We start from the raw sequence: 72,089 nt of genomic DNA on the forward strand, positions 1-72,089 counted from the left end.
CAGCATTTTGTCTACAATAGGTAGGTTATGTGATGGCAACAAATTTTGCATATCGAGTTTTCGGTGGAAAGGCACTTCTCCATGGTAGGAAAGTGTAAATAAACTATTTTCGGCAACCTGTCGATCTGTGTGTGCACGCGTGTATTCCAGGTTCGGTGAATCGATTATGATGAAATTTTACATGTAAGTTTATTTCGACTATGACACGGATTGATAAACTTCTGGGATATATCAGCCCTCGTGAACTGCACTTTTTTGCGGGCCTGTTTTACATTTTTGATCATTATAAAGAAAATATTCAACAGATTTACTTGAAATTTCATATAAAATCTCACTCGACCATCCGCGAAAACTCTGAGCTTTTGAAAGAAATCAGCCATAAGCAACTGAATGTTTACTATGAGTCAAATATACATTTTTCCGTATATAAAGAGAAATAATCAACCGATTTCATTGAACTTTAATATTTAAATTGGAGGTGTTAAAACAATGAACATATAACTTTTTTGGAAAGATCAGGGCTCAGAAACTGATCTGAACGAATTGATGGAATTTCTTAAAATTTGATATTTGAGTTCTGATTGTTACCGAAACTAACTGGCGAGCATTTCAAGGAATTCGAGTTGCACAAAGCGAAATTCTACTAGGAACCAAATTTACATTTTTCTAGGTATCTTAACTATAAGCTTACAAATGCCTAACAAATTGAAAGGAAATATTTAACAGGCATACTCTACAAATTGGAAAGAAGTATTTAACAGGTACGCCCTACGAATTGGAAAAAAGTATTTAACAGACATTTTTATAATATTCTGTAAAACTTTCTTCACTTAACTAGACAATAAACATTGCGGTCGGTTATGTGCTGATCACATACGATTTTTTATTTTTATTATAAACCAAAATTGTTTGTCATTAATGCTATAAAGTTTTATTCAAAGTATACTTTGAAAATCTAAAGCTTTATAAGAGCAATCTCAATTAAAACAAAAAGCTAACGGCAAAACGTTTTGATTTGGAAAAAAAAAATTTTTTTAAAGTTAACTAATAGCTAAATTAGCCGTCACTTTTTATTTTCATATAATAATAAACAATGTAATAAATTCACGTGTTCTTAGTTGTTTTATTGTACACACATATATGTAAATATATATGCCAATGTATAATAATATTTATGATTACTAAGTTATTTCAATATTATACAAAGTTTTTGTATTTTTAAAACTCACGTTTGTTGCTCTTAAGTTATAAGCAATCATTTTTTTCTCTTTTTTTATTGCAAGATTTAATTCATTTAATTAAATATATAAAATATAAATATAGATAGACATTTGTATGTGTAAATGCATTATGTAAATTGAGTATATTTTAAAAAAAAATATTGGTATCACATTTTTATAAAAAGAGGAAGGAAGGGAGAACGAGAAGCTAAATGAGAAAAATCAGAAGAGAATTAAAAATCATGGATTGGCTTAAAAAAATATATAAAATTTAATTGATTAAATTTTATTCATTTAAAATAAAATTGCATCTTGTTAATAATTTATGTTTAACTTGCAACTGAACGTAAAATTCTGGCATACTGCCTTGATATTTCATTGAAAATTTCTTACTAACTATATAGACATAAACCCCATACATACTTTTTAAAGGTACATATATACATTTTTAAAAATTATAGATTGATATGCCGTAATAAATATATTTATTTCAAATTCACAAAATGTGCTAATTTTGCAGTTAGTACGCTTAATAAAATTATTCCATTATCAGTGAGTAGCACGTCTCAATTATTTTCATCCATTTTAGGAATTTTATTCGTAGTCTATAACCCCATGCCCTCTGGACCATAATAAATAGCGTATTATACGAACTTAATTTATTAGAAATATCATCAGGTATTTTGTCAGAAATACATAAAACTTTTGCGATATTTTTAGAAAAGTATAAAGAGATTCTTCTGTCAATTATTTTCTTAGATAATGTATAAAATATAAAATTAGGATTTAGTGGATTTTCGGTTTCCGAGCCCTGTTATTTCTGAAAATTTTATTTTCAGAAATATCAGCGTTAATTAATTTAATTAGATAACTTAATTATCTTATTAAGTTAATTTTTGTAACAATCAGTGTTGAAACATCAAAATTCAAAAAAACCCTCGATTGATTCGTTGTATATCGAGAAAAATGTAATTTAATCTTTATCAAGAAAACCATTTGCAAAAATCTGATTTCTTCGAAAAGCCTGGTGACTCGATTCGCATCAAAATAAACTCAAATAAATATTGAAATTTATATCAGTCTAAATAAATTTATCATACGAGAGTGCACAGGCAAACCGATGTCTCACCAAATGTATTTGAAAAGACGGCGTGCGAAAATTTGGGGCCGTCACAAAACTCAAATTATTGTATAAAATGCAATGAAAAGATCTTCAAATCTGAATAGCAAAATTATATTTTCCTTTTTTTTATTTTGTTACATATCTTTTATTTCCTTTCTTCTATTTGCAGTATCTCAATCAACCGGTAATTGTTTTTGTTGGTATCAAATGTGTTGCATAAAAAATAAAATTCTATTGTTTTTAACACATTTTTATTTTCGAAATATTATATAATAAACAAGTGTTGAATTAATGAGGTTGCATATAATAAGGTCAATAATTTTCATTTAAAAGTCGTTAAAAAATTGCATATGATGCTTTCCTAGAGTTGACAGGGTCAATTTTATTTGGTATTGTTATCTTTATTATTTTTACTTTTTTTAAGAATGTATTTTTTAAGTATATTTTATAGTTTTATAATCTTACATAACCTTAAAAATTTACGTATGCATGTACATAAGCACATTTTACAATCTTAATATATATTATTGTTATTTTATTTGCTATTATTACATTATTACTGGTAATAAGTAAGTTAGTATTTATAGTATAGTAATTATTATAAATATTTTCTATTTGAGTTTCGATAATACAAATCTAAAATATTACTTTTTTAAGTAAAAATAATAAGAAAATAAAAAAAAGGAAAAAAATAAAAAATTGAAAAAGAAAAAGCTCTCCCTTTTAGTATAAAGAAGAAGCACGTTCATAAACCGTATGTCTCATGTATGTCTCACATGTTATGTTATGATGGGGTCCTTCTTACTCATAGTAAATTTATAAAACAGAAAAAACACAATCACTGATTGTTACGTACTACCAGTGTTGGGATATTAGTATTTTTAAAGCTAAATTTGGTATAATGGATTTTAGTTTTGCATTGAGTTTATAAATGATTATTCCAAGTGCATTTTTGTGCAAAAAAAAGTGCTAAAGCTTTCTTTTTTATAGTACGCGTCCAATGTGTGGTATATGTATCACATCTATTTTATTCAACAATTACCACTGATTTCAATTTGGAAATTTTTTACTTCTCGTTTTGAATATTAAGACTAGAACAATGATTGCATTTATTTACATATCTATAGGTTGTAACTTGAATAAAATAAAAATTATTTGTTTTTTAACCAAATTCCTTTAACCTAGCAAGACTTTGAAATTTGTCATAAAATGGCATTGTATTTTGCCTAATCTAACACAATTTACTCGATTAAAATATCCCAACACCGCGTACTTCTATAAAAAGAAAAAAAAAAGAGAAAAAACGGATTTGACCGTGTCAACTCTGTGATACCCGTACGAATTTGCTATCCTATGTGCGAATAAATATGGCATAGCTGACGTATGGGGCAGACTACAACTTAAGTTACTATATTAATTTATGCAAAATTTCAGTACTGTGTTTTCAATATTTTCTAAGATATGACCAAACTACTATTGAAGTTGTATGGCAGCAACCAGAAAGAGCCAAGCAATTTAAAGAAATTTTGTCAATCATATTGGCCCAACTAATTTATTCCTTTGAAATTTCAATACCACAGCTTTTTTAGCTTCTGAGATATAGTCAAATAAATTTAGAAGTTGTATGGCTGCTACCAGAAGGAGCCAAGATTTCAACGACTTTTATCAAACATATTGGCCTGTGCGAAATTTCAATATCACATCTTTTATAGTTTCTAAGATATAACCAAATAACTTTTGAAGTTGTTTGGCAGTTACCAGAAAGAGCCAAGCAATTTCAACGAATTTTATCAAACATATCCGCCCTACTAATATATTCGCTTGTATGAAATTTCAATATCACAGCTTTTATAGCTTCTGAGATATAGCCAAATAACTTTTGAAGTTGTATGGCAGCTACCTGAACCAGTACCCTGATCTTATCCAATATAAATAGCTTTCTGGCATTTATTGTAATAAATCATTTGTGAAAATTTGGTGAACTTAGCTCAACTAGTTTTTGAGTTGTAGTTTTGGACGGACGGACGGACGTACAGACAAAGACTCAGAATTCGACGCTGATCAAAAACATACACTTGAGTCTATATCTAAGACCGTTATTTCTTAGCGTTACAAACGGTAAGGTAAATTTAGTATACCCTTCGAACATACGTTCGTACCGGTATAATAACAGAAAATATAAAACAAAAATACAAGAGATAAAAAACAAAGTGTGGTGATACTGAATTTTTTTGTTGTTCTTTTTTTTTTATTATTCTTACATTACAATATTTCGTTTTTACATTTAATTCCTATGTTCTATACCTATTATTAATTCAGTATGGCGTTACAGGGTGTTCCGCATAAGGTGGTGAATAATTTCAGGGATTCTTCTTTGATTAGCTTCAAGCAAAAGATTGTATGAAGGGTGGGGGATAAAAAACCAAGAAGAAAAATGTTCGAGAAATTTTGAGTTTTCAAAAAAAAATATTAAGAAAAACAAAGTATGTACTTACTTTGACAAACTATGTTTCGAAAATCAGAATTATATTACTTATATTGATGCAAAAATATTTTGGCGATACTTGTATTGAAATCATAGCTTTTATTAATTAAAATTACTTAATAACAATTGTTGAAAATTTACTTAATAACATCATAAAAAACGTAGTACTAAAACTAATTCAATAATTTTTGATATAATTATTAGAAAAAATCATTTCTAAATTAATATCAATACAGGTATCCCTAAAATATTTATGCATCAATAAAATATAATTCTGATTTTCTCAAAAGGAAGTTTTTTTTGCTTTACTTTAATACGATTATCTTATTTTTGAAAGATCAGGTTATGCAAGAATAAATGTAAAATTGGAATTAATGTAATTTAAATACACATGTTCACCTACATAAATATATATATACATACTCGTATAATATTACGTACACTATTATTATGTATTTATCATAATATTACGTATTTTCTTCGCTAAAGGTTTAACTCAATTCGCAAATGGTTTAATTAAATTCGCAAAAAGTTTAATTTAATTCGCAAAAGAGTCAATTTAATTTTTAGATTAATATAAAAGGTTTAATTTAATTTTTAGATTTAGCTGTAAATAAAATCTTACGTTTTGTATAATTATTTGATTAAATTTGATTAAATAATGTGATTCTGAAATGTTCTGCAAGCCTATATATTCAAACTATAATGTAATAAACTACAATAGCAATATTTCCCGTCTTCACAATACCATAATGTTTGCTCCTTTGATTACGTCATCCATCTATTCTGCAGTTGTATGAAGAAATTTCCTTAGTTATTCTTATAGAATTAATAATAGAGATAAACTACTACACGTTGTATTGGTAATTAGTAATATCATTAGTGTAATATTAGATAATCATGTATATTACAGTATAAAGCAATGTGAAAAACAATTTGCCGCTAATTTCTTCATACCTCTGTAGCTTAGTAGGTAGAGCACCTGCCTAGAAAGCGGTATGTTGGAATCCATATATTACAAGTTTCACACAATCTTTTTGAACTAGAATTAAATTATATGGAGAGAATTTGTGAGCTAATATAGTATGGGAAATAAAAAAAAAAGAAATATTTAAATTGTAAACTATAATTGCATCGAAAATGAGAGCGTAAAATGAATGTCAAATATTTACATACTTTTAGTGGCCTACTAAATTTTATACTTTATGTGTAATAAAAGGGAAAATATTTGGGTCACACTTGTTACATAGTTTATTATCTATATTGTATACATGTATCTGTTAATAATATAACATATAAATTGTACGCATGTAGCTTCATACACATATGCATATGTATAAGAATAATGTAATAATAAAAGTACATTTAATAAACCATACCAAAAAATAATTGTTATTATGTATGAATTTTGTTTTTTAAATATTATAAAATATTTATTGGGGAATTAGAAGTTTTCATTTGTATTTTTCTTATATATTTTTTTTTCCCTAAATTTTAAAGTTTCTTTTTTTCTTTTCCATATGTGTGTATGCATGTATAAAAATTCAAACACAAAAATATATTATGAAAAAATACAAATAGAAAATAAAACTACAATAATGGACAATTAATAAAAAAACAACAATAAAATATAATATAACAGAAAGGAAAATTTCTAAAAACAAATTTCAAAATTATTATGTTATATTACAAAAGAGAGAACATAAAAAAATAAAAATAAAATGAAATAACAGAAAAAACAAAAACAGAAAAGAAACAAAAAAATATAACAGAAAAAAAATACAAATATAGAAAAGGCATAGGCAGGCAAAAAGAATAACAATAAAAATTAAAAGCAGCAAAAAAAAAGTGAAAAAAAAGAGCTTTCACCGCTATTCAGAAGAAAAGTTCTCATTAAAAATTCAAATTATTTCAAACCGTCGTCTGTAACGGACGTATTTCTTTTTAATCTTCATTGTTTATTCTACAACAGATCGCGTTTCGCAAAAAATACGAAAGTAAAAAAGTTATTAAAAAAACAACAACTAGAATAATATAATAAAAAAAAATAAATTAAATAATAATATTACAAAAAGAATATTTTAATTCTACATTAGTTGTATAGAAATCTGCATTTAAAAGAAAAAACAAAAGTGTGTTAAAATAAAATTATTAAGAATATTTAGGAAGAGTGCTTATTTTATATGTATATACACCTTTTTTTATTTTTGTCTTGGGATAAATTAGAAAACGAATAAAATATTAACTAACAGTAAATTTCTGGAATAAAAAAAAATAACAGGGAAATTCTCTAAAACGAAAAAAAAATAATTTTTAAAAATTGTCCTAGAAAAAGAAAAAGCACATAATTATTCTAAAAATTCATGCATACACATATATGTGATACAGTATATTATATGAATGGTTTAATTAATTAAAAACATTTAAATAAATAAATTATAATTACATAAATAAAAAAAATTATTAAATAATGAAAATGTGATTAGAATTTAATATTTGAGTGAATAACGATTAAAAAATCTTATTCAGACAAAAGTAATTTGATAGAAAAATAAAATAAATATTCTGTTCTTTATTCTTTTTTGTTTTTAAAAAATGGTAACTTCATGTATTATGGATACTACAAATGTTAACATTAAGGATACTAAATCAAATACATTTGCAAATATTAATAATAATTCTAGAATAATACCAAATATTCTTACTACTACATCTACATCATCAACGATTTATAATAATAGTGATAATAATTGTAATAGTAATAATTTAAATTCATACAAATTATTCCCACAAAATTTTCATAATAAAAAAAATAATAATACTCTTAATAATTATTTTAAAACAAAAACTAATATTGATGGTAATTATATATATAATTATATTATAAAATTAAAAAAAATTAAATTAATTTAATAAATTATGATTATAAATATAAAAGAATTAATTAGCATTTATCATCTTATTTTTTAATATTTCATTTAAATAAAAATTTTAGTAAACTCAAAAAAAACAACTTTTTTTTATTTGTATTTATTGAATTCAATTCAATATACATGCAATATACACACATAAAAACATTATCGCATTATGCTCACAAAACTCATTTTAATCAAAACATAATAAAATATATAACATGTGTTATTATATAGGTACTTACGTACCTATATAATATACGTACGTACGTACTTTTTTCATAAAAATCGGTACGTACTATTTTCATAAAATTTTTATTTTAAATATGATTTGTGGATAACATAAAAAACATAAAAACATTTAATTTTTAGACCGAAATTAAGTGTTAAAGTTATTTTATTACACAACATTAAGTGTTAAAGTTATTTTATTACAATAATTCAGGAGAAATTTATTCTTTTTTTTGTTTTTTTTTCTACATCTAATTTCAATTGTAAATTTTTATGAAATTTTGTTTTTAGATAAAATTTTTAGTACTTATATGCATTTAAAAATTTAAGAAGGACATCGTATTGTCTCTCTCTCTTTATCTTTTTTGCATTATCTCCCATAATCAGTGCTGTCTTTAACCCAAATGTCTTCATTTTTAATTACTTTTCCAAAAAAATTTTGAAAAAAAGTTATTATTACTTTCACTTTGTTCGTCCGTGCGTTCGTGCTCTTGTCTGTCCGTTCGTCCATTGACAGGTTTACAAAACTTCTACATTCTTGAAGATAGAAAGCTGAAATTTTTTATGTACATAGATCTTTACGAGTACTAGAAACTTACTTTCGTAGAAGAAAGTAAGTTTCGTGTTTTTTTTTCTACATCTAATTTCAATTGTAAATTTTTATGAAATTTTGTTTTTAGATAAAATTTTTAGTACTTATATGCATTTAAAAATTTAAGAAGGACATCGTATTGTCTCTCTCTCTTTATCTTTTTTACATTATCTCCCATAATCAGTGCTGTCTTTAACCCAAATGTCTTCATTTTTAATTACTTTTCCAAAAAAATTTTGAAAAAAAGTTATTATTACTTTCACTTTGTTCGTCCGTGCGTTCGTGCGCTTGTCTGTCCGTTCGTCCATTGACAAAACTTCTACATCCTTGAAGATAGAAAGCTGAAATTTTATATGTACGTAGATCTTTACTAGAAACTTACTGTCGTAGAAGAAAATTTTTACATATGTCTCCCCTTCAAAGTTGAAGCCTCTCAAAGTCTCAAAAATGCAATTTTTTAACTATTTATTGCAATGAAACCATAAGCATTTTTCAAATGTTGCAAACACCAAAAAGCCACGGGTTTGAGTATTAAGTTGACTAGCACAAAAAGCACAAAAAGTGCGTACAGTAAGCGTTTATACCTATAATCTCATTTGTATACAATAATCTACCTTATTGTATACAAATGCGATCGGTAAAAAACAAAGTTATAATTGCTCGTTTTTATTCTCTATCTATAATTTTTATATATATTATGGAAGATAAATATGCAGAACCTGGAATGATAATGAATAAAAAATAATTTGTGTAATATTAGCTGTAAACAAGTAAAAACGTTTCAGTCGATCTGAACCGGCTGAATTATACCCAGCACCTTGAAAAATTCGTTTTTGAAATATTTAGAAATAGTTTTTGCAGTATTAAATAAAACTTCAGGGATTACGCCTAATTGTACACGTAACTGCCAAGTTACATGAATCTAGCTTTATTATTTTTCCGAATATATAAAATTGGTTTTTTAAGTTGTATTACAGCTACCCAATCCAGTGCAGCCATTCCATCAAAATTCTTAGAATATATTTAAAATGTAATTGGGCACACATATACAATATTTCATAATTATACCTTTATTTGTTTTTGAAATATTTAAAATAATCTCTTTGAGTTGTATAGCAGCTAGTAGAATCCGTTACCCGAGTGGGTCTAGTTACAATAGGGCCTTCGTTTTCGAGTTTTCGTGTGATCCGACGGACGACACGTCTAAATCAACGCAAAATTTCACACTGAACAAGAATATATTATATAAGGTTATACAGAGTGGTTCAGAAAGGTATACAACAATATATACCATTGGTAAGAGGGTCGAAAATGGGTAACATTTTTGTTCGGAACAGGGATTTTAAGAAAATTCGGCGAAATTTTACATATTTATGTTTTTTTGCCTATTACTTTCTTTCTAAAAAAGATAAGAGTTCCAAACAAATTGTTTAAAAAAGCTTTAAGAAGGCTTTAAATAAAGGACAGCGGGTTATTTGGTTTTACATGTTTTTTCGGAAATACAAAAATTTGAACTTTAGGAAAATTCCAATTTTTTTACTTTTTTGTCCCGAAAATTTCTCATGAATTTTTTTGAAACTTTCAAAATTCTTTTTACATGATTTTGTCCAGCTACTGTAGTTTTTATTTAAGCCAATTAACATTAAAATATCTTTTATGATATTTTATAGCAAAAAAAATCATTTCTTTGTCCAGTTTTTAAAAGCCTTAAGGAAATGTGTAAACTCAAAAAATTATAACTATTTTTCATTTTTATTGATTTTAAGTAGCATAAATCTTAGCTATTATTAATTTGTTATCACAATAGTAATCCTAAAAAGCAGTTAACATTTTTAGGTTAACATTTTTAACAAATTTTAAAAACAACCTTCGTATCAAAGTTTATAAAAAATTATGACTATTTTTCATTTTTATTGATTTTAAGTAGCATAAATCTTAACTATTATTAATTTGTTATCACAATAGTCATCCTAAAAAGCAGTTAACATTTTTAGGTTAACATTTTCAACAAATTTTAAAAACAACCTTCGTATCAAAGTTTATATACCCTTCACGAAGGTGCAGGATATAAAGTATAGTGAAAAAAAAATGTCTTAAGTCGCAATAGAGACGTTTTGTTTTAAAACCGTGCAGAATTAATTTATGATCAAGATCGGTCGAATTCCTCGAGTATATAGAGTTCATAGAAGATTTTTTTTGAGTTTATATTATATTCTTTGAAATATTTGTATAACTTAAGATAAGAACATATATAATTTAATATATGTAAGTACATATACACTTGAAAACATTTAAACTAAAACTATAACAAAACTATATACATATATACTGTTCAAAAACAATATATATATGCATTCTTATTTTTCTATATACAAAAAATATACGACAATAGAACGTGACTTTATTTAAATCTCAATATAATTTTAATTACATTTTTATGTACATATATATAAATGTACATATATATGCATGTATAATAATATAAAATTTTCAATGATTATCATTATCATCATCATCCTCATCATTTTTATTTAACAAAAATGTTACTGAACTGTTGTTTTCTTATACTTTTACAAAAAAAGTTAAACAAGCGAACAGAAAAAAAGAGAAAAAGAACATAGTATTACGAAATGATTGTTTTTTCTTCTTGTTCTTTACAAATAGTATTACTTGCATTATGCACGTGTTCTTTACTGTTGTATCAATAAATTTTTTATTAAATGCACATGTTTTCTTTAGTTGTTATGCATATACAATTATTATGTGTCACCTGAAAGCTTATTTATTGTACATAATCTAAAATACATGTGTAACTATTACATTGAAAAAAAATCTATATATATGTACATATATATATACATCCGAAATTATTATAAAAATTGTAACTATAATAGTTAATCGGTAGATACTTGGGTATTTAGACATTTTATAACATTTTTACTAATATGTCATTACATGTAATGATATCAAATTGTACATAAAAATAAAATTCGAAATACATATGTACATATATGATTGCGCATCTATTATCATTCTACATACATTTTATATGAACGGGATACATAAATTTTTATAATTGTGTTTTTATATTTGAATTACGAAAAGTAATTAATAGAAATTTAAGTGGGAAATTCGACACGTGAGCTCAGCTTAAGAATAATTTGAGATTGCAAAAGAATTTTAGGGTAAAAAAAGCAAAAATTAGTTTTTGAATTAGATTACTTTTCTTGGCTTTTTTTACATTAATTTTGTTGTTGTTGTTTTTGCTGCTGTTGTGTTGTTGTTCTTTATTTATTTTAGTTATTGTTTTTATTTAGTATTAGTACTATTATATATATATATGTTTTGTTTTTGCTGCTGTTGTTGTTGCTTTTGCTGCTGTTAATGTTGTTGTTGTTTATTTATTTTGATTATTGTTTTTATTAAGTATAAATACTATTATATATATGTTTCTTTTTTAATTTAACAAATTAAATCACTTTTTTTAAAACTTTTTATTAAACTTAATACATATTTTGTCATAAACACTTATTTATCTAAAATTTTATTTTGGTACTAAGTCGGTTCTTTTTTCAATTATGTACTTAATTAAGGTCCTCCTAAACTTTTTTATATAATTGTTACTTTCTAAAGTAAAGAGCAGATTATTTAACAATTTAAGATCGTTATGCAGTAACATATTTTGTGTTTTAGTTTTGTTAGACAAATTTAATCCCAAATAAAAATATTTCTTAAACAGTAATTGTGTACATTTTCGACATAAATTTATCTGTTTGTTAAATATTTTGGTAGCATTTTATGTTTTATTTTAAAAATAATTTATATTTACATGATTACTAATACTTATTAATTAAAACAACTGCATGTTGTATTAGTAAGTCAGTATATTAGTGTAATAGGCACAATACCTATTTATACATGTTCTTAAGATTGTGTGTTTCAAATGAAAAATTGCACGTAGCATCTGAATGTAAACAATACTTATTAATTATGTGGATTACAGTATAAAGCAATGTGAAGAACAATTCGTCGGCAATTTCTCCATACATCTGTAGCTCAGTTGGTAGAACGACCTAGAAAGTGGTAGAATACTGGTTCGGGTCCTGTTCGAGAAGAAAAATTTTTTAATTTTTCTGTCTTTACTCATTCCTTTGATTACGTCACCCATCTGCTCTGCAGTTGTATGAAAAAATTTCCATCGAGTTGATATTTTAAGAACTTTAATTCTTTATCTTCATTTCTATAATTTTCATTCTCTTTAACAATTGTGACTATTGTTTCATAATCGCTTATATTTAAATTATTATCTACTTTAGCCTTGATATTATATTTGTAATTTACTACATAACATAGTTTGTGAGTGACTTAGAGTTTTTTACTTTTCTAGTATGTTCATTTATAACTTGCTATTGTTGTTGCTGTAATTATTGTTGAATTAAAATATAAAATAGATGAAATTGATGATCGAAAAATGACTTAAACACATGAAAAAAGATATTTATGTCAACACAATTGTTTAATTTGATTAGATAAATAATGAAAAAATTAGAAATATGCGTCTTTGCCTAAAATTTTCATTTTTTTAACATAATAATTTTAAAAAAAATGTTATAAAAAAATATATGGTTATATGCACCTCCTTTTTATAATAATTTTTATTTTTTATCTATTGCAGATGTTTTAAGAGAAAAAATAATGGTGGCGGAGTTTGTCGCCCGCCAACATCATTCTAGTTCCCCTGTTAACGGAGAAACACCAGCTCAAAATTATTCTAATACACCGTTATCATTTCATAACAGTTTGAAAGGAACACCATTTATTAATAGTGGTAATAGTAATACTTCATCATCATCACCAACACACAATACAAATAACAATAAAAGTAATAGTAATAATAATTTAAATAACAGTGACTCAGGAATAATATCAAATATGCGTATGACACATTCACCAGCGTTATCAATTAATGGTAACTCAAATGGATCAAATTCAGGTAAATTTTTTAGAAAGATATAAAAATTTTACAAATAAAAAGAGGGTTTTTTTGTTAATGTAAATGGAATTTAGAGCTACGTAATTATGTTAGAGTAAGGTTTCCTCACATAGAGTACATTTGATATTTTTAGGATGTGGAATGAATTACTAGAGATGATCCCAGCACACCTTCTTTCAAACGTTGATCCATGACGGGAGGAAGGTTGTGCGGTTTTATATCCGCGTTGGGTGGGAGAGGGTGCCTTGCGGAGTCTCGCACTGATTCGTGTTAAAAGGATGTTTGGTCTTGAAAGATTTCATTAGCAAATGCCTTAAATTACATCGGTACAGTTACCCCAATTCACAAAACTACAAACTAGGATATGAAAATGGGAGGGAAAAGATGGTAAAAGAGTTTGTCGGAAATTCTTTTAAGAGTATTAGAAATTACATTGGAATCCTCGGAAGAGGATCGGTACAGTCACTCCAATTGACAAAACTACAAACAAGGATATAAAAATGGGAGGGAAAAGAAAGTAAAAGGGTTTGTCGAAAGTTCTCTTAAGGGTATTAGAAATGAGGTTGGAATTACATAATCTATTTGCAAATAATTGATCATATCTTATGCATATTTAATTAATTTTATTTTTTTTTTTAATTTCTAATTTTTGTTGTAAAATTAAGGACATGGATTATTATTACCGAGATCACCTATGTCTCCTATGTCACCACAACATGATAGCTATTCACAAAGTAATTATGAAATGAATCAATTAAAACGTAAAGATTTATTTACGCAACGTAAACAACGGGAATTTATACCAGATAATAAAAAAGATGAGAGCTATTGGGATAGAAGACGTCGTAATAATGAAGCAGCAAAACGTTCACGTGAAAAAAGACGTTTTAATGATATGGTATTAGAACAACGTGTTGTTGAGTTAACAAAAGAGAATCATGTTCTTAAAGCTCAATTGGATGCCATTAGAGATAAATTTAATATATGTGGTGAAAAATTAGTTAGCGTTGACCAAATATTAGCAACATTACCAACAAGTGAACAAGTTTTAAGTATTACAAAACGTGCTAAAATATCAAATACAGTACCACCAACAATTATTTATCCATTATCATCAAGTCCAATTTTAACATCTGTTATACAACCATCATTACAAACAAATTCTTTAATAGATAGTAATAGTAATAATAATAATAATAATAATAATAATAATAATAATAATAATAATAATAATAATAATAATAATAATAATAATAATAACAATAATAATAATAATAATAACAATAATAATAATATTAATAATAATAATAATAATAATAATAATAGTGGAAGAGATAGTAACATTCCAATTGGTAGCTCGATAACAGCAACAACATCATCTTTATTAAATCATACTACAAATATATTATCTTCCTCATCTTCATCGTCATCCTCTTCTTCTTCATCATCATCTTTATCAACAGCTTTACAAAATCAACCAACATCATCTCAACTAAATTCACCTATTGGTTATATATCATCACGTTCTTATTCAACAAGTACAACAATAAATCAAAAGAATTTAAATAATAGTAATTCAACTTCACCTGGACTACAGCAACAACAACATTCAAATCAACCACATCCACTGCAACAACATCAAAGTATACTATCTTGTGACAGTACTTCTTCAACAAGTTATTCTCATCATCATAATAATAATAAAAATAAAGTAATATATCATCAGCAACAGCAATTACAATCAAATCATCATCATTTTCATCATACTAATTGTAATCATCATGATGATAATATCTGTCATCATATATATAATAATAATAGTAACAACAACAATAATAATGGAAATCAAAATAATTCTAATTCATCATCGAATATTAGTGGACGTTTGGAACGTAATAGTTTTCATCACCGTCCAATATTTGATCAAAGAAATGAAAATTCAAATAATAACAGCATTAACAGCAGTAGTAATAATGGCAATTTATCTTCTGCTCCAACACCATCATCCACATCGCCATATGATCATCATTCTATATTTTCACATACAAATCATCATCATTTGTCTGGACATTTACCATTCTCTGGTAATAATACAACAAATTCTGGTACTATAATTAATCCAAATAATATTTTATTATCAAATGATCAAATTGATATACCAACTGGATCAACATCATCAATATTAAATCGTGCGATGTCATCGCCGAAATTAATAATTAAAAATAATTTAAATAATGGTACTTTAATTAGTTGTAATAATAACAGCTCTGCAACACCTTCATTATCTTCGCCATCATCATCATCGTCAACTGCATCAACAAGAGAAATAAGAAATAATGGTATTAACAATAATAATGGAAATATAACATTAGGAAATAATAATAATCCGCCACCTTATATTGAACAATATGGTCTTGATGAATTAGCAACAACAACACCACATTTATCTTCACACCACAATAATAATAATAATCAAAATCATCACCATCATTATCATATTCAACATCATCACGATATACATGATCGAGAATACAATGATATAATGAAACATACAATTAATTTATCATCAAAAATAATAACACCCGGTACAACATCATCATCAACAGCAGCAGGTACAACAAATATTGATTGTAATAGCCCAACATCATTAATTATCGGTTCGTCATCATCATTATCATCATCACCGTCATCAGTATCTGGTTCATCATCATCACCAACATCAGCATCAGCTGTTGCAGCTGCAGCAGTTGCATCAGCAGCAGCTGCTGTTGTTGCTGCTGCATCAATACATGGTGTTGTATTAAATGGTAATAATGTATTGAATTTATCACGTCGTAATGTTAATAACAATGACATGGGTAATAACAATAACAGTTCTAACATGAATGAAATAAATAATAATACAAATATTTGTATCAATAACCGTGGTAATAATAATAATAATAATAGTAATAATAATAATAATAATAACAATAATAATAATAATAAAAATAATAATAATACTAATAATAATAATAATAATAATAATAATAGTAATAATAGTAATAATAATAATAGTAATAATAATAATAATAATAATAATAATAATAATAATAATAATAATAATAATAATAATAATAATAATAATAATAATAATAATAATAACGGTGGTTCAACATCACCATGTGATTATTTATCACATTGTAATGTATCATCGAATACATCAAATGATGACGATAATGAAACATGTGGTGACAATTTAGTAACAGCTGTTGATTTACATAATAGTTTGCCACTTAAATTACGTCATAAATCTCATTTGGGTGATAAGGATGCAGCAACAGCACTATTAGCATTACAGCATATTAAACAAGAATATTTACCATCATCACAATCAAGTCCACCATGGGATAATGAAGGTTCAAGTGATGAAAGAGATTCTGGTATATCAATTGGTACAACTGAATGGACATTACATCATCAACGCAAAAATCTAAATAGTAGTAATAACAACAACAATAATGTGAATAATAATAATAGTAATGGACATATAAAAAAATCTTCTGTGATAAGTGATAAGGAAGAAAATATACATTTGAAATCTCAATTAGCAAGATTAGAATCAGAAGTGGCTAATATTAAAAGTATGATGATACTTGGTACAACGAATGTTGTTAATACAAATTCACAGTAAGCACAATAAATTAAAAAAAAAATATAAAAGTATTTAAAAAAAATTTTTTTTAAATTTTACTAAATTTGAATAAATTTTACTTACACATTATTATTAATTTTATTATTAATCTATTTATACGTATATATAACTATTTTGTTGTACCTAAAACTAACATATTATAATTTTTATTATGTACTTTGATTACAATCATTATAAATACTTTTACCATAATATTTTATATAACAAAAAAAAAAATTTAAATTTTCAAAGGTATACATTTTTTTTATTTCACTTAATATAATTATATATATATGTATATATATATACATACACACACATACACACACGTATATATATATATATATATATATATATATATGTGTGTAAACATTATATATATATATATATATATATATATATATATATATATATATATACTTTTAATAACTCGGTTGCAGAAAAATTTTAAAGTAGAATTTTCTTAAATAAATATATATATATAGAAACATTATATATATATATATTTAGACTTTTAATAACTCGGTTGCCGAAAAATTTTAAAGTAGAATTTTCTTAAATAATTTTTTAGGAAAATTATATATACAACCCAGATATATCAATGAAGTTTTTGTCCAATGGCCTTATAAGGTTGGAAAGCTACTATATATCTCTAAAAGCTTATTTTAAATATTCGTAAAAATAATAATGTCAGATTAATGACACTCGACAGTCACATGCACAATTGTAGGTCAGACGTATCACTAAGGTCTTAATAAAATTGCATGACAGGTTCGGATAGATCGCACACAACCTAGCTGCATGAAATTTTTGCAGTCGTGTGCCAAACTTTATCCCAGTTATATCGTTGATGTTTCTTTGGAATAAATTGACTAGTTGTCATACAATTCCAGAAACTAATTTTAAATTTTCAGGAAAATAATAAAGCTAGATTCATGGTAACTGCCAATCATATGTTCAGTTATAGGTCATACGTATTCTTGAAATTTTTGTGGTATGACTTAATAGGTTCGGGTAGCTCTGCAACAATCTTAAAAGCTAAGTTCCTTAAAGCTTTTATGGAGTGGCTTGACAGGTTCAAGTAGTTTCTACACCACCTTAAAAGGTAATATTAAATATTTGAAAGTAGAATAAAGAATAGGGTAGCTCTCCAAAAAAATAGCATAATAAGAAAAATAAGCATAGAAAGAAAAATAAGAATAGAGTAGCTCTCCAACAATCTTAAAAGCTAAGTTCCTTAAAGCTTTTATGGAGTGGCTTGACAGGTTCAAGTAGTTTCTACACCACCTTAAAAGGTAATATTAAATATTTGAAAGTAGAATAAAGTTAGCTACATAAAATTTGGCGGTTATGCGTCCAATTATAGCCCATATATCCTTAGTTTTTATATAATTTCGCGTAGCGCCCTTACAACCCAAAAACCTTATTTTTATGACGTATTCAGAAAAATTGTAAAATAAGAGACATCGCCATCTTGTGTACAATAATAATTAATATAATATTATATATATATATATATATATATATATATGTATACATGTTTATATATATATATATATAAACATTATACATATATATATTTAGACTTTTAATAGCTCGGTTGCAGAAAAATTTTAAAGTAGAATTTTCTTAAATAATTTTTTAGGAAAATTATATATACAACCCAGATATATCAATGAAGTTTTTGGCCAATGGCCTTATAAGGCTGGAAAGCTACTATATATCTCTAAAAGCTTATTTTAAATATTCGTAAAAATAATAATGTCAGATTAATGACACTTGACAGTCACATGCACAATTGTAGGTCAGACGTATCACTAAGGTCTTAATAAAATTGCATGACAGGTTCAGATTGATCGCACACAACCTAGCTGCATGAAATTTTTGCAGTCGTGTGCCAAACTTTATCCCAGTTATATCGTTGATGTTTCTTTGGAATAAATTGACTAGTTGTCATACAATTCCAGAAACTAATTTTAAATTTTCAGGAAAATAATAAAGCTAGATTCATGGGAACTGCCAATCATATGTTCAGTTATAGGTCACACGTATTCTTGAAATTTTTGTGGTATAACTTAATAGGTTCGGTTAGCTCTGCAACAATCTTAAAAGCTAAGTTCCTTAAAGCTTTTATGGAGTGGCTTGACAGGTTCAAGTAGTTTCTACACCACCTTAAAAGGTAATATTAAATATTTGAAAGTAGAATAAAGAATAGGGTAGCTCTCCAAAAAAAAAGAATAATAAGAAAAATAAGCATAGAAAGAAAAATAAGAATAGGGTAGCTCTCATACAATCTTAAAAGCTAAGTTCCTTAAAGCTTTTATGGAGTGGCTTGACAGGTTCAAGTAGTTTCTACACCACCTTAAAAGGTAATATTAAATATTTGAAAGTAGAATAAAGTTAGCTACATAAAATTTGGCGGTTATGCGTCCAATTATAGCCCATATATCCTTAGTTTTTATATAATTTCGGGTAGCGCCCTTACAACCCAAAAACCTTATTTTTATGACGTATTCAGAAAAATTGTAAAATAAGAGACATCGCCATCTTGTGTACAATAATAGTTAATATAATATTATATATATATACATGTATACATGTTTATATATATATATATAAACATTATACATATATATATTTAGACTTTTAATAGCTCGGTTGCAGAAAAATTTTAAAGTAGAATTTTCTTAAATAATTTTTTAGGAAAATTATATATACAACCCAGATATATCCCTGAAGTTTTTGTGCAATGGCTTAACAAGTTTGGAAAGCTACTATACATCTCTAAAGGCTAATTTTAAATATTTGTAAAAGTAATAATGTCAGATAAATGATTCTTGACAGTCACATGCACAATTGTAGGTCAAACATATCACTAAGGTCTTTATAAAATTGCTTAACAGGTTCGAATAGATCGTACACAACCTAGCTGCATGAAATTTTGCAGTCGTGTGCCCAACTTTACCCCAGATATATCGTTAACGTTTCTCTGTAATAAATTGACACTTTTGACTAGTTATCATACAACTTCAAAAACTAATTTTAAATTTTCGGGAAAATAATAAAGCTAGATTCATGGGAATTGCCAATCGTGTGTTCAGTTGTATGTCACACGTTTTCTTGAAATTTTTGTGGTATAACTTAACAGGTTCGGGTAGCTCTCCAACAATCTTAAAAGCTAAGTTCCTAAAAGCTTTTATGGAGTGGCTTGATAGGTTCAAGTAGTTTCTACACAACCTTGAAAGGTAATATTAAATATTTGAAAGTAGAATAAAGACAGCTACATAAAATTTGGCGGTTATGCGTCCAATTATAGCTTATATACCCTTAAAGTTTTTTTACCCTTATATAATTTCTTGTGTACAATAATAATTAATATAATATTATATATATATATATATATATATATATATGTATACATGTTTATATATATATATATAAACATTATACATATATATATTTAGACTTTTAATAGCTCGGTTGCAGAAAAATTTTAAAGTAGAATTTTCATAAATAATTTTTTAGGAAAATTATATATACAACCCAGATATATCAATGAAGTTTTTGGCCAATGGCCTTATAAGGCTGGAAAGCTACTATATATCTCTAAAAGCTTATTTTAAATATTCGTAAAAATAATAATGTCAGATTAATGACACTTCACAGTCACATGCACAATTGTAGGTCAGACGTATCACTAAGGTCTTAATAAAATTGCATGACAGGTTCAGATTGATCGCACACAACCTAGCTGCATGAAATTTTTGCAGTCGTGTGCCAAACTTTATCCCAGTTATATCGTTGATGTTTCTTTGGAATAAATTGACTAGTTGTCATACAATTCCAGAAACTAATTTTAAATTTTCAGGAAAATAATAAAGCTAGATTCATAAAGCTAGACGTATTCTTGAAATTTTTGTAGTATAAGTTAATAGGTTCGGTTAGCTCTGCAACAATCTTAAAAGCTAAGTTCCTTAAAGCTTTTATGGAGTGGCTTGACAGGTTCAAGTAGTTTCTACACCACCTTAAAAGGTAATATTAAATATTTGAAAGTAGAATAAAGAATAGGGTAGCTCTCCAAAAAAAAAGAATAATAAGAAAAATAAGCATAGAAAGAAAAATAAGAATAGGGTAGCTCTCATACAATCTTAAAAGCTAAGTTCCTTAAAGCTTTTATGGAGTGGCTTGACAGGTTCAAGTAGTTTCTACACCACCTTAAAAGGTAATATTAAATATTTGAAAGTAGAATAAAGTTAGCTACATAAAATTTGGCGGTTATGCGTCCAATTATAGCCCATATATCCTTAGTTTTTATATAATTTCGGGTAGCGCCCTTACAACCCAAAAACCTTATTTTTATGACGTATTCAGAAAAATTGTAAAATAAGAGACATCGCCATCTTGTGTACAATAATAGTTAATATAATATTATATATATATATATATATGTATACATGTTTATATATATATATATAAACATTATACATATATATATTTAGACTTTTAATAGCTCGGTTGCAGAAAAATTTTAAAGTAGAATTTTCTTAAATAATTTTTTAGGAAAATTATATATACAACCCAGATATATCCCTGAAGTTTTTGTGCAATGGCTTAACAAGTTTGGAAAGCTACTATACATCTCTAAAGGCTAATTTTAAATATTTGTAAAAGTAATAATGTCAGATAAATGATTCTTGACAGTCACATGCACAATTGTAGGTCAAACATATCACTAAGGTCTTTATAAAATTGCTTAACAGGTTCGAATAGATCGTACACAACCTAGCTGCATGAAATTTTGCAGTCGTGTGCCCAACTTTACCCCAGATATATCGTTAACGTTTCTCTGTAATAAATTGACACTTTTGACTAGTTATCATACAACTTCAAAAACTAATTTTAAATTTTCGGGAAAATAATAAAGCTAGATTCATGGGAATTGCCAATCGTGTGTTCAGTTGTATGTCACACGTTTTCTTGAAATTTTTGTGGTATGACTTAACAGGTTCGGGTAGCTCTCCAACAATCTTAAAAGCTAAGTTCCTAAAAGCTTTTATGGAGTGGCTTGATAGGTTCAAGTAGTTTCTACACAACCTTGAAAGGTAATATTAAATATTTGAAAGTAGAATAAAGACAGCTACATAAAATTTGGCGGTTATGCGTCCAATTATAGCTTATATACCCTTAAAGTTTTTTTACCCTTATATAATTTCGGGTAGCACCCTTACAACCCAAAAACCTTATTTTTCTTACGTATTCAGAAAAATAGTAAAGTAAGAGACATCGCCATCGTGTGTAAAATTATAGTTAATATAATATTATATATATACATATATACATATATATACATATATAATATAATATAATATATATATATATATATATTATATAATATAATATAATATATATATATATATATATATACATGTTTATATGTATACATATAAACATTATACATATATATGTTTAGACTTTTAATAGCTCGGTTGCAGAAAAATTTTAAAGTAAAATTTTCTTAAATAATTTTTATGAGCATTATATATACAACCCAGATATTTCCCTGAAGTTTTTGTGCAATGGCCTAACAAGGTTGGGAAGCTACTATATATCTCTAAAAGCTAATTTTAAATATTCATAAAAATAATAATATGAGATTAATGACTCTTGGCAGTCACGTGCACAATTGTAGATCAGACATATCACTCAGGTCTCTATAAAGTTGCTTGACAGGTTTGAAAAGATTGTACACTACCTAGCTGCATTAAATTTTGCAGTCGTGTGCCCTACTTTACCCCAGATATATCGTTGGTGTTTCTCTGGAATAAATTGATACGTTCTGGTAGCTGTCATACAACTCCACAAACTAATTTTAAATATTCGGGAAAATAATAAGGCTAGATTCATGGGAACTGTCAATCATGTGTTCAGTTATAGGTCAAACGTTTTCTTGAAAGTTTTGTGGTATGACTTAACAGGTTCGGCTAGCAACAATCTTGAAAGATAAGTTCCTTAAAGTTTTTATAGAGTGGCTTGACAGGTTCAATTAGTTTCTATACAACCTAAAAAGGTAATATGATATATTTGAAAAGCAGAATAGAGTTAGCTACATAAAATTTGGCGGTTATGCGTCCAATTATAGTCCATTCATCTTTATTTTTTTTTTTTATTTTTATTAATTGTGGCTGTCCATGTAATGTCGGCCGCAATTTGCTGGACCCTTCACCAAAGGTGTTTGGGTCGAATTACTAAGTTTAAAGAAAAACGATGAGATTGCGTAAAGTTAGTTCTTAACTTTCAAAGCATGAGTAGACGATGATATTGCGTGTTGCTATTGTTGATTTGTGATGTACATTAGATGTTGTTCCATAAGTTGTGTGCCTTCAGTAAACGTGTGATTTGCGCCTGGTCTTGGATATGGTCAAGGTTTGGTTGTTTCGCATGTTGTTAGTATAGGTTCAACTGTGTATGAGGTTCCGCATGCGGTGCGTATCAGTCTGTTTGCGCCCGTAAAGTGATGTCCATGGGAGAACATGGTACATCCCAGGCGGAGTCTTGTAATATTGACCCAGGAGTGGCGCTTTGTGTCTTTTGTAGTTCTTATGTCTGCAACTTTTTTACATCCAAGTCTTCGGCACATACTGGACCTCATGGGTGCCACGTAGTATTTTCGTACTGGTACTATAAGGAAACCCACCTTGATTTCCTTTGGTGGTTCAAGGCAGTCAAAGGTTACCTGGATCAAGCCTGAATACACTTCCTTTGTGCATCCACCAACTTCAGTTCTTTTTTTAAATCGCCAGATTTTAAAACGTTATTTTTTTCCTTGAGCCCCTGGAGTACTTCGTCATCGGACATAAAGATTAAATATCTACAGAAGAAAGTTCCCCTGCAGGTGTTGAGACCTTCATTATATTCTGCTGTGATTGGTATGTCGCCTAACTTGTCCAGTTTTATTAACTTTTCTCCGATAATTTTGTTTGGCACCTCGATCACAAGATTTCCCTCCCTGTTGAAGGTGGGCTTTGCCAAATTGCTAACACCTTGAATTAATTTAGTTACAAGGAAGATTTTGTATGTTCTGATGGGTCGTTTTTCGTCTTGGGTCTTCACGGTAATGTACCTTATTAACTCGCTTGATTTACAGCTCGAGTTCATGCCCAGTACGGGGAAATTCAGAAAATCATTTGTGATTTCCTGTCTGGATTTTCGTTTCTTTCTGAAAATACCCGCCTCGTCACCCTCAAGTGAACGAAGGAGCTCGAACCTATTTTGTGTGCCCATGGGGTACACCACCACGTCTACTACAGTCCTTTTTTAAAGTTGTTTTCAAACACACAAGAACAAAATTTTATATTATAGTAAAAACGGACAATGTTTTAGTTTAAAAGTCGTTTCCAATTGAAATTTTATTCCCAAATTAGACATTGTCAAAAAGTTTGAAACCGATTTTGACGTTGTCAAAAAAAATTTTTTGTCGAACACATCTTTTTCAAGAGTTCAGTGTTGAACACACCTATATTTCAAATTTTGTATTGAACGTATCTTAAATTATAAATAATGATTGTTTTTATATTTTTTGTTCAAAATGTTTTTGATTTTGTTTTTTTTTTGAGATTAAAACACTAATACGACAATGTTTTTCATAAATCACTATTATTTAGGTAAAGTTTTAATTGTTTTTAAATGTTGTGGCACTTTTTATAATTTTTTATTTAAAATTAGTAAAATTTTTGTAAGTTGCCAGCACGGTGGTGACCGCCGCCGCGGCACAATTATATTCAATACAAATTTGCACTATGCCAGGGATTTTTGCCTGTGACATAAAATTAAATATTAACCGCCCGGTTGAGAGTTGTTGTTTTGTGAGTAATTAAAACTGTAGTTTTAATAAACGATAGACTGCCATATATTCTTAAAGTTTTTAGAGAATCTCTCAACTGGCTTAACAATTTTTTGTTAGCTTCCTTACAAAGCCAAAACCTTATTTTTAATACGTTTTCAGAAAAATAGTAAAGTAAAATACTTCGCCATTGTGTGTACAATTATAAACTTGACATATAGCCGTCGAATGGTATGACGGGTTCAGGCAACTGTCACAAAACCATGAAAACTAATTTTAAATATTTCAAAAACAAGTTTTTGCATTCAAATTGTAAAGACGGCATTGTATAATTGTTTCGGTTTAAATCGACGGAAATGTTTTTACTTATTTAAAATTTCATTAACGTGCAACCGGTTAAAAACATAAATATTGTAAATTTTATACCGTATTTATATACCGAGATGTAAAAAAATATATATTTAAATTTTTTTTTATATTAAGTGATATATTTTCTTGTCCTATAATTATTTTAATTTTTTTTTTAATTTATAAAATGTAAATTTACATTTATGCATGTGTAAGAAAATAAAATGTGTTGAGTTTAATATAAAATTAATCCTATTAATTAAAGAAAAACAAAATAAAAAAAAAGGTAAATCAAAAATTTAAAAAAAAATTATTTATATAAAAAAAATTTTAGCATGTAAATTTAAAAAATAAAAATATATTCTTCATGTAATACATAAATATACATGCATATACTTATAAGTTTAAATTTTATTTAATAACTACACATACATATATACATTATATTCATAAGTGTGTATTTAAAGATTCATAAGTGTGTATTTAAAAAAATTTGAAATTTTTTTTTTTAAATTAAGTTAATTAGAATATTTAATCTTGTTGTTTTTTAATTATAAAATTACATATATATGAATTATAAGTAATATATATGAATAATAAATAATCTGTATGTTTATGTATATAAGAATGTTTTTTTATATTATAAAAATAGAAAAGAAAAAAAAATATATTTTATATATTAATAATTATATAAAAAAGGACTTCATTTATTATTAAAGATATTTAGTTGATTGATTATAATAAAGTAATTTTTAAATAAACGAAAAAGTAAAAAAGAATGAGTTAGAGTAAAATACGAAACCTATGTAAATAAAAGAAAAGTAAAAATATAATTGGATTCAATTTATCATATCTTTTTATTTTACGTAAAACATATTAAGTATAACAAAAATTAAAACAGCAACAAAAAAGAACAAAAATAAAATGACGGTGTTTTATATTAATATTATAAAAAAGCTAAAAACGAAACTAAAATATATTTGTATACAAAGATCTTATTAATTATTTAAAAAAAAATAAATTATTACTATATTTTTGTATAAAACAAATAAACAAAAGAATTGAAATTTGAAAAAAACCAACAAAATTAACACATATTTAAAAATGAAAATTAGAAAAAAATATAACAAAATATTTTTTTGGAATTTAATTATTAAAGAAAATAAATAAAAAAAACTATATATATATATATTAAATGGTATGTACAATGATTCTTTATATATATATACAAAAATGGGAAAAAATTAAATAAATTATTTTTTTAAATGCCTCTTATTTCAAGGATCCCTCACTCCCGCCCTATCCCGCCTCTTTTAATTTGATTATTGTTTTTTTTTTATGCGATACCATTCATTATACTAGTAAATGGAGGTTGTTTATATTTTATATAATATAAAAAGAAAGCAAAAAACAAAAAAATATTTGAAAGAGAAAAAGAAAAAAAATGTATTAATTAATAACTATATTATAATACTGTATGTAATAATATTAAAATGATTAAATAAAATAATTTATATAAAAAAAAAAACATTTTTATATTTTTTTTATTTCAAAATAACAAGAGATTTTCACAAAAACTAATTAGTTAGAATTTGGCGTTCTTAATCTGCTGAATATATACCTTAGTAACTAAAAAAAACTAGTTTTTCAACAGCCATCGTTTTTGATAATAGCAAAATATAAAATAGTTTTTTTTTCATGTAGCAATAAAACATAAGCAAATAAATTGAAATGTCTTCTAGTTCAATTACCGCAGCTTGTATTTAAACTTTAGAAAAATTTTGGTTAAAAAAAAAGTAATTTATTTAATCATACAGAATTTTATGAATCAGTATATTCAATTTGTGTGAATCATTTTTCTCTTTTGATCATCCCAGATGTATGCATTCAAGTGATATATTTTAGTACTAACTTTATTATTTTTTCACCACATTTAAGTAAATTTTCACTTAATGTGGTAGATAAAAAATAGTGATATGATTTAAATTTGTTATTTTATTGTGAATTGGGTGTAAACTTAAATGATTTCTGATAATAAATTTAAAATAACAGACTACATACATTTATCCAAAAAGAAAACCAAAATGCTGAAATATTAATATGAAGAAATAAATACATACATCATAGTGGACAGTTTTTAAAATAAAAATTTTTCAAATATATAGTATATAAAAGACACCAACATATTTTGTGTATTCATACAAGCTAAATGTGTTTAGAATAAAATTCTACAGTGAATATTATTGTTTCTTTTATATATCTACTGTAATATAGATGTCTCTGATTTTATATAAAAAATATAATAATTGTAATATAGATGTCTCTGATTTTATATAAAAAGATAATTATTATATTATAGACTCCAGCCAATTTTGTTATTATTTTTTTTTATCATATACATCATAGTGGACAGTTTTTAAAATAAAAATTTTTCAAATATATAGTATATAAAATACACCAACATATTTTGTATATTCATACAAGCTAAATGTGTTTAGAATAAAATTCTACAGTGAATATTATTGTTTCTTTTATATATCTACTGTAATATAGATGTCTCTGATTTTATATAAAAATATAATAATTTTAATATAGATGTCTCTGATTTTATATAAAAATATAATAATTTTAATATAGTTGTCTCTGATTTTATATAAAAAGATAATTAGCATATTATAGACTCCAGCCAATTTTGTTATTATTCTTTTTACTATGTCTATGACAACATTTTAAGGAGGATATAATTTTTAGTATAGCTACTGCAAAATAGATGTCACTGCTTAAAATTCAATATAAAGTATAAATTTTTCTTAAAGATATAATTATAAAATAGCTGAGTTCATTTCTTTTCAAAAAGCAATAAGGACATGCATTCTCATCATTCTTATTTAACAACATTATGCTAACGTTACTGAAATGTTGTAGGTAAAACAAGCGAAAAGAAAAAAAGAGAAAAAAAAAAAACATAGTATTACGAAATGATTGTTTTTTCTTCTTGTTCTTTACAAATAGTATTACTTGCATTATGCACGTGTTCTTTACTGTTGTATCAATAAATTTTTTATTAAATGCACATGTTTTCTTTAGTTGTTATGCATATACAATTATTATGTGTCACCTGAAAGCTTATTTATTGTACATAATCTAAAATACATGTGTAACTATTACATTGAAAAAAAATCTATATATATGTACATATATATATACATCCGAAATTATTATAAAAATTGTAACTATAATAGTTAATCGGTAGATACTTGGGTATTTAGACATTTTATAACATTTTTACTAATATGTCATTACATGTAATGATATCAAATACATAAAAATAAAATTCGAAATACATATGTACATATATGATTGCGCATCTATTATCATTCTACATACATTTTATATGAACGGGATACATAAATTTTTATAATTGTGTTTTTATATTTGAATTACGAAAAGTAATTAATAGAAATTTAAGTGGGAAATTCGACACGTGAGCTCAGCTTAAGAATAATTTGAGATTGCAAAAGAATTTTAGGGTAAAAAAAGCAAAAATTAGTTTTTGAATTAGATTACTTTTCTTGGCTTTTTTTACATTAATTTTGTTGTTGTTGTTTTTGCTGCTGTTGTGTTGTTGTTCTTTATTTATTTTAGTTATTGTTTTTATTTAGTATTAGTACTATTATATATATATATGTTTTGTTTTTGCTGCTGTTGTTGTTGCTTTTGCTGCTGTTAATGTTGTTGTTGTTTATTTATTTTGATTATTGTTTTTATTAAGTATAAATACTATTATATATATGTTTCTTTTTTAATTTAACAAATTAAATCACTTTTTTTAAAACTTTTTATTAAACTTAATACATATTTTGTCATAAACACTTATTTATCTAAAATTTTATTTTGGTACTAAGTCGGTTCTTTTTTCAATTATGTACTTAATTAAGGTCCTCCTAAACTTTTTTATATAATTGTTACTTTCTAAAGTAAAGAGCAGATTATTTAACAATTTAAGATCGTTATGCAGTAACATATTTTGTGTTTTAGTTTTGTTAGACAAATTTAATCCCAAATAAAAATATTTCTTAAACAGTAATTGTGTACATTTTCGACATAAATTTATCTGTTTGTTAAATATTTTGGTAGCATTTTATGTTTTATTTTAAAAATAATTTATATTTACATGATTACTAATACTTATTAATTAAAACAACTGCATGTTGTATTAGTAAGTCAGTATATTAGTGTAATAGGCACAATACCTATTTATACATGTTCTTAAGATTGTGTGTTTCAAATGAAAAATTGCACGTAGCATCTGAATGTAAACAATACTTATTAATTATGTGGATTACAGTATAAAGCAATGTGAAGAACAATTCGTCGGCAATTTCTCCATACATCTGTAGCTCAGTTGGTAGAACGACCTAGAAAGTGGTAGAATACTGGTTCGGGTCCTGTTCGAGAAGAAAAATTTTTTAATTTTTCTGTCTTTACTCATTCCTTTGATTACGTCACCCATCTGCTCTGCAGTTGTATGAAAAAATTTCCATCGAGTTGATATTTTAAGAACTTTAATTCTTTATCTTCATTTCTATAATTTTCATTCTCTTTAACAATTGTGACTATTGTTTCATAATCGCTTATATTTAAATTATTATCTACTTTAGCCTTGATATTATATTTGTAATTTACTACATAACATAGTTTGTGAGTGACTTAGAGTTTTTTACTTTTCTAGTATGTTCATTTATAACTTGCTATTGTTGTTGCTGTAATTATTGTTGAATTAAAATATAAAATAGATGAAATTGATGATCGAAAAATGACTTAAACACATGAAAAAAGATATTTATGTCAACACAATTGTTTAATTTGATTAGATAAATAATGAAAAAATTAGAAATATGCGTCTTTGCCTAAAATTTTCATTTTTTTAACATAATAATTTTAAAAAAAATGTTATAAAAAAATATATGGTTATATGCACCTCCTTTTTATAATAATTTTTATTTTTTATCTATTGCAGATGTTTTAAGAGAAAAAATAATGGTGGCGGAGTTTGTCGCCCGCCAACATCATTCTAGTTCCCCTGTTAACGGAGAAACACCAGCTCAAAATTATTCTAATACACCGTTATCATTTCATAACAGTTTGAAAGGAACACCATTTATTAATAGTGGTAATAGTAATACTTCATCATCATCACCAACACACAATACAAATAACAATAAAAGTAATAGTAATAATAATTTAAATAACAGTGACTCAGGAATAATATCAAATATGCGTATGACACATTCACCAGCGTTATCAATTAATGGTAACTCAAATGGATCAAATTCAGGTAAATTTTTTAGAAAGATATAAAAATTTTACAAATAAAAAGAGGGTTTTTTTGTTAATGTAAATGGAATTTAGAGCTACGTAATTATGTTAGAGTAAGGTTTCCTCACATAGAGTACATTTGATATTTTTAGGATGTGGAATGAATTACTAGAGATGATCCCAGCACACCTTCTTTCAAACGTTGATCCATGACGGGAGGAAGGTTGTGCGGTTTTATATCCGCGTTGGGTGGGAGAGGGTGCCTTGCGGAGTCTCGCACTGATTCGTGTTAAAAGGATGTTTGGTCTTGAAAGATTTCATTAGCAAATGCCTTAAATTACATCGGTACAGTTACCCCAATTCACAAAACTACAAACTAGGATATGAAAATGGGAGGGAAAAGATGGTAAAAGAGTTTGTCGGAAATTCTTTTAAGAGTATTAGAAATTACATTGGAATCCTCGGAAGAGGATCGGTACAGTCACTCCAATTGACAAAACTACAAACAAGGATATAAAAATGGGAGGGAAAAGAAAGTAAAAGGGTTTGTCGAAAGTTCTCTTAAGGGTATTAGAAATGAGGTTGGAATTACATAATCTATTTGCAAATAATTGATCATATCTTATGCATATTTAATTAATTTTATTTTTTTTTTTAATTTCTAATTTTTGTTGTAAAATTAAGGACATGGATTATTATTACCGAGATCACCTATGTCTCCTATGTCACCACAACATGATAGCTATTCACAAAGTAATTATGAAATGAATCAATTAAAACGTAAAGATTTATTTACGCAACGTAAACAACGGGAATTTATACCAGATAATAAAAAAGATGAGAGCTATTGGGATAGAAGACGTCGTAATAATGAAGCAGCAAAACGTTCACGTGAAAAAAGACGTTTTAATGATATGGTATTAGAACAACGTGTTGTTGAGTTAACAAAAGAGAATCATGTTCTTAAAGCTCAATTGGATGCCATTAGAGATAAATTTAATATATGTGGTGAAAAATTAGTTAGCGTTGACCAAATATTAGCAACATTACCAACAAGTGAACAAGTTTTAAGTATTACAAAACGTGCTAAAATATCAAATACAGTACCACCAACAATTATTTATCCATTATCATCAAGTCCAATTTTAACATCTGTTATACAACCATCATTACAAACAAATTCTTTAATAGATAGTAATAGTAATAATAATAATAATAATAATAATAATAATAATAATAATAATAATAATAATAATAATAATAATAATAATAATAATAATAATAACAATAATAATAATAATAATAACAATAATAATAATATTAATAATAATAATAATAATAATAATAATAGTGGAAGAGATAGTAACATTCCAATTGGTAGCTCGATAACAGCAACAACATCATCTTTATTAAATCATACTACAAATATATTATCTTCCTCATCTTCATCGTCATCCTCTTCTTCTTCATCATCATCTTTATCAACAGCTTTACAAAATCAACCAACATCATCTCAACTAAATTCACCTATTGGTTATATATCATCACGTTCTTATTCAACAAGTACAACAATAAATCAAAAGAATTTAAATAATAGTAATTCAACTTCACCTGGACTACAGCAACAACAACATTCAAATCAACCACATCCACTGCAACAACATCAAAGTATACTATCTTGTGACAGTACTTCTTCAACAAGTTATTCTCATCATCATAATAATAATAAAAATAAAGTAATATATCATCAGCAACAGCAATTACAATCAAATCATCATCATTTTCATCATACTAATTGTAATCATCATGATGATAATATCTGTCATCATATATATAATAATAATAGTAACAACAACAATAATAATGGAAATCAAAATAATTCTAATTCATCATCGAATATTAGTGGACGTTTGGAACGTAATAGTTTTCATCACCGTCCAATATTTGATCAAAGAAATGAAAATTCAAATAATAACAGCATTAACAGCAGTAGTAATAATGGCAATTTATCTTCTGCTCCAACACCATCATCCACATCGCCATATGATCATCATTCTATATTTTCACATACAAATCATCATCATTTGTCTGGACATTTACCATTCTCTGGTAATAATACAACAAATTCTGGTACTATAATTAATCCAAATAATATTTTATTATCAAATGATCAAATTGATATACCAACTGGATCAACATCATCAATATTAAATCGTGCGATGTCATCGCCGAAATTAATAATTAAAAATAATTTAAATAATGGTACTTTAATTAGTTGTAATAATAACAGCTCTGCAACACCTTCATTATCTTCGCCATCATCATCATCGTCAACTGCATCAACAAGAGAAATAAGAAATAATGGTATTAACAATAATAATGGAAATATAACATTAGGAAATAATAATAATCCGCCACCTTATATTGAACAATATGGTCTTGATGAATTAGCAACAACAACACCACATTTATCTTCACACCACAATAATAATAATAATCAAAATCATCACCATCATTATCATATTCAACATCATCACGATATACATGATCGAGAATACAATGATATAATGAAACATACAATTAATTTATCATCAAAAATAATAACACCCGGTACAACATCATCATCAACAGCAGCAGGTACAACAAATATTGATTGTAATAGCCCAACATCATTAATTATCGGTTCGTCATCATCATTATCATCATCACCGTCATCAGTATCTGGTTCATCATCATCACCAACATCAGCATCAGCTGTTGCAGCTGCAGCAGTTGCATCAGCAGCAGCTGCTGTTGTTGCTGCTGCATCAATACATGGTGTTGTATTAAATGGTAATAATGTATTGAATTTATCACGTCGTAATGTTAATAACAATGACATGGGTAATAACAATAACAGTTCTAACATGAATGAAATAAATAATAATACAAATATTTGTATCAATAACCGTGGTAATAATAATAATAATAATAGTAATAATAATAATAATAATAACAATAATAATAATAATAAAAATAATAATAATACTAATAATAATAATAATAATAATAGTAATAATAGTAATAATAATAATAGTAATAATAATAATAATAATAATAATAATAATAATAATAATAATAATAATAACGGTGGTTCAACATCACCATGTGATTATTTATCACATTGTAATGTATCATCGAATACATCAAATGATGACGATAATGAAACATGTGGTGACAATTTAGTAACAGCTGTTGATTTACATAATAGTTTGCCACTTAAATTACGTCATAAATCTCATTTGGGTGATAAGGATGCAGCAACAGCACTATTAGCATTACAGCATATTAAACAAGAATATTTACCATCATCACAATCAAGTCCACCATGGGATAATGAAGGTTCAAGTGATGAAAGAGATTCTGGTATATCAATTGGTACAACTGAGTGGACATTACATCATCAACGCAAAAATCTAAATAGTAGTAATAACAACAACAATAATGTGAATAATAATAATAGTAATGGACATATAAAAAAATCTTCTGTGATAAGTGATAAGGAAGAAAATATACATTTGAAATCTCAATTAGCAAGATTAGAATCAGAAGTGGCTAATATTAAAAGTATGATGATACTTGGTACAACGAATGTTGTTAATACAAATTCACAGTAAGCACAATAAATTAAAAAAAAAATATAAAAGTATTTAAAAAAAATTTTTTTTAAATTTTACTAAATTTGAATAAATTTTACTTACACATTATTATTAATTTTATTATTAATCTATTTATACGTATATATAACTATTTTGTTGTACCTAAAACTAACATATTATAATTTTTATTATGTACTTTGATTACAATCATTATAAATACTTTTACCATAATATTTTATATAACAAAAAAAAAAATTTAAATTTTCAAAGGTATACATTTTTTTTTATTTCACTTAATATAATTATATATATATGTATATATATATACATACACACACATACACACACGTATATATATATATATATATATATATATATATATATATATATGTGTGTGTGTGTAAACATTATATATATATATATATGTGTGTGTGTAAACATTATATATATATATACATATATATATATATATATATATATATATTTTTAATAACTCGGTTGCAGAAAAATTTTAAAGTAGAATTTTCTTAAATAAATATATATATATAGAAACATTATATATATATATATTTAGACTTTTAATAACTCGGTTGCCGAAAAATTTTAAAGTAGAATTTTCTTAAATAATTTTTTAGGAAAATTATATATACAACCCAGATATATCAATGAAGTTTTTGTCCAATGGCCTTATAAGGTTGGAAAGCTATTATATATCTCTAAAAGCTTATTTTAAATATTCGTAAAAATAATAATGTCAGATTAATGACACTCGACAGTCACATGCACAATTGTAGGTCAGACGTATCACTAAGGTCTTAATAAAATTGCATGACAGGTTCGGATAGATCGCACACAACCTAGCTGCATGAAATTTTTGCAGTCGTGTGCCAAACTTTATCCCAGTTATATCGTTGATGTTTCTTTGGAATAAATTGACTAGTTGTCATACAATTCCAGAAACTAATTTTAAATTTTCAGGAAAATAATAAAGCTAGATTCATGGTAACTGCCAATCATATGTTCAGTTATAGGTCATACGTATTCTTGAAATTTTTGTGGTATGACTTAATAGGTTCGGGTAGCTCTGCAACAATCTTAAAAGCTAAGTTCCTTAAAGCTTTTATGGAGTGGCTTGACAGGTTCAAGTAGTTTCTACACCACCTTAAAAGGTAATATTAAATATTTGAAAGTAGAATAAAGAATAGGGTAGCTCTCCAAAAAAATAGCATAATAAGAAAAATAAGCATAGAAAGAAAAATAAGAATAGAGTAGCTCTCCAACAATCTTAAAAGCTAAGTTCCTTAAAGCTTTTATGGAGTGGCTTGACAGGTTCAAGTAGTTTCTACACCACCTTAAAAGGTAATATTAAATATTTGAAAGTAGAATAAAGTTAGCTACATAAAATTTGGCGGTTATGCGTCCAATTATAGCCCATATATCCTTAGTTTTTATATAATTTCGGGTAGCGCCCTTACAACCCAAAAACCTTATTTTTATGACGTATTCAGAAAAATTGTAAAATAAGAGACATCGCCATCTTGTGTACAATAATAATTAATATAATATATATATATATATATATATATATATATATATATATATATATGTATACATGTTTATATATATATATATATATAAACATTATACATATATATATTTAGACTTTTAATAGCTCGGTTGCAGAAAAATTTTAAAGTAGAATTTTCTTAAATAATTTTTTAGGAAAATTATATATACAACCCAGATATATCAATGAAGTTTTTGGCCAATGGCCTTATAAGGCTGGAAAGCTACTATATATCTCTAAAAGCTTATTTTAAATATTCGTAAAAATAATAATGTCAGATTAATGACACTTGACAGTCACATGCACAATTGTAGGTCAGACGTATCACTAAGGTCTTAATAAAATTGCATGACAGGTTCAGATTGATCGCACACAACCTAGCTGCATGAAATTTTTGCAGTCGTGTGCCAAACTTTGTCCCAGTTATATCGTTGATGTTTCTTTGGAATAAATTGACTAGTTGTCATACAATTCCAGAAACTAATTTTAAATTTTCAGGAAAATAATAAAGCTAGATTCATGGGAACTGCCAATCATATGTTCAGTTATAGGTCACACGTATTCTTGAAATTTTTGTGGTATAACTTAATAGGTTCGGTTAGCTCTGCAACAATCTTAAAAGCTAAGTTCCTTAAAGCTTTTATGGAGTGGCTTGACAGGTTCAAGTAGTTTCTACACCACCTTAAAAGGTAATATTAAATATTTGAAAGTAGAATAAAGAATAGGGTAGCTCTCCAAAAAAAAAGAATAATAAGAAAAATAAGCATAGAAAGAAAAATAAGAATAGGGTAGCTCTCATACAATCTTAAAAGCTAAGTTCCTTAAAGCTTTTATGGAGTGGCTTGACAGGTTCAAGTAGTTTCTACACCACCTTAAAAGGTAATATTAAATATTTGAAAGTAGAATAAAGTTAGCTACATAAAATTTGGCGGTTATGCGTCCAATTATAGCCCATATATCCTTAGTTTTTATATAATTTCGGGTAGCGCCCTTACAACCCAAAAACCTTATTTTTATGACGTATTCAGAAAAATTGTAAAATAAGAGACATCGCCATCTTGTGTACAATAATAGTTAATATAATATTATATATATATATATGTATACATGTTTATATATATATATATAAACATTATACATATATATATTTAGACTTTTAATAGCTCGGTTGCAGAAAAATTTTAAAGTAGAATTTTCTTAAATAATTTTTTAGGAAAATTATATATACAACCCAGATATATCCCTGAAGTTTTTGTGCAATGGCTTAACAAGTTTGGAAAGCTACTATACATCTCTAAAGGCTAATTTTAAATATTTGTAAAAGTAATAATGTCAGATAAATGATTCTTGACAGTCACATGCACAATTGTAGGTCAAACATATCACTAAGGTCTTTATAAAATTGCTTAACAGGTTCGAATAGATCGTACACAACCTAGCTGCATGAAATTTTGCAGTCGTGTGCCCAACTTTACCCCAGATATATCGTTAACGTTTCTCTGTAATAAATTGACACTTTTGACTAGTTATCATACAACTTCAAAAACTAATTTTAAATTTTCGGGAAAATAATAAAGCTAGATTCATGGGAATTGCCAATCGTGTGTTCAGTTGTATGTCACACGTTTTCTTGAAATTTTTGTGGTATAACTTAACAGGTTCGGGTAGCTCTCCAACAATCTTAAAAGCTAAGTTCCTAAAAGCTTTTATGGAGTGGCTTGATAGGTTCAAGTAGTTTCTACACAACCTTGAAAGGTAATATTAAATATTTGAAAGTAGAATAAAGACAGCTACATAAAATTTGGCGGTTATGCGTCCAATTATAGCTTATATACCCTTAAAGTTTTTTTACCCTTATATAATTTCTTGTGTACAATAATAATTAATATAATATTATATATATATATATATATATATATATGTATACATGTTTATATATATATATATAAACATTATACATATATATATTTAGACTTTTAATAGCTCGGTTGCAGAAAAATTTTAAAGTAGAATTTTCTTAAATAATTTTTTAGGAAAATTATATATACAACCCAGATATATCAATGAAGTTTTTGGCCAATGGCCTTATAAGGCTGGAAAGCTACTATATATCTCTAAAAGCTTATTTTAAATATTCGTAAAAATAATAATGTCAGATTAATGACACTTCACAGTCACATGCACAATTGTAGGTCAGACGTATCACTAAGGTCTTAATAAAATTGCATGACAGGTTCAGATTGATCGCACACAACCTAGCTGCATGAAATTTTTGCAGTCGTGTGCCAAACTTTATCCCAGTTATATCGTTGATGTTTCTTTGGAATAAATTGACTAGTTGTCATACAATTCCAGAAACTAATTTTAAATTTTCAGGAAAATAATAAAGCTAGATTCATAAAGCTAGACGTATTCTTGAAATTTTTGTGGTATAACTTAATAGGTTCGGTTAGCTCTGCAACAATCTTAAAAGCTAAGTTCCTTAAAGCTTTTATGGAGTGGCTTGACAGGTTCAAGTAATTTCTACACCACCTTAAAAGGTAATATTAAATATTTGAAAGTAGAATAAAGAATAAGGTAGCTCTCCAAAAAAAAAGAATAATAAGAAAAATAAGCATAGAAAGAAAAATAAGAATAGGGTAGCTCTCATACAATCTTAAAAGCTAAGTTCCTTAAAGCTTTTATGGAGTGGCTTGACAGGTTCAAGTAGTTTCTACACCACCTTAAAAGGTAATATTAAATATTTGAAAGTAGAATAAAGTTAGCTACATAAAATTTGGCGGTTATGCGTCCAATTATAGCCCATATATCCTTAGTTTTTATATAATTTCGGGTAGCGCCCTTACAACCCAAAAACCTTATTTTTATGACGTATTCAGAAAAATTGTAAAATAAGAGACATCGCCATCTTGTGTACAATAATAGTTAATATAATATTATATATATATATATGTATACATGTTTATATATATATATATAAACATTATACATATATATATTTAGACTTTTAATAGCTCGGTTGCAGAAAAATTTTAAAGTAGAATTTTCTTAAATAATTTTTTAGGAAAATTATATATACAACCCAGATATATCCCTGAAGTTTTTGTGCAATGGCTTAACAAGTTTGGAAAGCTACTATACATCTCTAAAGGCTAATTTTAAATATTTGTAAAAGTAATAATGTCAGATAAATGATTCTTGACAGTCACATGCACAATTGTAGGTCAAACATATCACTAAGGTCTTTATAAAATTGCTTAACAGGTTCGAATAGATCGTACACAACCTAGCTGCATGAAATTTTGCAGTCGTGTGCCCAACTTTACCCCAGATATATCGTTAACGTTTCTCTGTAATAAATTGACACTTTTGACTAGTTATCATACAACTTCAAAAACTAATTTTAAATTTTCGGGAAAATAATAAAGCTAGATTCATGGGAATTGCCAATCGTGTGTTCAGTTGTATGTCACACGTTTTCTTGAAATTTTTGTGGTATAACTTAACAGGTTCGGGTAGCTCTCCAACAATCTTAAAAGCTAAGTTCCTAAAAGCTTTTATGGAGTGGCTTGATAGGTTCAAGTAGTTTCTACACAACCTTGAAAGGTAATATTAAATATTTGAAAGTAGAATAAAGACAGCTACATAAAATTTGGCGGTTATGCGTCCAATTATAGCTTATATACCCTTAAAGTTTTTTTACCCTTATATAATTTCGGGTAGCACCCTTACAACCCAAAAACCTTATTTTTATTACGTATTCAGAAAAATAGTAAAGTAAGAGACATCGCCATCGTGTGTAAAATTATAGTTAATATAATATTATATATATACATATATACATATATATACATATATAATATAATATAATATATATATATATATATATATATATATATATATATATATATTATATAATATATAATATATATATATATATATATATACATGTTTATATGTATACATATAAACATTATACATATATATGTTTAAACTTTTAATAGCTCGGTTGCAGAAAAATTTTAAAGTAAAATTTTCTTAAATAATTTTTATGAGCATTATATATTTTTTTTTTTTTTTTTTTTTTTTTTTTTTTCCTTATTCACTCCTAGAAGGAGCATAGGGCAAGTGCATGATTTCTCATGCACTAGTTTCATAGCGTCATAGAGTTTAACTAGGTAGGTGACTAATCTGCCGTAGTTTTATTTATATTAATTATTTGAGGTTATTAATATTTACTGTTTATTTTTCTTAGTTTTTTTTTTAATATGGAATATTACGAATATTTGAAAATTACTTGTATAATATTTATTAGTATTGTATATTAAGTTATAATAATATTGAATATAATTTTTATAGTGACCTGACCGGGGTTTGAACCCGAGATCCTTCGGTTAAAGGACCGGTGCCATAACCACTGCACCAATGGTCAGATATGAGCATTATATATACAACCCAGATATTTCCCTGAAGTTTTTGTGCAATGGCCTAACAAGGTTGGGAAGCTACTATATATCTCTAAAAGCTAATTTTAAATATTCATAAAAATAATAATATGAGATTAATGACTCTTGGCAGTCACGTGCACAATTGTAGATCAGACATATCACTCAGGTCTCTATAAAGTTGCTTGACAGGTTTGAAAAGATTGTACACTACCTAGCTGCATTAAATTTTGCAGTCGTGTGCCCAACTTTACCCCAGATATATCGTTGGTGTTTCTCTGGAATAAATTGATACGTTCTGGTAGCTGTCATACAACTCCACAAACTAATTTTAAATATTCGGGAAAATAATAAGGCTAGATTCATGGGAACTGTCAATCATGTGTTCAGTTATAGGTCAAATGTTTTCTTGAAAGTTTTGTGGTATGACTTAACAGGTTCGGCTAGCAACAATCTTGAAAGATAAGTTCCTTAAAGTTTTTATAGAGTGGCTTGACAGGTTCAATTAGTTTCTATACAACCTAAAAAGGTAATATGATATATTTGAAAAGCAGAATAGAGTTAGCTACATAAAATTTGGCGGTTATGCGTCCAATTATAGTCCATTCATCTTTATTTTTTTTTTTATTTTTATTAATTGTGGCTGTCCATGTAATGTCGGCCGCAATTTGCTGGACCCTTCACCAAAGGTGTTTGGGTCGAATTACTAAGTTTAAAGAAAAACGATGAGATTGCGTAAAGTTAGTTCTTAACTTTCAAAGCATGAATAGACGATGATATTGCGTGTTGCTATTGTTGATTTGTGATGTACATTAGATGTTGTTCCATAAGTTGTGTGCCTTCAGTAAACGTGTGATTTGCGCCTGGTCTTGGATATGGTCAAGGTTTGGTTGTTTCGCATGTTGTTAGTATAGGTTCAACTGTGTATGAGGTTCCGCATGCGGTGCGTATCAGTCTGTTTGCGCCCGTAAAGTGATGTCCATGGGAGAACATGGTACATCCCAGGCGGAGTCTTGTAATATTGACCCAGGAGTGGCGCTTTGTGTCTTTTGTAGTTCTTATGTCTGCAACTTTTTTACATCCAAGTCTTCGGCACATACTGGACCTCATGGGTGCCACGTAGTATTTTCGTACTGGTACTATAAGGAAACCCACCTTGATTTCCTTTGGTGGTTCAAGGCAGTCAAAGGTTACCTGGATCAAGCCTGAATACACTTCCTTTGTGCATCCACCAACTTCAGTTCTTTTTTTAAATCGCCAGATTTTAAAACGTTATTTTTTTCCTTGAGCCCCTGGAGTACTTCGTCATCGGACATAAAGATTAAATATCTACAGAAGAAAGTTCCCCTGCAGGTGTTGAGACCTTCATTATATTCTGCTGTGATTGGTATGTCGCCTAACTTGTCCAGTTTTATTAACTTTTCTCCGATAATTTTGTTTGGCACCTCGATCACAAGATTTCCCTCCCTGTTGAAGGTGGGCTTTGCCAAATTGCTAACACCTTGAATTAATTTAGTTACAAGGAAGATTTTGTATGTTCTGATGGGTCGTTTTTCGTCTTGGGTCTTCACGGTAATGTACCTTATTAACTCGCTTGATTTACAGCTCGAGTTCATGCCCAGTACGGGGAAATTCAGAAAATCATTTGTGATTTCCTGTCTGGATTTTCGTTTCTTTCTGAAAATACCCGCCTCGTCACCCTCAAGTGAACGAAGGAGCTCGAACCTATTTTGTGTGCCCATGGGGTACACCACCACGTCTACTACAGTCCTTTTTTAAAGTTGTTTTCAAACACACAAGAACAAAATTTTATATTATAGTAAAAACGGACAATGTTTTAGTTTAAAAGTCGTTTCCAATTGAAATTTTATTCCCAAATTAGACATTGTCAAAAAGTTTGAAACCGATTTTGACGTTGTCAAAAAAAAATTTTTGTCGAACACATCTTTTTCAAGAGTTCAGTGTTGAACACACCTATATTTCAAATTTTGTATTGAACGTATCTTAAATTATAAATAATGATTGTTTTTATATTTTTTGTTCAAAATGTTTTTGATTTTGTTTTTTTTTTTAGATTAAAACACTAATACGACAATGTTTTTCATAAATCACTATTATTTAGGTAAAGTTTTAATTGTTTTTAAATGTTGTGGCACTTTTTATAATTTTTTATTTAAAATTAGTAAAATTTTTGTAAGTTACCAGCACGGTGGTGACCGCCGCCGCGGCACAATTATATTCAATACAAATTTGCACTATGCCAGGGATTTTTGCCTGTGACATAAAATTAAATATTAACCGCCCGGTTGAGAGTTGTTGTTTTGTGAGTAATTAAAACTGTAGTTTTAATAAACGATAGACTGCCATATATTCTTAAAGTTTTTAGAGAATCTCTCAACTGGCTTAACAATTTTTTGTTAGCTTCCTTACAAAGCCAAAACCTTATTTTTAATACGTTTTCAGAAAAATAGTAAAGTAAAATACTTCGCCATTGTGTGTACAATTATAAACTTGACATATAGCCGTCGAATGGTATGACGGGTTCAGGCAACTGTCACAAAACCATGAAAACTAATTTTAAATATTTCAAAAACAAGTTTTTGCATTCAAATTGTAAAGACGGCATTGTATAATTGTTTCGGTTTAAATCGACGGAAATGTTTTTACTTATTTGAAATTTCATTAACGTGCAACCGGTTAAAAACATAAATATTGTAAATTTTATACCGTATTTATATACCGAGATGTAAAAAAATATATATTTAAATTTTTTTTTATATTAAGTGATATATTTTCTTGTCCTATAATTATTTTAATTTTTTTTTTAATTTATAAAATGTAAATTTACATTTATGCATGTGTAAGAAAATAAAATGTGTTGAGTTTAATATAAAATTAATCCTATTAATTAAAGAAAAACAAAATAAAAAAAAAGGTAAATCAAAAATTTAAAAAAAAATTATTTATATAAAAAAAATTTTAGCATGTAAATTTAAAAAATAAAAATATATTCTTCATGTAATACATAAATATACATGCATATACTTATAAGTTTAAATTTTATTTAATAACTACACATACATATATACATTATATTCATAAGTGTGTATTTAAAGATTCATAAGTGTGTATTTAAAAAAATTTGAAATTTTTTTTTTTTAAATTAAGTTAATTAGAATATTTAATCTTGTTGTTTTTTAATTATAAAATTACATATATATGAATTATAAGTAATATATATGAATAATAAATAATCTGTATGTTTATGTATATAAGAATGTTTTTTTATATTATAAAAATAGAAAAGAAAAAAAAATATATTTTATATATTAATAATTATATAAAAAAGGACTTCATTTATTATTAAAGATATTTAGTTGATTGATTATAATAAAGTAATTTTTAAATAAACGAAAAAGTAAAAAAGAATGAGTTAGAGTAAAATACGAAACCTATGTAAATAAAAGAAAAGTAAAAATATAATTGGATTCAATTTATCATATCTTTTTATTTTACGTAAAACATATTAAGTATAACAAAAATTAAAACAGCAACAAAAAAGAACAAAAATAAAATGACGGTGTTTTATATTAATATTATAAAAAAGCTAAAAACGAAACTAAAATATATTTGTATACAAAGATCTTATTAATTATTTTAAAAAAAATAAATTATTACTATATTTTTGTATAAAACAAATAAACAAAAGAATTGAAATTTGAAAAAAACCAACAAAATTAACACATATTTAAAAATGAAAATTAGAAAAAAATATAACAAAATATTTTTTTGGAATTTAATTATTAAAGAAAATAAATAAAAAAAACTATATATATATATATTAAATGGTATGTACAATGATTCTTTTTATATATATACAAAAATGGGAAAAAATTAAATAAATTATTTTTTTAAATGCCTCTTATTTCAAGGACCCCTCACTCCCGCCCTATCCCGCCTCTTTTAATTTGATTATTGTTTTTTTTTTATGCGATACCATTCATTATACTAGTAAATGGAGGTTGTTTATATTTTATATAATATAAAAAGAAAGCAAAAAACAAAAAAATATTTGAAAGAGAAAAAGAAAAAAAATGTATTAATTAATAACTATATTATAATACTGTATGTAATAATATTAAAATGATTAAATAAAATAATTTATATAAAAAAAAAAAACATTTTTATATTTCTTTTATTTCAAAATAACAAGAGATTTTCACAAAAACTAATTAGTTAGAATTTGGCGTTCTTAATCTGCTGAATATATACCTTAGTAACTAAAAAAAACTAGTTTTTCAACAGCCATCGTTTTTGATAATAGCAAAATATAAAATAGTTTTTTTTTCATGTAGCAATAAAACATAAGCAAATAAATTGAAATGTCTTCTAGTTCAATTACCGCAGCTTGTATTTAAACTTTAGAAAAATTTTGGTTAAAAAAAAAGTAATTTATTTAATCATACAGAATTTTATGAATCAGTATATTCAATTTGTGTGAATCATTTTTCTCTTTTGATCATCCCAGATGTATGCATTCAAGTGATATATTTTAGTACTAACTTTATTATTTTTTCACCACATTTAAGTAAATTTTCACTTAATGTGGTAGATAAAAAATAGTGATATGATTTAAATTTGTTATTTTATTGTGAATTGGGTGTAAACTTAAATGATTTCTGATAATAAATTTAAAATAACAGACTACATACATTTATCCAAAAAGAAAACCAAAATGCTGAAATATTAATATGAAGAAATAAATACATACATCATAGTGGACAGTTTTTAAAATAAAAATTTTTCAAATATATAGTATATAAAAGACACCAACATATTTTGTGTATTCATACAAGCTAAATGTGTTTAGAATAAAATTCTACAGTGAATATTATTGTTTCTTTTATATATCTACTGTAATATAGATGTCTCTGATTTTATATAAAAAATATAATAATTGTAATATAGATGTCTCTGATTTTATATAAAAAGATAATTATTATATTATAGACTCCAGCCAATTTTGTTATTATTTTTTTTTATCATATACATCATAGTGGACAGTTTTTAAAATAAAAATTTTTCAAATATATAGTATATAAAATACACCAACATATTTTGTATATTCATACAAGCTAAATGTGTTTAGAATAAAATTCTACAGTGAATATTATTGTTTCTTTTATATATCTACTGTAATATAGATGTCTCTGATTTTATATAAAAATATAATAATTTTAATATAGATGTCTCTGATTTTATATAAAAATATAATAATTTTAATATAGATGTCTCTGATTTTATATAAAAAGATAATTAGCATATTATAGACTCCAGCCAATTTTGTTATTATTCTTTTTACTATGTCTATGACAACATTTTAAGGAGGATATAATTTTTAATATAGCTACTGCAAAATAGATGTCACTGCTTAAAATTCAATATAAAGTATAAATTTTTCTTAAAGATATAATTATAAAATAGCTGAGTTCATTTCTTTTCAAAAAGCAATAAGGACATGCATTCTCATCATTCTTATTTAACAACATTATGCTAACGTTACTGAAATGTTGTAGGTAAAACAAGCGAAAAGAAAAAAAGAGAAAAAAAAAAACATAGTATTACGAAATGATTGTTTTTTCTTCTTGTTCTTTACAAATAGTATTACTTGCATTATGCACGTGTTCTTTACTGTTGTATCAATAAATTTTTTATTAAATGCACATGTTTTCTTTAGTTGTTATGCATATACAATTATTATGTGTCACCTGAAAGCTTATTTATTGTACATAATCTAAAATACATGTGTAACTATTACATTGAAAAAAAATCTATATATATGTACATATATATATACATCCGAAATTATTATAAAAATTGTAACTATAATAGTTAATCGGTAGATACTTGGGTATTTAGACATTTTATAACATTTTTACTAATATGTCATTACATGTAATGATATCAAATACAAAAAAATAAAATTCGAAATACATACATATGTACATATATGATTGCGCATCTATTATCATTCTACATACATTTTATATGAACGGGATACATAAATTTTTATAATTGTGTTTTTATATTTGAATTACGAAAAGTAATTAATAGAAATTTAAGTGGGAAATTCGACACGTGAGCTCAGCTTAAGAATAATTTGAGATTGCAAAAGAATTTTAGGGTAAAAAAAGCAAAAATTAGTTCTTGAATTAGATTACTTTTCTTGGCTTTTTTTACATTAATTTTGTTGTTGTTGTTTTTGCTGCTGTTGTGTTGTTGTTCTTTATTTATTTTAGTTATTGTTTTTATTTAGTATTAGTACTATTATATATATATATGTTTTGTTTTTGCTGCTGTTGTTGTTGCTTTTGCTGCTCTTAATGTTGTTGTTGTTTATTTATTTTGATTATTGTTTTTATTAAGTATAAATACTATTATATATATGTTTCTTTTTTAATTTAACAAATTAAATCACTTTTTTTAAAACTTTTTATTAAACTTAATACATATTTTGTCATAAACACTTATTTATCTAAAATTTTATTTTGGTACTAAGTCGGTTATCTTTTTTCAATTATGTACTTAATTAAGGTCCTCCTAAACTTTTTTATATAATTGTTACTTTCTAAAGTAAAGAGCAGATTATTTAACAATTTAAGATCGTTATGCAGTAACATATTTTGTGTTTTAGTTTTGTTAGACAAATTTAATCCCAAATAAAAATATTTCTTAAACAGTAATTGTGTACATTTTCGACATAAATTTATCTGTTTGTTAAATATTTTGGTAGCATTTTATGTTTTATTTTAAAAATAATTTATATTTACATGATTACTAATACTTATTAATTAAAACAACTGCATGTTGTATTAGTAAGTCAGTATATTAGTGTAATAGGCACAATACCTATTTATACATGTTCTTAAGATTGTGTGTTTCAAATGAAAAATTGCACGTAGCATCTGAATGTAAACAATACTTATTAATTATGTGGATTACAGTATAAAGCAATGTGAAGAACAATTCGTCGGCAATTTCTCCATACATCTGTAGCTCAGTTGGTAGAACGACCTAGAAAGTGGTAGAATACTGGTTCGGGTCCTGTTCGAGGAGAAAAATTTTTTAATTTTTCTGTCTTTACTCATTCCTTTGATTACGTCACCCATCTGCTCTGCAGTTGTATGAAAAAATTTCCATCGAGTTGATATTTTAAGAACTTTAATTCTTTATCTTCATTTCTATAATTTTCATTCTCTTTAACAATTGTGACTATTGTTTCATAATCGCTTATATTTAAATTATTACCTACTTTAGCCTTGATATTATATTTGTAATTTACTACATAACATAGTTTGTGAGTGACTTAGAGTTTTTTACTTTTCTAGTATGTTCATTTATAACTTGCTATTGTTGTTGCTGTAATTATTGTTGAATTAAAATATAAAATAGATGAAATTGATGATCGAAAAATGACTTAAACACATGAAAAAAGATATTTATGTCAACACAATTGTTTAATTTGATTAGATAAATAATGAAAAAATTAGAAATATGCGTCTTTGCCTAAAATTTTCATTTTTTTAACATAATAATTTTAAAAAAAATGTTATAAAAAAATATATGGTTATATGCACCTACTTTTTATAATAATTTTTATTTTTTATCTATTGCAGATGTTTTAAGAGAAAAAATAATGGTGGCGGAGTTTGTCGCCCGCCAACATCATTCTAGTTCCCCTGTTAACGGAGAAACACCAGCTCAAAATTATTCTAATACACCGTTATCATTTCATAACAGTTTGAAAGGAACACCATTTATTAATAGTGGTAATAGTAATACTTCATCATCATCACCAACACACAATACAAATAACAATAAAAGTAATAGTAATAATAATTTAAATAACAGTGACTCAGGAATAATATCAAATATGCGTATGACACATTCACCAGCGTTATCAATTAATGGTAACTCAAATGGATCAAATTCAGGTAAATTTTTTAGAAAGATATAAAAATTTTACAAATAAAAAGAGGGTTTTTTTGTTAATGTAAATGGAATTTAGAACTACGTAATTATGTTAGAGTAAGGTTTCCTCACATAGAGTACATTTGATATTTTTAGGATGTGGAATGAATTACTAGAGATGATCCCAGCACACCTTCTTTCAAACGTTGATCCATGACGGGAGGAAGGTTGTGCGGTTTTATATCCGCGTTGGGTGGGAGAGGGTGCCTTGCGGAGTCTCGCACTGATTCGTGTTAAAAGGATGTTTGGTCTTGAAAGATTTCATTAGCAAATGCCTTAAATTACATCGGTACAGTTACCCCAATTCACAAAACTACAAACTAGGATATGAAAATGGGAGGGAAAAGATGGTAAAAGAGTTTGTCGGAAATTCTTTTAAGAGTATTAGAAATTACATTGGAATCCTCGGAAGAGGATCGGTACAGTCACTCCAATTGACAAAACTACAAACAAGGATATAAAAATGGGAGGGAAAAGAAAGTAAAAGGGTTTGTCGAAAGTTCTCTTAAGGGTATTAGAAATGAGGTTGGAATTACATAATCTATTTGCAAATAATTGATCATTTCTTATGCATATTTAATTAATTTTATTTTTTTTTTTAATTTCTAATTTTTGTTGTAAAATTAAGGACATGGATTATTATTACCGAGATCACCTATGTCTCCTATGTCACCACAACATGATAGCTATTCACAAAGTAATTATGAAATGAATCAATTAAAACGTAAAGATTTATTTACGCAACGTAAACAACGGGAATTTATACCAGATAATAAAAAAGATGAGAGCTATTGGGATAGAAGACGTCGTAATAATGAAGCAGCAAAACGTTCACGTGAAAAAAGACGTTTTAATGATATGGTATTAGAACAACGTGTTGTTGAGTTAACAAAAGAGAATCATGTTCTTAAAGCTCAATTGGATGCCATTAGAGATAAATTTAATATATGTGGTGAAAAATTAGTTAGCGTTGACCAAATATTAGCAACATTACCAACAAGTGAACAAGTTTTAAGTATTACAAAACGTGCTAAAATATCAAATACAGTACCACCAACAATTATTTATCCATTATCATCAAGTCCAATTTTAACATCTGTTATACAACCATCATTACAAACAAATTCTTTAATAGATAGTAATAGTAATAATAATAATAATAATAATAATAATAATAATAATAATAATAATAATAATAATAATAATAATAATAATAATAATAATAACAATAATAATAATAATAATAATAATAACAATAATAATAATATTAATAATAATAATAATAATAATAATAATAGTGGAAGAGATAGTAACATTCCAATTGGTAGCTCGATAACAGCAACAACATCATCTTTATTAAATCATACTACAAATATATTATCTTCATCATCTTCATCGTCATCCTCTTCTTCTTCATCATCATCTTTATCAACAGCTTTACAAAATCAACCAACATCATCTCAACTAAATTCACCTATTGGTTATATATCATCACGTTCTTATTCAACAAGTACAACAATAAATCAAAAGAATTTAAATAATAGTAATTCAACTTCACCTGGACTACAGCAACAACAACATTCAAATCAACCACATCCACTGTAACAACATCAAAGTATACTATCTTGTGACAGTACTTCTTCAACAAGTTATTCTCATCATCATAATAATAATAAAAATAAAGTAATATATCATCAGCAACAGCAATTACAATCAAATCATCATCATTTTCATCATACTAATTGTAATCATCATGATGATAATATCTGTCATCATATATATAATAATAATAGTAACAACAACAATAATAATGGAAATCAAAATAATTCTAATTCATCATCGAATATTAGTGGACGTTTGGAACGTAATAGTTTTCATCACCGTCCAATATTTGATCAAAGAAATGAAAATTCAAATAATAACAGCATTAACAGCAGTAGTAATAATGGCAATTTATCTTCTGCTCCAACACCATCATCCACATCGCCATATGATCATCATTCTATATTTTCACATACAAATCATCATCATTTGTCTGGACATTTACCATTCTCTGGTAACAATACAACAAATTCTGGTACTATAATTAATCCAAATAATATTTTATTATCAAATGATCAAATTGATATACCAACTGGATCAACATCATCAATATTAAATCGTGCGATGTCATCGCCGAAATTAATAATTAAAAATAATTTAAATAATGGTACTTTAATTAGTTGTAATAATAACAGCTCTGCAACACCTTCATTATCTTCGCCATCATCATCATCGTCAACTGCATCAACAAGAGAAATAAGAAATAATGGTATTAACAATAATAATGGAAATATAACATTAGGAAATAATAATAATCCGCCACCTTATATTGAACAATATGGTCTTGATGAATTAGCAACAACAACACCACATTTATCTTCACACCACAATAATAATAATAATCAAAATCATCACCATCATTATCATATTCAACATCATCACGATATACATGATCGAGAATACAATGATATAATGAAACATACAATTAATTTATCATCAAAAATAATAACACCCGGTACAACATCATCATCAACAGCAGCAGGTACAACAAATATTGATTGTAATAGCCCAACATCATTAATTATCGGTTCGTCATCATCATTATCATCATCACCGTCATCAGTATCTGGTTCATCATCATCACCAACATCAGCATCAGCTGTTGCAGCTGCAGCAGTTGCATCAGCAGCAGCTGCTGTTGTTGCTGCTGCATCAATACATGGTGTTGTATTAAATGGTAATAATGTATTGAATTTATCACGTCGTAATGTTAATAACAATGACATGGGTAATAACAATAACAGTTCTAACATGAATGAAATAAATAATAATACAAATATTTGTATCAATAACCGTGGTAATAATAATAATAATAATAGTAATAATAATAATAATAATAACAATAATAATAATAATAAAAATAATAATAATACTAATAATAATAATAATAATAATAATAATAGTAATAATAGTAATAATAATAATAGTAATAATAATAATAATAATAATAATAATAATAATAATAATAATAATAATAATAATAATAATAATAATAATAATAATAATAATAACGGTGGTTCAACATCACCATGTGATTATTTATCACATTGTAATGTATCATCGAATACATCAAATGATGACGATAATGAAACATGTGGTGACAATTTAGTAACAGCTGTTGATTTACATAATAGTTTGCCACTTAAATTACGTCATAAATCTCATTTGGGTGATAAGGATGCAGCAACAGCACTATTAGCATTACAGCATATTAAACAAGAATATTTACCATCATCACAATCAAGTCCACCATGGGATAATGAAGGTTCAAGTGATGAAAGAGATTCTGGTATATCAATTGGTACAACTGAATGGACATTACATCATCAACGCAAAAATCTAAATAGTAGTAATAACAACAACAATAATGTGAATAATAATAATAGTAATGGACATATAAAAAAATCTTCTGTGATAAGTGATAAGGAAGAAAATATACATTTGAAATCTCAATTAGCAAGATTAGAATCAGAAGTGGCTAATATTAAAAGTATGATGATACTTGGTACAACGAATGTTGTTAATACAAATTCACAGTAAGCACAATAAATTAAAAAAAAAATATAAAAGTATTTAAAAAAAATTTTTTTTAAATTTTACTAAATTTGAATAAATTTTACTTACACATTATTATTAATTTTATTATTAATCTATTTATACGTATATATAACTATTTTGTTGTACCTAAAACTAACATATTATAATTTTTATTATGTACTTTGATTACAATCATTATAAATACTTTTACCATAATATTTTATATAACAAAAAAAAAAATTTAAATTTTCAAAGGTATACATTTTTTTTATTTCACTTAATATAATTATATATATATGTATATATATATACATACACACACATACACACACGTATATATATATATATATATATATATATATATGTGTGTAAACATTATATATATATATATATATATATATATATATATATATATATATATACTTTTAATAACTCGGTTGCAGAAAAATTTTAAAGTAGAATTTTCTTAAATAAATATATATATATAGAAACATTATATATATATATATTTAGACTTTTAATAACTCGGTTGCCGAAAAATTTTAAAGTAGAATTTTCTTAAATAATTTTTTAGGAAAATTATATATACAACCCAGATATATCAATGAAGTTTTTGTCCAATGGCCTTATAAGGTTGGAAAGCTACTATATATCTCTAAAAGCTTATTTTAAATATTCGTAAAAATAATAATGTCAGATTAATGACACTCGACAGTCACATGCACAATTGTAGGTCAGACGTATCACTAAGGTCTTAATAAAATTGCATGACAGGTTCGGATAGATCGCACACAACCTAGCTGCATGAAATTTTTGCAGTCGTGTGCCAAACTTTATCCCAGTTATATCGTTGATGTTTCTTTGGAATAAATTGACTAGTTGTCATACAATTCCAGAAACTAATTTTAAATTTTCAGGAAAATAATAAAGCTAGATTCATGGTAACTGCCAATCATATGTTCAGTTATAGGTCATACGTATTCTTGAAATTTTTGTGGTATGACTTAATAGGTTCGGGTAGCTCTGCAACAATCTTAAAAGCTAAGTTCCTTAAAGCTTTTATGGAGTGGCTTGACAGGTTCAAGTAGTTTCTACACCACCTTAAAAGGTAATATTAAATATTTGAAAGTAGAATAAAGAATAGGGTAGCTCTCCAAAAAAATAGCATAATAAGAAAAATAAGCATAGAAAGAAAAATAAGAATAGAGTAGCTCTCCAACAATCTTAAAAGCTAAGTTCCTTAAAGCTTTTATGGAGTGGCTTGACAGGTTCAAGTAGTTTCTACACCACCTTAAAAGGTAATATTAAATATTTGAAAGTAGAATAAAGTTAGCTACATAAAATTTGGCGGTTATGCGTCCAATTATAGCCCATATATCCTTAGTTTTTATATAATTTCGCGTAGCGCCCTTACAACCCAAAAACCTTATTTTTATGACGTATTCAGAAAAATTGTAAAATAAGAGACATCGCCATCTTGTGTACAATAATAATTAATATAATATTATATATATATATATATATATATATATATGTATACATGTTTATATATATATATATATAAACATTATACATATATATATTTAGACTTTTAATAGCTCGGTTGCAGAAAAATTTTAAAGTAGAATTTTCTTAAATAATTTTTTAGGAAAATTATATATACAACCCAGATATATCAATGAAGTTTTTGGCCAATGGCCTTATAAGGCTGGAAAGCTACTATATATCTCTAAAAGCTTATTTTAAATATTCGTAAAAATAATAATGTCAGATTAATGACACTTGACAGTCACATGCACAATTGTAGGTCAGACGTATCACTAAGGTCTTAATAAAATTGCATGACAGGTTCAGATTGATCGCACACAACCTAGCTGCATGAAATTTTTGCAGTCGTGTGCCAAACTTTATCCCAGTTATATCGTTGATGTTTCTTTGGAATAAATTGACTAGTTGTCATACAATTCCAGAAACTAATTTTAAATTTTCAGGAAAATAATAAAGCTAGATTCATGGGAACTGCCAATCATATGTTCAGTTATAGGTCACACGTATTCTTGAAATTTTTGTGGTATAACTTAATAGGTTCGGTTAGCTCTGCAACAATCTTAAAAGCTAAGTTCCTTAAAGCTTTTATGGAGTGGCTTGACAGGTTCAAGTAGTTTCTACACCACCTTAAAAGGTAATATTAAATATTTGAAAGTAGAATAAAGAATAGGGTAGCTCTCCAAAAAAAAAGAATAATAAGAAAAATAAGCATAGAAAGAAAAATAAGAATAGGGTAGCTCTCATACAATCTTAAAAGCTAAGTTCCTTAAAGCTTTTATGGAGTGGCTTGACAGGTTCAAGTAGTTTCTACACCACCTTAAAAGGTAATATTAAATATTTGAAAGTAGAATAAAGTTAGCTACATAAAATTTGGCGGTTATGCGTCCAATTATAGCCCATATATCCTTAGTTTTTATATAATTTCGGGTAGCGCCCTTACAACCCAAAAACCTTATTTTTATGACGTATTCAGAAAAATTGTAAAATAAGAGACATCGCCATCTTGTGTACAATAATAGTTAATATAATATTATATATATATACATGTATACATGTTTATATATATATATATAAACATTATACATATATATATTTAGACTTTTAATAGCTCGGTTGCAGAAAAATTTTAAAGTAGAATTTTCTTAAATAATTTTTTAGGAAAATTATATATACAACCCAGATATATCCCTGAAGTTTTTGTGCAATGGCTTAACAAGTTTGGAAAGCTACTATACATCTCTAAAGGCTAATTTTAAATATTTGTAAAAGTAATAATGTCAGATAAATGATTCTTGACAGTCACATGCACAATTGTAGGTCAAACATATCACTAAGGTCTTTATAAAATTGCTTAACAGGTTCGAATAGATCGTACACAACCTAGCTGCATGAAATTTTGCAGTCGTGTGCCCAACTTTACCCCAGATATATCGTTAACGTTTCTCTGTAATAAATTGACACTTTTGACTAGTTATCATACAACTTCAAAAACTAATTTTAAATTTTCGGGAAAATAATAAAGCTAGATTCATGGGAATTGCCAATCGTGTGTTCAGTTGTATGTCACACGTTTTCTTGAAATTTTTGTGGTATAACTTAACAGGTTCGGGTAGCTCTCCAACAATCTTAAAAGCTAAGTTCCTAAAAGCTTTTATGGAGTGGCTTGATAGGTTCAAGTAGTTTCTACACAACCTTGAAAGGTAATATTAAATATTTGAAAGTAGAATAAAGACAGCTACATAAAATTTGGCGGTTATGCGTCCAATTATAGCTTATATACCCTTAAAGTTTTTTTACCCTTATATAATTTCTTGTGTACAATAATAATTAATATAATATTATATATATATATATATATATATATATATGTATACATGTTTATATATATATATATAAACATTATACATATATATATTTAGACTTTTAATAGCTCGGTTGCAGAAAAATTTTAAAGTAGAATTTTCATAAATAATTTTTTAGGAAAATTATATATACAACCCAGATATATCAATGAAGTTTTTGGCCAATGGCCTTATAAGGCTGGAAAGCTACTATATATCTCTAAAAGCTTATTTTAAATATTCGTAAAAATAATAATGTCAGATTAATGACACTTCACAGTCACATGCACAATTGTAGGTCAGACGTATCACTAAGGTCTTAATAAAATTGCATGACAGGTTCAGATTGATCGCACACAACCTAGCTGCATGAAATTTTTGCAGTCGTGTGCCAAACTTTATCCCAGTTATATCGTTGATGTTTCTTTGGAATAAATTGACTAGTTGTCATACAATTCCAGAAACTAATTTTAAATTTTCAGGAAAATAATAAAGCTAGATTCATAAAGCTAGACGTATTCTTGAAATTTTTGTAGTATAAGTTAATAGGTTCGGTTAGCTCTGCAACAATCTTAAAAGCTAAGTTCCTTAAAGCTTTTATGGAGTGGCTTGACAGGTTCAAGTAGTTTCTACACCACCTTAAAAGGTAATATTAAATATTTGAAAGTAGAATAAAGAATAGGGTAGCTCTCCAAAAAAAAAGAATAATAAGAAAAATAAGCATAGAAAGAAAAATAAGAATAGGGTAGCTCTCATACAATCTTAAAAGCTAAGTTCCTTAAAGCTTTTATGGAGTGGCTTGACAGGTTCAAGTAGTTTCTACACCACCTTAAAAGGTAATATTAAATATTTGAAAGTAGAATAAAGTTAGCTACATAAAATTTGGCGGTTATGCGTCCAATTATAGCCCATATATCCTTAGTTTTTATATAATTTCGGGTAGCGCCCTTACAACCCAAAAACCTTATTTTTATGACGTATTCAGAAAAATTGTAAAATAAGAGACATCGCCATCTTGTGTACAATAATAGTTAATATAATATTATATATATATATATATATGTATACATGTTTATATATATATATATAAACATTATACATATATATATTTAGACTTTTAATAGCTCGGTTGCAGAAAAATTTTAAAGTAGAATTTTCTTAAATAATTTTTTAGGAAAATTATATATACAACCCAGATATATCCCTGAAGTTTTTGTGCAATGGCTTAACAAGTTTGGAAAGCTACTATACATCTCTAAAGGCTAATTTTAAATATTTGTAAAAGTAATAATGTCAGATAAATGATTCTTGACAGTCACATGCACAATTGTAGGTCAAACATATCACTAAGGTCTTTATAAAATTGCTTAACAGGTTCGAATAGATCGTACACAACCTAGCTGCATGAAATTTTGCAGTCGTGTGCCCAACTTTACCCCAGATATATCGTTAACGTTTCTCTGTAATAAATTGACACTTTTGACTAGTTATCATACAACTTCAAAAACTAATTTTAAATTTTCGGGAAAATAATAAAGCTAGATTCATGGGAATTGCCAATCGTGTGTTCAGTTGTATGTCACACGTTTTCTTGAAATTTTTGTGGTATGACTTAACAGGTTCGGGTAGCTCTCCAACAATCTTAAAAGCTAAGTTCCTAAAAGCTTTTATGGAGTGGCTTGATAGGTTCAAGTAGTTTCTACACAACCTTGAAAGGTAATATTAAATATTTGAAAGTAGAATAAAGACAGCTACATAAAATTTGGCGGTTATGCGTCCAATTATAGCTTATATACCCTTAAAGTTTTTTTACCCTTATATAATTTCGGGTAGCACCCTTACAACCCAAAAACCTTATTTTTCTTACGTATTCAGAAAAATAGTAAAGTAAGAGACATCGCCATCGTGTGTAAAATTATAGTTAATATAATATTATATATATACATATATACATATATATACATATATAATATAATATAATATATATATATATATATATTATATAATATAATATAATATATATATATATATATATATACATGTTTATATGTATACATATAAACATTATACATATATATGTTTAGACTTTTAATAGCTCGGTTGCAGAAAAATTTTAAAGTAAAATTTTCTTAAATAATTTTTATGAGCATTATATATACAACCCAGATATTTCCCTGAAGTTTTTGTGCAATGGCCTAACAAGGTTGGGAAGCTACTATATATCTCTAAAAGCTAATTTTAAATATTCATAAAAATAATAATATGAGATTAATGACTCTTGGCAGTCACGTGCACAATTGTAGATCAGACATATCACTCAGGTCTCTATAAAGTTGCTTGACAGGTTTGAAAAGATTGTACACTACCTAGCTGCATTAAATTTTGCAGTCGTGTGCCCTACTTTACCCCAGATATATCGTTGGTGTTTCTCTGGAATAAATTGATACGTTCTGGTAGCTGTCATACAACTCCACAAACTAATTTTAAATATTCGGGAAAATAATAAGGCTAGATTCATGGGAACTGTCAATCATGTGTTCAGTTATAGGTCAAACGTTTTCTTGAAAGTTTTGTGGTATGACTTAACAGGTTCGGCTAGCAACAATCTTGAAAGATAAGTTCCTTAAAGTTTTTATAGAGTGGCTTGACAGGTTCAATTAGTTTCTATACAACCTAAAAAGGTAATATGATATATTTGAAAAGCAGAATAGAGTTAGCTACATAAAATTTGGCGGTTATGCGTCCAATTATAGTCCATTCATCTTTATTTTTTTTTTTTATTTTTATTAATTGTGGCTGTCCATGTAATGTCGGCCGCAATTTGCTGGACCCTTCACCAAAGGTGTTTGGGTCGAATTACTAAGTTTAAAGAAAAACGATGAGATTGCGTAAAGTTAGTTCTTAACTTTCAAAGCATGAGTAGACGATGATATTGCGTGTTGCTATTGTTGATTTGTGATGTACATTAGATGTTGTTCCATAAGTTGTGTGCCTTCAGTAAACGTGTGATTTGCGCCTGGTCTTGGATATGGTCAAGGTTTGGTTGTTTCGCATGTTGTTAGTATAGGTTCAACTGTGTATGAGGTTCCGCATGCGGTGCGTATCAGTCTGTTTGCGCCCGTAAAGTGATGTCCATGGGAGAACATGGTACATCCCAGGCGGAGTCTTGTAATATTGACCCAGGAGTGGCGCTTTGTGTCTTTTGTAGTTCTTATGTCTGCAACTTTTTTACATCCAAGTCTTCGGCACATACTGGACCTCATGGGTGCCACGTAGTATTTTCGTACTGGTACTATAAGGAAACCCACCTTGATTTCCTTTGGTGGTTCAAGGCAGTCAAAGGTTACCTGGATCAAGCCTGAATACACTTCCTTTGTGCATCCACCAACTTCAGTTCTTTTTTTAAATCGCCAGATTTTAAAACGTTATTTTTTTCCTTGAGCCCCTGGAGTACTTCGTCATCGGACATAAAGATTAAATATCTACAGAAGAAAGTTCCACTGCAGGTGTTGAGACCTTCATTATATTCTGCTGTGATTGGTATGTCGCCTAACTTGTCCAGTTTTATTAACTTTTCTCCGATAATTTTGTTTGGCACCTCGATCACAAGATTTCCCTCCCTGTTGAAGGTGGGCTTTGCCAAATTGCTAACACCTTGAATTAATTTAGTTACAAGGAAGATTTTGTATGTTCTGATGGGTCGTTTTTCGTCTTGGGTCTTCACGGTAATGTACCTTATTAACTCGCTTGATTTACAGCTCGAGTTCATGCCCAGTACGGGGAAATTCAGAAAATCATTTGTGATTTCCTGTCTGGATTTTCGTTTCTTTCTGAAAATACCCGCCTCGTCACCCTCAAGTGAACGAAGGAGCTCGAACCTATTTTGTGTGCCCATGGGGTACACCACCACGTCTACTACAGTCCTTTTTTAAAGTTGTTTTCAAACACACAAGAACAAAATTTTATATTATAGTAAAAACGGACAATGTTTTAGTTTAAAAGTCGTTTCCAATTGAAATTTTATTCCCAAATTAGACATTGTCAAAAAGTTTGAAACCGATTTTGACGTTGTCAAAAAAAATTTTTTGTCGAACACATCTTTTTCAAGAGTTCAGTGTTGAACACACCTATATTTCAAATTTTGTATTGAACGTATCTTAAATTATAAATAATGATTGTTTTTATATTTTTTGTTCAAAATGTTTTTGATTTTGTTTTTTTTTTGAGATTAAAACACTAATACGACAATGTTTTTCATAAATCACTATTATTTAGGTAAAGTTTTAATTGTTTTTAAATGTTGTGGCACTTTTTATAATTTTTTATTTAAAATTAGTAAAATTTTTGTAAGTTGCCAGCACGGTGGTGACCGCCGCCGCGGCACAATTATATTCAATACAAATTTGCACTATGCCAGGGATTTTTGCCTGTGACATAAAATTAAATATTAACCGCCCGGTTGAGAGTTGTTGTTTTGTGAGTAATTAAAACTGTAGTTTTAATAAACGATAGACTGCCATATATTCTTAAAGTTTTTAGAGAATCTCTCAACTGGCTTAACAATTTTTTGTTAGCTTCCTTACAAAGCCAAAACCTTATTTTTAATACGTTTTCAGAAAAATAGTAAAGTAAAATACTTCGCCATTGTGTGTACAATTATAAACTTGACATATAGCCGTCGAATGGTATGACGGGTTCAGGCAACTGTCACAAAACCATGAAAACTAATTTTAAATATTTCAAAAACAAGTTTTTGCATTCAAATTGTAAAGACGGCATTGTATAATTGTTTCGGTTTAAATCGACGGAAATGTTTTTACTTATTTGAAATTTCATTAACGTGCAACCGGTTAAAAACATAAATATTGTAAATTTTATACCGTATTTATATACCGAGATGTAAAAAAATATATATTTAAATTTTTTTTTATATTAAGTGATATATTTTCTTGTCCTATAATTATTTTAATTTTTTTTTTAATTTATAAAATGTAAATTTACATTTATGCATGTGTAAGAAAATAAAATGTGTTGAGTTTAATATAAAATTAATCCTATTAATTAAAGAAAAACAAAATAAAAAAAAAGGTAAATCAAAAATTTAAAAAAAAATTATTTATATAAAAAAAATTTTAGCATGTAAATTTAAAAAATAAAAATATATTCTTCATGTAATACATAAATATACATGCATATACTTATAAGTTTAAATTTTATTTAATAACTACACATACATATATACATTATATTCATAAGTGTGTATTTAAAGATTCATAAGTGTGTATTTAAAAAAATTTGAAATTTTTTTTTTTAAATTAAGTTAATTAGAATATTTAATCTTGTTGTTTTTTAATTATAAAATTACATATATATGAATTATAAGTAATATATATGAATAATAAATAATCTGTATGTTTATGTATATAAGAATGTTTTTTTATATTATAAAAATAGAAAAGAAAAAAAAATATATTTTATATATTAATAATTATATAAAAAAGGACTTCATTTATTATTAAAGATATTTAGTTGATTGATTATAATAAAGTAATTTTTAAATAAACGAAAAAGTAAAAAAGAATGAGTTAGAGTAAAATACGAAACCTATGTAAATAAAAGAAAAGTAAAAATATAATTGGATTCAATTTATCATATCTTTTTATTTTACGTAAAACATATTAAGTATAACAAAAATTAAAACAGCAACAAAAAAGAACAAAAATAAAATGACGGTGTTTTATATTAATATTATAAAAAAGCTAAAAACGAAACTAAAATATATTTGTATACAAAGATCTTATTAATTATTTAAAAAAAAATAAATTATTACTATATTTTTGTATAAAACAAATAAACAAAAGAATTGAAATTTGAAAAAAACCAACAAAATTAACACATATTTAAAAATGAAAATTAGAAAAAAATATAACAAAATATTTTTTTGGAATTTAATTATTAAAGAAAATAAATAAAAAAAACTATATATATATATATTAAATGGTATGTACAATGATTCTTTATATATATATACAAAAATGGGAAAAAATTAAATAAATTATTTTTTTAAATGCCTCTTATTTCAAGGATCCCTCACTCCCGCCCTATCCCGCCTCTTTTAATTTGATTATTGTTTTTTTTTTATGCGATACCATTCATTATACTAGTAAATGGAGGTTGTTTATATTTTATATAATATAAAAAGAAAGCAAAAAACAAAAAAATATTTGAAAGAGAAAAAGAAAAAAAATGTATTAATTAATAACTATATTATAATACTGTATGTAATAATATTAAAATGATTAAATAAAATAATTTATATAAAAAAAAAAACATTTTTATATTTTTTTTATTTCAAAATAACAAGAGATTTTCACAAAAACTAATTAGTTAGAATTTGGCGTTCTTAATCTGCTGAATATATACCTTAGTAACTAAAAAAAACTAGTTTTTCAACAGCCATCGTTTTTGATAATAGCAAAATATAAAATAGTTTTTTTTTCATGTAGCAATAAAACATAAGCAAATAAATTGAAATGTCTTCTAGTTCAATTACCGCAGCTTGTATTTAAACTTTAGAAAAATTTTGGTTAAAAAAAAAGTAATTTATTTAATCATACAGAATTTTATGAATCAGTATATTCAATTTGTGTGAATCATTTTTCTCTTTTGATCATCCCAGATGTATGCATTCAAGTGATATATTTTAGTACTAACTTTATTATTTTTTCACCACATTTAAGTAAATTTTCACTTAATGTGGTAGATAAAAAATAGTGATATGATTTAAATTTGTTATTTTATTGTGAATTGGGTGTAAACTTAAATGATTTCTGATAATAAATTTAAAATAACAGACTACATACATTTATCCAAAAAGAAAACCAAAATGCTGAAATATTAATATGAAGAAATAAATACATACATCATAGTGGACAGTTTTTAAAATAAAAATTTTTCAAATATATAGTATATAAAAGACACCAACATATTTTGTGTATTCATACAAGCTAAATGTGTTTAGAATAAAATTCTACAGTGAATATTATTGTTTCTTTTATATATCTACTGTAATATAGATGTCTCTGATTTTATATAAAAAATATAATAATTGTAATATAGATGTCTCTGATTTTATATAAAAAGATAATTATTATATTATAGACTCCAGCCAATTTTGTTATTATTTTTTTTTATCATATACATCATAGTGGACAGTTTTTAAAATAAAAATTTTTCAAATATATAGTATATAAAATACACCAACATATTTTGTATATTCATACAAGCTAAATGTGTTTAGAATAAAATTCTACAGTGAATATTATTGTTTCTTTTATATATCTACTGTAATATAGATGTCTCTGATTTTATATAAAAATATAATAATTTTAATATAGATGTCTCTGATTTTATATAAAAATATAATAATTTTAATATAGTTGTCTCTGATTTTATATAAAAAGATAATTAGCATATTATAGACTCCAGCCAATTTTGTTATTATTCTTTTTACTATGTCTATGACAACATTTTAAGGAGGATATAATTTTTAGTATAGCTACTGCAAAATAGATGTCACTGCTTAAAATTCAATATAAAGTATAAATTTTTCTTAAAGATATAATTATAAAATAGCTGAGTTCATTTCTTTTCAAAAAGCAATAAGGACATGCATTCTCATCATTCTTATTTAACAACATTATGCTAACGTTACTGAAATGTTGTAGGTAAAACAAGCGAAAAGAAAAAAAGAGAAAAAAAAAAAACATAGTATTACGAAATGATTGTTTTTTCTTCTTGTTCTTTACAAATAGTATTACTTGCATTATGCACGTGTTCTTTACTGTTGTATCAATAAATTTTTTATTAAATGCACATGTTTTCTTTAGTTGTTATGCATATACAATTATTATGTGTCACCTGAAAGCTTATTTATTGTACATAATCTAAAATACATGTGTAACTATTACATTGAAAAAAAATCTATATATATGTACATATATATATACATCCGAAATTATTATAAAAATTGTAACTATAATAGTTAATCGGTAGATACTTGGGTATTTAGACATTTTATAACATTTTTACTAATATGTCATTACATGTAATGATATCAAATACATAAAAATAAAATTCGAAATACATATGTACATATATGATTGCGCATCTATTATCATTCTACATACATTTTATATGAACGGGATACATAAATTTTTATAATTGTGTTTTTATATTTGAATTACGAAAAGTAATTAATAGAAATTTAAGTGGGAAATTCGACACGTGAGCTCAGCTTAAGAATAATTTGAGATTGCAAAAGAATTTTAGGGTAAAAAAAGCAAAAATTAGTTTTTGAATTAGATTACTTTTCTTGGCTTTTTTTACATTAATTTTGTTGTTGTTGTTTTTGCTGCTGTTGTGTTGTTGTTCTTTATTTATTTTAGTTATTGTTTTTATTTAGTATTAGTACTATTATATATATATATATGTTTTGTTTTTGCTGCTGTTGTTGTTGCTTTTGCTGCTGTTAATGTTGTTGTTGTTTATTTATTTTGATTATTGTTTTTATTAAGTATAAATACTATTATATATATGTTTCTTTTTTAATTTAACAAATTAAATCACTTTTTTTAAAACTTTTTATTAAACTTAATACATATTTTGTCATAAACACTTATTTATCTAAAATTTTATTTTGGTACTAAGTCGGTTCTTTTTTCAATTATGTACTTAATTAAGGTCCTCCTAAACTTTTTTATATAATTGTTACTTTCTAAAGTAAAGAGCAGATTATTTAACAATTTAAGATCGTTATGCAGTAACATATTTTGTGTTTTAGTTTTGTTAGACAAATTTAATCCCAAATAAAAATATTTCTTAAACAGTAATTGTGTACATTTTCGACATAAATTTATCTGTTTGTTAAATATTTTGGTAGCATTTTATGTTTTATTTTAAAAATAATTTATATTTACATGATTACTAATACTTATTAATTAAAACAACTGCATGTTGTATTAGTAAGTCAGTATATTAGTGTAATAGGCACAATACCTATTTATACATGTTCTTAAGATTGTGTGTTTCAAATGAAAAATTGCACGTAGCATCTGAATGTAAACAATACTTATTAATTATGTGGATTACAGTATAAAGCAATGTGAAGAACAATTCGTCGGCAATTTCTCCATACATCTGTAGCTCAGTTGGTAGAACGACCTAGAAAGTGGTAGAATACTGGTTCGGGTCCTGTTCGAGAAGAAAAATTTTTTAATTTTTCTGTCTTTACTCATTCCTTTGATTACGTCACCCATCTGCTCTGCAGTTGTATGAAAAAATTTCCATCGAGTTGATATTTTAAGAACTTTAATTCTTTATCTTCATTTCTATAATTTTCATTCTCTTTAACAATTGTGACTATTGTTTCATAATCGCTTATATTTAAATTATTATCTACTTTAGCCTTGATATTATATTTGTAATTTACTACATAACATAGTTTGTGAGTGACTTAGAGTTTTTTACTTTTCTAGTATGTTCATTTATAACTTGCTATTGTTGTTGCTGTAATTATTGTTGAATTAAAATATAAAATAGATGAAATTGATGATCGAAAAATGACTTAAACACATGAAAAAAGATATTTATGTCAACACAATTGTTTAATTTGATTAGATAAATAATGAAAAAATTAGAAATATGCGTCTTTGCCTAAAATTTTCATTTTTTTAACATAATAATTTTAAAAAAAATGTTATAAAAAAATATATGGTTATATGCACCTCCTTTTTATAATAATTTTTATTTTTTATCTATTGCAGATGTTTTAAGAGAAAAAATAATGGTGGCGGAGTTTGTCGCCCGCCAACATCATTCTAGTTCCCCTGTTAACGGAGAAACACCAGCTCAAAATTATTCTAATACACCGTTATCATTTCATAACAGTTTGAAAGGAACACCATTTATTAATAGTGGTAATAGTAATACTTCATCATCATCACCAACACACAATACAAATAACAATAAAAGTAATAGTAATAATAATTTAAATAACAGTGACTCAGGAATAATATCAAATATGCGTATGACACATTCACCAGCGTTATCAATTAATGGTAACTCAAATGGATCAAATTCAGGTAAATTTTTTAGAAAGATATAAAAATTTTACAAATAAAAAGAGGGTTTTTTTGTTAATGTAAATGGAATTTAGAGCTACGTAATTATGTTAGAGTAAGGTTTCCTCACATAGAGTACATTTGATATTTTTAGGATGTGGAATGAATTACTAGAGATGATCCCAGCACACCTTCTTTCAAACGTTGATCCATGACGGGAGGAAGGTTGTGCGGTTTTATATCCGCGTTGGGTGGGAGAGGGTGCCTTGCGGAGTCTCGCACTGATTCGTGTTAAAAGGATGTTTGGTCTTGAAAGATTTCATTAGCAAATGCCTTAAATTACATCGGTACAGTTACCCCAATTCACAAAACTACAAACTAGGATATGAAAATGGGAGGGAAAAGATGGTAAAAGAGTTTGTCGGAAATTCTTTTAAGAGTATTAGAAATTACATTGGAATCCTCGGAAGAGGATCGGTACAGTCACTCCAATTGACAAAACTACAAACAAGGATATAAAAATGGGAGGGAAAAGAAAGTAAAAGGGTTTGTCGAAAGTTCTCTTAAGGGTATTAGAAATGAGGTTGGAATTACATAATCTATTTGCAAATAATTGATCATATCTTATGCATATTTAATTAATTTTATTTTTTTTTTTAATTTCTAATTTTTGTTGTAAAATTAAGGACATGGATTATTATTACCGAGATCACCTATGTCTCCTATGTCACCACAACATGATAGCTATTCACAAAGTAATTATGAAATGAATCAATTAAAACGTAAAGATTTATTTACGCAACGTAAACAACGGGAATTTATACCAGATAATAAAAAAGATGAGAGCTATTGGGATAGAAGACGTCGTAATAATGAAGCAGCAAAACGTTCACGTGAAAAAAGACGTTTTAATGATATGGTATTAGAACAACGTGTTGTTGAGTTAACAAAAGAGAATCATGTTCTTAAAGCTCAATTGGATGCCATTAGAGATAAATTTAATATATGTGGTGAAAAATTAGTTAGCGTTGACCAAATATTAGCAACATTACCAACAAGTGAACAAGTTTTAAGTATTACAAAACGTGCTAAAATATCAAATACAGTACCACCAACAATTATTTATCCATTATCATCAAGTCCAATTTTAACATCTGTTATACAACCATCATTACAAACAAATTCTTTAATAGATAGTAATAGTAATAATAATAATAATAATAATAATAATAATAATAATAATAATAATAATAATAATAATAATAATAATAATAATAATAATAATAACAATAATAATAATAATAATAACAATAATAATAATATTAATAATAATAATAATAATAATAATAATAGTGGAAGAGATAGTAACATTCCAATTGGTAGCTCGATAACAGCAACAACATCATCTTTATTAAATCATACTACAAATATATTATCTTCCTCATCTTCATCGTCATCCTCTTCTTCTTCATCATCATCTTTATCAACAGCTTTACAAAATCAACCAACATCATCTCAACTAAATTCACCTATTGGTTATATATCATCACGTTCTTATTCAACAAGTACAACAATAAATCAAAAGAATTTAAATAATAGTAATTCAACTTCACCTGGACTACAGCAACAACAACATTCAAATCAACCACATCCACTGCAACAACATCAAAGTATACTATCTTGTGACAGTACTTCTTCAACAAGTTATTCTCATCATCATAATAATAATAAAAATAAAGTAATATATCATCAGCAACAGCAATTACAATCAAATCATCATCATTTTCATCATACTAATTGTAATCATCATGATGATAATATCTGTCATCATATATATAATAATAATAGTAACAACAACAATAATAATGGAAATCAAAATAATTCTAATTCATCATCGAATATTAGTGGACGTTTGGAACGTAATAGTTTTCATCACCGTCCAATATTTGATCAAAGAAATGAAAATTCAAATAATAACAGCATTAACAGCAGTAGTAATAATGGCAATTTATCTTCTGCTCCAACACCATCATCCACATCGCCATATGATCATCATTCTATATTTTCACATACAAATCATCATCATTTGTCTGGACATTTACCATTCTCTGGTAATAATACAACAAATTCTGGTACTATAATTAATCCAAATAATATTTTATTATCAAATGATCAAATTGATATACCAACTGGATCAACATCATCAATATTAAATCGTGCGATGTCATCGCCGAAATTAATAATTAAAAATAATTTAAATAATGGTACTTTAATTAGTTGTAATAATAACAGCTCTGCAACACCTTCATTATCTTCGCCATCATCATCATCGTCAACTGCATCAACAAGAGAAATAAGAAATAATGGTATTAACAATAATAATGGAAATATAACATTAGGAAATAATAATAATCCGCCACCTTATATTGAACAATATGGTCTTGATGAATTAGCAACAACAACACCACATTTATCTTCACACCACAATAATAATAATAATCAAAATCATCACCATCATTATCATATTCAACATCATCACGATATACATGATCGAGAATACAATGATATAATGAAACATACAATTAATTTATCATCAAAAATAATAACACCCGGTACAACATCATCATCAACAGCAGCAGGTACAACAAATATTGATTGTAATAGCCCAACATCATTAATTATCGGTTCGTCATCATCATTATCATCATCACCGTCATCAGTATCTGGTTCATCATCATCACCAACATCAGCATCAGCTGTTGCAGCTGCAGCAGTTGCATCAGCAGCAGCTGCTGTTGTTGCTGCTGCATCAATACATGGTGTTGTATTAAATGGTAATAATGTATTGAATTTATCACGTCGTAATGTTAATAACAATGACATGGGTAATAACAATAACAGTTCTAACATGAATGAAATAAATAATAATACAAATATTTGTATCAATAACCGTGGTAATAATAATAATAATAATAGTAATAATAATAATAATAATAACAATAATAATAATAATAAAAATAATAATAATACTAATAATAATAATAATAATAATAGTAATAATAGTAATAATAATAATAGTAATAATAATAATAATAATAATAATAATAATAATAATAATAATAATAATAACGGTGGTTCAACATCACCATGTGATTATTTATCACATTGTAATGTATCATCGAATACATCAAATGATGACGATAATGAAACATGTGGTGACAATTTAGTAACAGCTGTTGATTTACATAATAGTTTGCCACTTAAATTACGTCATAAATCTCATTTGGGTGATAAGGATGCAGCAACAGCACTATTAGCATTACAGCATATTAAACAAGAATATTTACCATCATCACAATCAAGTCCACCATGGGATAATGAAGGTTCAAGTGATGAAAGAGATTCTGGTATATCAATTGGTACAACTGAGTGGACATTACATCATCAACGCAAAAATCTAAATAGTAGTAATAACAACAACAATAATGTGAATAATAATAATAGTAATGGACATATAAAAAAATCTTCTGTGATAAGTGATAAGGAAGAAAATATACATTTGAAATCTCAATTAGCAAGATTAGAATCAGAAGTGGCTAATATTAAAAGTATGATGATACTTGGTACAACGAATGTTGTTAATACAAATTCACAGTAAGCACAATAAATTAAAAAAAAAATATAAAAGTATTTAAAAAAAATTTTTTTTAAATTTTACTAAATTTGAATAAATTTTACTTACACATTATTATTAATTTTATTATTAATCTATTTATACGTATATATAACTATTTTGTTGTACCTAAAACTAACATATTATAATTTTTATTATGTACTTTGATTACAATCATTATAAATACTTTTACCATAATATTTTATATAACAAAAAAAAAAATTTAAATTTTCAAAGGTATACATTTTTTTTTATTTCACTTAATATAATTATATATATATGTATATATATATACATACACACACATACACACACGTATATATATATATATATATATATATATATATATATATATATGTGTGTGTGTGTAAACATTATATATATATATATATGTGTGTGTGTAAACATTATATATATATATACATATATATATATATATATATATATATATTTTTAATAACTCGGTTGCAGAAAAATTTTAAAGTAGAATTTTCTTAAATAAATATATATATATAGAAACATTATATATATATATATTTAGACTTTTAATAACTCGGTTGCCGAAAAATTTTAAAGTAGAATTTTCTTAAATAATTTTTTAGGAAAATTATATATACAACCCAGATATATCAATGAAGTTTTTGTCCAATGGCCTTATAAGGTTGGAAAGCTATTATATATCTCTAAAAGCTTATTTTAAATATTCGTAAAAATAATAATGTCAGATTAATGACACTCGACAGTCACATGCACAATTGTAGGTCAGACGTATCACTAAGGTCTTAATAAAATTGCATGACAGGTTCGGATAGATCGCACACAACCTAGCTGCATGAAATTTTTGCAGTCGTGTGCCAAACTTTATCCCAGTTATATCGTTGATGTTTCTTTGGAATAAATTGACTAGTTGTCATACAATTCCAGAAACTAATTTTAAATTTTCAGGAAAATAATAAAGCTAGATTCATGGTAACTGCCAATCATATGTTCAGTTATAGGTCATACGTATTCTTGAAATTTTTGTGGTATGACTTAATAGGTTCGGGTAGCTCTGCAACAATCTTAAAAGCTAAGTTCCTTAAAGCTTTTATGGAGTGGCTTGACAGGTTCAAGTAGTTTCTACACCACCTTAAAAGGTAATATTAAATATTTGAAAGTAGAATAAAGAATAGGGTAGCTCTCCAAAAAAATAGCATAATAAGAAAAATAAGCATAGAAAGAAAAATAAGAATAGAGTAGCTCTCCAACAATCTTAAAAGCTAAGTTCCTTAAAGCTTTTATGGAGTGGCTTGACAGGTTCAAGTAGTTTCTACACCACCTTAAAAGGTAATATTAAATATTTGAAAGTAGAATAAAGTTAGCTACATAAAATTTGGCGGTTATGCGTCCAATTATAGCCCATATATCCTTAGTTTTTATATAATTTCGGGTAGCGCCCTTACAACCCAAAAACCTTATTTTTATGACGTATTCAGAAAAATTGTAAAATAAGAGACATCGCCATCTTGTGTACAATAATAATTAATATAATATATATATATATATATATATATATATATATATATATATATATGTATACATGTTTATATATATATATATATATAAACATTATACATATATATATTTAGACTTTTAATAGCTCGGTTGCAGAAAAATTTTAAAGTAGAATTTTCTTAAATAATTTTTTAGGAAAATTATATATACAACCCAGATATATCAATGAAGTTTTTGGCCAATGGCCTTATAAGGCTGGAAAGCTACTATATATCTCTAAAAGCTTATTTTAAATATTCGTAAAAATAATAATGTCAGATTAATGACACTTGACAGTCACATGCACAATTGTAGGTCAGACGTATCACTAAGGTCTTAATAAAATTGCATGACAGGTTCAGATTGATCGCACACAACCTAGCTGCATGAAATTTTTGCAGTCGTGTGCCAAACTTTGTCCCAGTTATATCGTTGATGTTTCTTTGGAATAAATTGACTAGTTGTCATACAATTCCAGAAACTAATTTTAAATTTTCAGGAAAATAATAAAGCTAGATTCATGGGAACTGCCAATCATATGTTCAGTTATAGGTCACACGTATTCTTGAAATTTTTGTGGTATAACTTAATAGGTTCGGTTAGCTCTGCAACAATCTTAAAAGCTAAGTTCCTTAAAGCTTTTATGGAGTGGCTTGACAGGTTCAAGTAGTTTCTACACCACCTTAAAAGGTAATATTAAATATTTGAAAGTAGAATAAAGAATAGGGTAGCTCTCCAAAAAAAAAGAATAATAAGAAAAATAAGCATAGAAAGAAAAATAAGAATAGGGTAGCTCTCATACAATCTTAAAAGCTAAGTTCCTTAAAGCTTTTATGGAGTGGCTTGACAGGTTCAAGTAGTTTCTACACCACCTTAAAAGGTAATATTAAATATTTGAAAGTAGAATAAAGTTAGCTACATAAAATTTGGCGGTTATGCGTCCAATTATAGCCCATATATCCTTAGTTTTTATATAATTTCGGGTAGCGCCCTTACAACCCAAAAACCTTATTTTTATGACGTATTCAGAAAAATTGTAAAATAAGAGACATCGCCATCTTGTGTACAATAATAGTTAATATAATATTATATATATATATATGTATACATGTTTATATATATATATATAAACATTATACATATATATATTTAGACTTTTAATAGCTCGGTTGCAGAAAAATTTTAAAGTAGAATTTTCTTAAATAATTTTTTAGGAAAATTATATATACAACCCAGATATATCCCTGAAGTTTTTGTGCAATGGCTTAACAAGTTTGGAAAGCTACTATACATCTCTAAAGGCTAATTTTAAATATT

At 26.3% G+C, this 72,089-nt stretch overlaps 2 protein-coding genes and 1 pseudogene across 3 annotated transcripts; all 3 read left to right on the top strand.

Annotated features, from left to right (window-relative positions):
* The first annotated feature begins 6,409 nt into the window (after positions 1-6,409).
* Positions 6,410-34,614, top strand: LOC129616765 (uncharacterized protein DDB_G0283357-like). Its single transcript, XM_055532335.1, has 5 exons — positions 6,410-7,688; positions 13,239-13,556; positions 14,222-17,225; positions 30,406-30,755; positions 31,421-34,614. The coding sequence occupies exons 1-5, from the start codon at positions 7,424-7,426 to the stop codon at positions 34,390-34,392; spliced, it is 6,909 nt and encodes a 2,302-aa protein (XP_055388310.1). The 5' UTR covers positions 6,410-7,423; the 3' UTR covers positions 34,393-34,614.
* An 11,896-nt stretch (positions 34,615-46,510) lies between these two features.
* Positions 46,511-52,281, top strand: LOC129616766 (putative uncharacterized protein DDB_G0286901; annotated as a pseudogene).
* Positions 52,282-63,717: 11,436 nt separating this feature from the next.
* On the top strand, positions 63,718-69,446 carry LOC129616762 (putative uncharacterized protein DDB_G0286901). 2 transcript variants are annotated; one of them, XM_055532331.1, is made up of 3 exons: positions 63,718-63,777; positions 65,270-65,587; positions 66,253-69,446. In XM_055532331.1, exons 2-3 carry the CDS (start codon positions 65,290-65,292, stop codon positions 69,222-69,224), a joined length of 3,270 nt encoding a protein of 1,089 aa, XP_055388306.1. In that variant the 5' UTR covers positions 63,718-63,777; positions 65,270-65,289; the 3' UTR covers positions 69,225-69,446. The 2 variants fall into 2 exon arrangements, with proteins under 2 accessions (XP_055388306.1, XP_055388305.1); XM_055532330.1 differs by lacking the exon at positions 63,718-63,777 and having other exon boundaries at positions 65,214-65,587.
* The last annotated feature ends 2,643 nt before the right edge of the window (positions 69,447-72,089 follow it).

This window comes from Condylostylus longicornis, unplaced genomic scaffold (assembly GCF_029603195.1).
Source record: "Condylostylus longicornis isolate FDR11 unplaced genomic scaffold, ASM2960319v2 ptg000286l, whole genome shotgun sequence".
In the NCBI taxonomy this organism is placed as follows: Eukaryota; Metazoa; Arthropoda; class Insecta; order Diptera; family Dolichopodidae; genus Condylostylus; species Condylostylus longicornis.

What these genes read in the sequence shown, in the direction of transcription:
- LOC129616765 (XM_055532335.1), top strand. Translation starts at nt 7,424, where the DNA reads ATGGTAACTTCATGTATTATGGATACTACAAATGTTAACATTAAGGAT. An exon ending in CTCAAATGGATCAAATTCAG is followed by an intron (nt 13,557 to 14,221) that starts GTAAATTTTTTA and finishes TGTAAAATTAAG; the next exon opens with GACATGGATTATTATTACCG. An exon ending in GTTGTTAATACAAATTCACA is followed by an intron (nt 17,226 to 30,405) that starts GTAAGCACAATA and finishes TGCACCTCCTTT; the next exon opens with TTATAATAATTTTTATTTTT.
- LOC129616762 (XM_055532331.1), top strand. Translation starts at nt 65,290, where the DNA reads ATGGTGGCGGAGTTTGTCGCCCGCCAACATCATTCTAGTTCCCCTGTT. An exon ending in CTCAAATGGATCAAATTCAG is followed by an intron (nt 65,588 to 66,252) that starts GTAAATTTTTTA and finishes TGTAAAATTAAG; the next exon opens with GACATGGATTATTATTACCG.